At 39.5% G+C, this 72,089-nt stretch overlaps 1 protein-coding gene across 1 annotated transcript; it reads left to right on the forward strand.

Moving 5' to 3' along the window:
* Positions 1 to 11,985: 11,985 nt before the first annotated feature.
* Positions 11,986 to 51,484, forward strand: LOC307054828 (FRAS1-related extracellular matrix protein 1-like; the record flags this gene model as incomplete). Its single annotated transcript, XM_079706707.1, has 9 exons — positions 11,986 to 12,225; positions 17,079 to 17,173; positions 19,884 to 20,185; positions 21,561 to 21,757; positions 26,092 to 26,415; positions 26,814 to 26,922; positions 44,094 to 44,225; positions 46,325 to 46,669; positions 51,300 to 51,484. 9 exons carry the CDS (start codon positions 11,986 to 11,988, stop codon positions 51,482 to 51,484), a joined length of 1,929 nt encoding a protein of 642 aa, XP_079562833.1.
* Between the last annotated feature and the right edge of the window lie 20,605 nt (positions 51,485 to 72,089).

Raw genomic sequence — 72,089 nt, forward strand, 5'->3', positions numbered from 1 at the left:
ACACTCCAGGACTCACTAAACTCCAAGTCCTTCCATTGGCGCAGTCCACTTCCCTGGGATCCCATCTCTGCATCCTATCAAGTGTTACCAGCTGCTCAGTCCTTATAGATGCTCCCTGAATCCTTCTCTTACAATAAATAAACCAGGGCTTTGCCTCATGAGGTCACACTCAATGCCATGGTGTTTTCATTCCAAAGTCTACATTTCTTGTTAGCACAAAAATTCTTAATAAATTATTGATATAATTCTTATAAATTATTGCTATAAGCCAAAATCATTAAGTAGTTAGGATAATTTCAGAAAGGATCAGAATTCCCAGATGAGGATTCATCCAAATGTTTAAGAGTTGTTGTTTCCTATCAAATCCTGTTCATTGCCTAGATTTCCTTTTTTTTTTTTTTCTGTGAAAGTGATTCTTCTCATAAAAACAACACAGCAACAACAGAAGAGCAGTGCTTTAGTTCTGTTTTATATAAATCTTCTCTTTTGTTATAACATGGTAGGATGAAATAGTTTGTCAAATAGGCATTAGTGATTGTTTTGAAACCAAAAGGTAGTGTTGATAGGAGAGCCCTATCAAATATTGAATCAGAGGGTGGTGTAGTAGAAAAAAAGAATGGCCTTTGAATAAATTTCAACTGGGTTCCAACCCTAGGCTGTGATGTTCTTTGGTTCTATGATGTTGGCCAAATTACACACCAGTTTCCTTGGGAGTAAAACAAATACATTGATACTGACCTCACCAGGTGTTTGGAAGGGCTAAAAGACATTTGGAAAGCACCCAACATGGTGCATGGCATATGATAAGTTCTCAATAAATATTTCTTCTTTAGGAGAGGACTAACAGGTGTGAAGGCTGGAAAGAATCAAACATGTGGCGAGCCTGGCAATTTATAGGCGGAAAAAAAAGGGAAATGGGAACTGGAACTTTCTTGCAGACCTCATGGACTGGGCAGGATAGGTCTCCATCCACCACTTCCTCTGCCTATAACTCTGGGCAGCAGCCTCGTACTCCCTTGATTCCTTCTTCCAGATTAAGTGGAAGCATGAAACCAATCCATGAGCTCACACACTACCAAAGGGATTTGTTAAGGAGAAAACAAAGGCAATGTGAATATCATTCTCTCCTTTTCTTCCTGACCCTTCAGAACTGGAGACTTGTATAGCCATTGCACGTAAATATCTGAGGCGAAGAATCATTTTGTTTCTCTTGGGATTTTTCTCCACTGTAGCAAGCGACCTAACCTCAGGGGAAAGTATTTGTGTGAGATTTTGAAGCTCTGCAATTGCCCCATGGTCAGCTTACGAGCTATCACCAAGTGGAAAGACACAGCCATTCAAGCATGTGGCGTGAGCTCTTGCTCTCCCTCTCTCTCTCTGTCTCTCACTCTTCTACCAGTTTTTCTTTTAAGTCCAAAGTTTGCACTGGGGTAAGTCAGTCTCTCAACTGATACGTATTGATCTTCTCTGTGCCAAGCCCTGTGACCAGGTCTGGAGATGTTTGAGTGAGCAGAACAATCATGGTTGTTATCTTCAAGAAGCTTACAGACTAAGGTCAAAGGCAGACATGTATAAATGACTGCAGATAAACACTTAAATGCCTGTAGGTGTGCAGCATGTGATAAGGGGTATTGCAGGATTCTATGCAAGCAGTGAAAACTGGTCTGGGAGGTTGAGACCTGAAGGATGGGTATAATTTAGCCAAATGGAGTGGTAGGTGGGAGAGGGGAAAAGGGCATTCATGGCAGATGGGACAGCATGGATGAAACATGTAAAGGCCTAGAATGGGCAGTGCCGCGAGTTTAAGGAAGGAACGAAGACCTGAGTGACTAGCTTGTCCGTGGCAAGGAGGAGAGTCATGTGAGAAGAGGCTGGAGAGGTGGCAGGGGACAACCACACAGGGAAATCCAGTCTCACAGTTAAAAGGGACCCCAGAAAGCACGTAATCCACACTCCCTCCCTGAGACAAAGGCCCCTTCCTGTGTCTATACCTCAGCCCTCACCATTACTGGACAGCTCTGAAGGAAAGTTCTTTCTGAGGGGAAGCTGAGATTCACCCATCCTCCCTGTTTCTGCACACAGGAACCACAGAATAAAGTCACTCCTCCTGCAGGTGTTTGAAGACAATTTTTTTTTTTTCATAAATTACTGCCCAAGTAGATCTTCTCTTTCCCATATATTTGCAATTGATTTTTTGGGATGTAAATTTATATGTTTGTGCTTGTTGAAAGTGAACTTGCTGGCTTCAGCCCATCACTCCAACCTCCATTATCCAGGACGTCGATCTTGATTATGCCCTCGGTGGTAACAGTTAACCTTCCTGGATTTTTGCTGTCTGTGAATTGGATAAGCTTGTCTCTATATCTTTGTTTAGGAATTTGGAAAATTGTTTAACCAGAAGGAGCCAAAAATGGATCTATGGGCACCACTCAAGATGTTACTCACAGAAATGTCTAGGTATAAATGAGAAGAGCTCAAAGATGTTACTGTGTGTTGATAGTCTTGTTTTGACAAGAATGCTAAAAGCACAGTTCAACTATCATTGCTGATTTCATTTATTGATACATGTGTTGAATGCGTATCACATGCAACAGACAGTTCTGTCCTCCTGCCTTCAAAACACAGAGTCACACCATCATGTAGGACATGATAAATGCCCCATGTTGGGTTTCAGTAAAATGGGACTTTTCTGCAATCGCAGAAACCAAATGGAATGATCAGGTCTTAGGGTATCTTGGAGGAGGCATTTCACAAGGCATTGATATGTGAGAAAGATTTTAATCAGGATGGAAGCAAAGACATTCCAGGCAGTGGGCAGACATGAGCAGGGGCTTACAGGTGGGAAGTGTCAAGCCGGTCACCATGAATGTGTAACAGGTTATGGGAGAGGGAGGGCTGTGGTTTGGGGCTACATGAGCCTAGAGGTGATGGCCAAAGACGATGGGAGTGGATATGTAGTGAGAAGCCAGTTGAGGTCAGATTTTTTTAAAATGTCGTATTTTCTATGATACAATGTGACCAAGAGAGGAGAAAACAGAGGGTGGAAAGAAAAGGAAGAGAAGATAAAAGAGAAAGAGGCATTGGTGAGGTAGAAGGAGAAGTGGGAGTAAACTGAGTCCATAAACTAGGGGAGAAGAAATTGTGCAGAAAGTGTGGGTGTAGCACATTGTTGGGCGCTATAGAGATCAGGGAGGATTGTTGGAGAAAAGTTCAATTTGCTGTAACAATTAGGAGGTCACTGGCAGCCTTTGAGACAGCTATTTCAGTGGACTGGGGGCAATCAAAATCAAGGGTCCTTTTAGGAAATACAAGGCTGGTGAAGGAGTGGGTAGAGACAGCGTTTTAAGGAGATAGGATAATTGGTCAAGACGAGGTATATAACGGGAAAGGGGAATAGAAAATGTTTGATGAGGATTAGTAGTTAATAGTCACAATAAGAATGTGCTTAGATGTGCCCACCCTAATGACCTCATTTTAATTTTAATTTTCCTCCTTACAGACTCTATCTCTAAATATAGTAACATTCTGAGGTACTGGGGGTTAGGAATTCAATATATGAATTTTGGGAGAACAAAATTCAGCCTATAACACCATACCAGCACATCAAGGCCTCCTCCTGGCGTTAGTTAGCTGATCTTCCAAATTCTCTAGACATTACTGCAGCAAAAGAAAATAGAATAAAACCTGTAGCCACATGAACTCACATTTAAAAATCAGTTTAGTTTCTGCTTTATAGATGTTAAAAAAATCAGTTTATAGTGCACTCTGGATTTAGAGTTTGGCTTCAGGATGAGGTGACAGAGAAACTTCCTCAAGCAGGACTACCTTTGCACTTTCTGGGTTTTTTTATTTAAAAAAATGGTTTTCTATAAGTTTGCAAACTTTGGGCTTAAAGGTTTTCTTTCTGCAGGAATTCTTAGAGCCTTTAGTAAGCTCATATTATATTGTAAATCTTTAAAAGAAGATTTTGGCATTTTGTGCTTCACATATATTTGGATGTAGAAGACTTATGTGGAAAACTTTTTAACGTCTCCAACATGTGCATTTTAAAAAACACAGTTTGCAAAGTGTGGCCTTTATCAGCCAGATAGACATTGAAGTGTTGAAAAATCTAGGAAAGGAGACCTTCTAATGAGTTTGTGTGGTGGTCAAAGATTCATCTTTGCAGTCTTGCCCTTGAAGGTACAGCCTGAGGGACACTTTCTCTCCACAGAGTGAAAATTAGGGTGTAAATTAGTACCATCTTTCCAAGTAGCATTCATATCAAGAGCCTCAAAATAAGTTTTATATTCTTTGATCTTATGATTCCACTTCCAAAAAACTATCAAAAGGAAATAACTAGAAAAATAAGCTGATTTAATGAAGGATTTTTTCATCACAATCTATTGACATAGTAACTAGTTCAACACAACAATGAAATGACTCTAGAAATCCATGTAGAGGATGTAGTGCACAGATGAAAAGTAAGATCACAAGGAATGTTTAATAATATGGAAAATGGTTAGAATAGAATGTTATGTAACTGGAAAAGAATGGTATACTACTCTTTTTGTAGTGTGGTTCTAATTAAGTTTAAAAACTGTAGATACATATACATACTTATGAAAACTGAAGGGCATTTCTTTGAGTGTTGGGAAAGTGTAATTTTTTCCTTTTCTTTATGTCTTTATATTTTTATCCTTTAGTTAATGAGCATGCATTTCTTTTATACACATAAAAGGAAGTTATTTTCGGAAAAAACACAGGTAAATAGATAAAAAGAAGGATATGGACTAGTTGATTTCTGAGTTTTCTCGTAAACCACACATCTGTGATTTAGATTACATTTTAGAAAAAGTTGCAGAGTGAAGGAAGCAGAATGTTATAAACAAAATCAACATGTATTTTATTAATTTAATAGACTGGAATTTTGAAGTGCCCTGTTTGCCTTGAGGCCTTTAAACTGCTTGAAGTGTAAGGAGTTGGAACACTCAGATGCTGGTAGGCAAGGTATCTGCATTAATTATATGTTCTTAAAGTAACAGCTACTTCCTTGAGAGAACATTGCCTCCACTGAAATATTTTTTTTTATAATTTATTTTATTTTTTTATTTTTGGTTGTATTGGGTCTTTGTTGCTGTGTGCAGGCTTTCTGTAGTTGCGGCGAGCGGGGACTACTTTTGCTGCGGTGCACAGGCTTCTCATTGTGGTGGCTTCTCGTTGCGGAGCATGGGCTCTAGGCGCGTGGGCTTCAGTAGTTGTGGCTCGTGGTTTCTAGAGAGTAGGCTCAGTATTTGTGGCTCACGGGCTTTGTTGCTCCGCAGCATGTGGGATCTTCCCAGACCAGGGATCGAATCCATGTCCCCTGCATTGGCAGGTGGATTCTTAACCACTGAGCCACTAGGGAAGACCACCTCCAGTGAAACTTTAACTCCTGCAACAGCCATCAGTTGCTGTCTGGGACCATAAAGGAAGTTGTTAAGGGTTTGCATACTGTAGGAAAAAGACTCCAGGGATAGTGAAGGAATTGCAAAGAGTATATGATTTTGTTGTAATGCAAAGTGGTATAATATAGTAGTTAAGTGCACAGGTCCTGGGGTCGGCAAATATGGGTTATAAGACTCTGGAGTCAAGCTGATGACTTTAGGCAAGTAACTTAAACCTTTTTGTACCTCATTTTCCAAATCTGTAAAATCACTGTCTACTTTCTAAAACCATTATAGGAATTAAACAAGATAATGTATGTAAAGTCCTTTGAACAACGCCTAATCCATAGTAAGCACTTAATAAATGTTCGTTTTTATTATGATTATGATGTCACTTCCTTAAGTCACTGTTTATAAAATCAGAATAATAATAGAAACTGCTTTATAGGTTTGTTGTGAGAAATAAATGAAAACAAATATATAAAGAATATAGCCCAGTACCTGTATACAGTAAGTAAAAAGTACTAGTAGACAAAAAATGAGAAAAGGAAGATACCGTCAGCCTTCCATATCTGTGCATTCTACATCCGTGGATTCAGCCAACTACGATTGAAAATATTTGAAAAAAAATTCCAGAAAGTTCCAAAAAGCAAAACTTGAATTTGCCTGGCAACTATTTACACAGCACTTACATTGTATTTACAACTGTTTACATAGCATTTACATTGTATTAGGTATTATAAGTAATCTAGAGATGATTTAAAGTGTGTGGAAAGATGTTCATAGGTTATACGTAAACACTTTGCCACTTTATATAAAGGACTTGAGCATCATCGTGGCGTTTGGTATCTGTGGAGGTTTGGGGGGTTACTGGAACCAACCCCTGTGGATACTGAGGGACAACTGTACTATAAACTGTTAAGGAAAATCAATCTTAGAAGTCACAAGTTATTTTTTTTCTTCTCCACAATTCTATTCTCCCCAGAAATCCTGTGTTGGGTAAGATCGCCACGGATTCTCCACCCCTGTGGGGGGCGGGCATTGAACCATTAAAGCTCCATAAGAGGTGATGAGCTTCTTGAAAGAGAAGAACCTGCTTTGTATTTGTGTGTTCCCAGGGCTGCTTTTGCAGTGAGACTGTCGGCATAGAGGAGGAAAGAGCCCTTCCCCAGGGTGCCAGAGACCTGCTTCTCCCAGGCTGTGCTGCCTCCGGCTGTGACCTTGGGCCAGCCTTAGACTGACTCCTTGTTGCTTATAACAAGGTGCAGTTAGACTTCTCTGTCTCTCTCAGGGAAGGAAAGTCAGAGGAGGCAGTGGATCTGAGGTCCTTGGTAAAATCGAAATCTTAATTTCCTCAACTACTACACAAAGAAGAGAACCACTTTCTCTGAGTTTAGACAGTTAGTTGTTCCCTTGGGGGACAGTTCTCCTGATTTCCAGTTCATTGCTCTTGGGTGAATCAATTTATGTCACATATGATTTGGAATCATTTCAGTTATTCTATGGATAATTATATTCAGCTATGAGTTTATGCTTGAAACTTTTACATTTGATTCATATGAATTATTTTGGAAATCAATTTGAGTGAAAATCATGATGATTTAAAAAATTCATTATAAGTAATTCCACGATGGCTTCTATGTTTCTTCTGACTGGTATTTTAAAGATTTTAATGTAGAATACAAGTCAGAAAATCTTCACGGGCTTTCTTACCAGTCTAGTCAAGGATATCAAAATCTCTCTATGTTTGAGTGGGTGGGAATGGGTTGATCCCGAGTTGCTATTTTTTTACTCAAAATGCCACTTCTCTATTAGTTTATTTTCTTTCTTAAAGACTATAGGGTACTTGTAAGATCTGAAGCTGTGAGTCATGAGGTGCTTCAAGCACAGGGAAGATAAAATGTTCCATTGTTTACATCATCTTTAGTTGATTGGTAATAACTACCTGGAGTGCTGAGAAGAGTATCAGACCAGTAGGAGTTCTGCAAATAGCAAAGCAAGCCAGCAAAAGGCTATGATAGATTATTGATATCTTTTGTTTTTTTAAATTAATTAATTTATTTATTTTTGGCTGCATTGGGTCTTTGTTGCTGCGCGTGGGCTTTCTCTAGTTGCGGCGAGCGGGGACTACTCTTGCTGCGGTGCGTGGGCTTCTCATGGCGGTGGCTTCTCTTGTTGCGGAGCACGGGCTCTAGGTGCGCGGGCTTCAGTAGTTGTGGCTCACGGGCTCTAGGCACGTGGGCTTCAGTAGTTGTGGCTCACGGGCTCTAGGCACGTGGGCTTCAGTAGTTGTGGTGCACAGGCTTAGTTGCTCCGCAGCATGTGGGGTCTTCCCGGACCAGGGCTTGAACCCGTGTCTCCTGCATTGGCGGGTGGATTCTTAACCACTGCGCCACCAGGGAAGTCTGATTATTGATATATTGATATTTGTGCTGCGTGCAGGATGGGGAAGGTGCTTCTCTTGTGTCATGTAGCTTCCATTGTAAAATTCCACAGAGGAACAATAGTAAATATGATTCTCTTCAGGGCACATCGTTAACATTGACCATCAAGAAGTTCCATTGCAGAGAGAGCCTGGGAGGACAGCTGGGATCCTGCTTTTCCTGTTGTGCACAGATTACCTAAGATAAATGACAGGAGTACCATGTTTATATCAGCATGGAGAATACATCCTCCTGTGGTTAAACTGAACGTGTAATTATGAAATAAAAACCAGCTCAGCTCTACCAGATGAAATGTTACTGAATCATTTTCTTCTGTTCAGGAATTTATTAAGAAAGAAAGAAATTTACTAAGAAAGAAAACTTCTTGAATTTTTATAAGGAAGAACTCAGAGCAGGATGGTTTTCCACTTTCCAAAACATCTTTTCACATTTTTATTGGCTTGTAGAGATATCCTTCAAATACATGATTTCCACATGAAGCAAAAAGGCAAGGGTGGGAAATGGCCTGTAAGAGCATAACTGATTTGCAGGATGACGTGAGGACTGTGAAATGCTGAGAAGCAGCTGAATCACACAAGCAAGCAGACAGGATTTGTTTCTATTGCAGCATCAAATTAAGTCCCATGTAGCTAAAAGTCAGTTGGTTTACAAGCTCCCTTGTAGAATCTGGCCACCTTTCTACTTCCCCTTCCAAAGCTCCCACTGATTCTGCTGACACTGTGGCTGCCCACATCAGTGATGAGAGCAAGCTACCGACAGCTAGATTCTGAGGATCTGACTTGGCCCTATATTGGGATTAAGCAAACAGAGTTCTCAAGATGTGTTAGGTTTCCCACTAGGGTGTTGTCAAGTAAATGTTGGCTGCCTCTGGACATTGTAATTTTGTACCAGAAACAAGACAATTCTGTCATCTTCTTTGGTGGAGATAAAAAATCCATCATCATCTGAAATCTTGTTTGACTTAGAATCCTGATTTCCATTGCTATTGTTCTGTGTGGTTTTTGTTTTTTTGTTTTGCCTTTTCCCTCTCTGTTCATCCAAATCCTTTTCTCTTTCCCCTCCACTGCCACCTTCTTCATGTGAAAAATCAGAGCAATATTTTCCATGCAATGTCTACATACTTGGCATTTCCTAACACCAACAGAAAAATGCAAGCGCAAAATTAGAATGTAAATAAAACACAAATAAAGCATACTCTTTTTGATCTTTATGGCAGCTAATTTGGTGGCCCAGTTGATTGAAGGCTGAGTTTTGTTTGATTTTGAACTTAGAAATTGTTACTCTTGCACTCTTTACCTCCCAGCAGTGTTGCTTCAGGTTGTTTCTGAAATATTAGCATTCAGTTTCTTACTTTGACCTCCTGTTTTAAGACTGTGAGGAAGAAAAAGAGAAATTCTGAATGTCATTAAAACACACTTTGACTTTTACTGAACCTAATTTTGCCTCCTTCATCCAGGACCAGGTCCTGCCATTCTATTTTTCTCGAGACAAGCTTTACTCTCTTATTCCTTTGACATATTTTGTAATAATAACATTACATTTATATGGGGCTTTGTAGTTAAGAAAATATTTCCACATGGACTATTTCATTTGGCCTCACAGGGGAACTGGAACAGGCAAGACGGATGGCCCCATTTTTGAAAGAGAAAACAGATGTTCAGAAAAACCAGGGTTAGAATCCAGATCTTCAGATGCGGGTCTTCCCTCCCATATCACTGTGGCATGGGGAAGCCACAGAAATAGATTTCCTTTTCTTTCTCTCTTGTCTCTTCCTGGTAGATGAACATTAGAATCTTGGTCTTTGACCTTATCTGCTCATTAAGGACTTACTATGCTATGATTAGAGAATGAGCTATTTCCCCATATGCTGTAGATAAGAAGTTAAAATATTTACCTGATTTGTGACTAAACAAAATTAACAGAAAAGCTTGAAGAATAAGGTGGTTATTAACAGTGTAAAGTTATACTGGTTTATTATGCCCATTGGAAGGTCTTGCATTTTCATGATTTTAATGATTTCTGCACATGGATACTGAAATATTTGTTAGAAGGTGTAGAAAAAAATGCCATCTTTCCTGTTTAACAGTAGGTTAAACAGGAGAGAAGTTTACATTCTCTGCCATGTAAAATTCTGGCAGAGTGGGCTGGTGTGGTGACTTCACTTTGCAAATGTCCCAAACACCCAGGCTCCTTCTGGCTCACAGCTCTGCTAGCCTGAGGTGTGGCTCTCTTTTTTATGTGCAGGGCAGCCTCCTCAATCTGGGTAACAAGAGGGAGAGAAGCATAAGGATAAATCCATGCAAAAAAAAGGAAGAACGAGGTTGCTAGGGAGTGAGTGTAGACAAAAAACAGGTCCCAGGACTGGACTCTAGGCTCCCCAACATGAAAAATTCAGGGATTCTAGGAAGAAGCAGCAAAGGAGAAGAAGGGAGATGAGAAGAAGGCCTGAGAGTATAGAGTTCTTGCAGCCTTTATGGGTTAATTTAATTCATTTAAATCTCAGAAAGCCAAGTTTTTTCTCTTATCTCTCAGTTTTGGGTGATGCCTACCCACCCTGTTGCTTCTCTTCTTTGTGAAAGCACTGCTTTTTTGAATGATCTTAGACGCCAGAGGTGAATGGAAACAAGCTGTGAAAGTTCAACAAGCAGGTTTGCATTCTTGCCCAAACAAGCCAACCTAATTCAGCCTGAGCGTGGGCAACATGGTCAGTGGGAGGATGGGACTGTTTTATTTGGGGACTGACACCATAAAAAACAGGCTGCTCTGTGAAGTGTGCACCCGCCCGCCCCCAGGTGTTAGGTGACATGTTACGCACTGTCTCAAAAGTGGAAGGTTTCAAACAGGGACAAGAGAATGAGCCTTCCCTTAATATATTAGAGGTGGGCAATAGTGGCATTTTTGTCTACACCTTCTGACAAACATTTCAGTATCCGTGTGCAGAAATCATTAAAATCATGAAAATGGAAGACCTTCCAATGGGCATAATAAACCACCATTATGGTCTATCATGGATAACTAATTGTGGATATGATTGGTTCACCTAATCATATCTTGGAATTAAAGATATATTTCAATACCTTGCACTTTGGATAAAATCATTTCTGTTCTTATAGGACACAGAGAAATAATCATGCAATTCTAAGTGGTTAAAATAGAAAAAAAGACTCCACTTGGGCGAATTCTATACTTTCTATGTAATTAGCATTGCAGATGATGTATAAATGCATGTACATCGCTGTGTCATTAGCTGTGTATGTTGAAGCTATGTTACTGGATTCCTAGTCCTTGTTACACCTAAACAAAACGCCAAATGTTCACTTAGAAAAAATATATTTTCTCCAGTTTCCACTCAAGCGTTTCTTAGGTGTCTTCATTGCCCAGCAAAGTCAAAATTGTGCCCATATGACAAATTATTAAGTCTTTTTTTTTTGAGTGGGTAGCACTGATTTAGAATTAATCATGTTTTCAAACAGTGGGTAAGTAATTCTATCAGCTCTCTTGCACAAATGAGGTTACAGTCCTCATTTATCAAGTGAGAAAACAAAAGCAAAGAGTTCAGCAACTTTCTCTGAACGCAGAGGAGCAAACACTGCCCGTGGCCGTGAGTCGGGCTGCCTCCTGTCGGACCACACAACTGACGTCCCGGTTGGGACCCGTTGAGTCCGGAAGCAGGAGTTACCGCCAGGGAATGAAATGGCTGCATTGCCTTTCAGATGCCCCTGGAGGTCAAGTTAGTTTATTTGTTTTTAATTTAGCTGAAATTACAGGCTGGTTGAAAGATTCCTTTGTCGGTGGGGGTCTTTTGAATAAGCCACATAAACCTTTTGGTTTCTCTCTCTTTCCTCCCAACTCCTCGTCCCATTTGCAGGATTAAAAAAGCACTTGGGAGGCACATTAATCTTGCCGGGCGTTGTCAGGAGTGATCAGCGAGTTTTATTAAAAGCTCTGGGACTGCCTGAAAGACCTCCTTGTCTGAGTTTGAAATGAAAGGGACGTGTTAAGATCTTGGGGCACATTGTCGGGACCCCTTGCCCTGCCCCTTGGACTATGAGCTGACACCCCCGGAGAAAGCACAGAAGCCCTCCTTTGTTGAAGGGATTTCACTGGTGGATGGAAACGAGTTGGCCCCTGTCGGCATGAGCTCTCTACGCTGGGGTGGGCTTGGTGCCCTGCTGCTGCTGCTGAGGCTGCTCCCAGGCTGGGCCAGCCCCACCCTCATCCGTGTTAACCGAGGGGTCAGGGTGATGAAGGGCAGCTCCGCCTTCCTATCTCAGGATGACCTGAAGTTCGCCATCCCCAAAGAGAAAGATGCCTGCAAAGTGGAAGTTGTGATGAATGAACCAATAACCCAGAGGGTTGGGAAACTCACTCCACAGGTAGGTCACATCCGAGATTTGCTATTTAGTAGTGTGTGTGAATGAGAGTGTGTGAGAATGTTAGGAAGGGGGGGGGAGAGAGAGAGGGAGGGAGGGAAAGAGGGAGGGAGAGAGAGAGAGAGAGAGAGATGGAGGGAGGGAGAGAGAGAGAGAGAGAGAGAGAGAGCGCGCTCGAGAGCGCTCTTCCTTCAAGCTACCAGAGGTGAGTGTTGTAAGATGTTCAAATTTGAAACGGTGGAGTTGCAGTTAGCGGGCATAATACTGCACTGTTTTTTCTATGCAAGGTGAAACCTGTTAAAAATTTTTTTTTGAAGTATAATGACATATAACATTGGTTTCGGGTGTAGGAGGTAATGATTTGAGATTGGTCAAACCTGTTTTTTGAATGTTCTTGGCTGACTGTGGATTACAGCCTTGAAACCAACAGGAGTTACTCCTATTTATGTCAACCCCTCTGGAGGAAGAAGGCTGGTTCGAACAGATATGGATGGATACATTTTTTAAATTAGTAATGCACCAAATTGACAAGTCTTTCCAATTTATCCTCTCTTATTGACGAAAACTTGTGTAAATATTACCAGCTCTTTGACCTTATAAGACAGCTAATCACCCAGGAAAAGGCATAATGGTAAGGGAATCACATACTTCTTATTTTAGGTACATGGCCACTCTATGAGAATCTTAGGGGAGAGAGAGAAAAAAACAGAGCAAGGGGGAGAGAGAGAGAGAGAAGTAAACGAGAGGGAGAGAGAATGAAAACGGGTTAGAGTGGGCAGTCTCCTGTGTGGTGTGATATGGTCAGTCTTTATGGGACTATTCCTGCCCCCAAATTATCTCACCCATGGCCAGAGTGCCTTTGGATAAGGTATCAGGGTTTCAGGACATCTTTAGGACACATTTGTGACTGCAGAATAGCAAAAGTTAAACACAAAGACATTTTTATCTATTACCATCCCTTGAACATTCCCTTGAGTAAGGGAAGAGATCTGGAAAAGATATATGAAGACACTTCATTTTAAATATTCATTGTTCTTCAAAAATGTCTTCATAAAATTTTTTTTCCCTTTAATCACCATGGAGACCTTGTCATTTAAGGGTGTTCTGTGCTCAATCCTTTTGTAGGGTGGAGTTACCCTCTAATTCATTGGGTTTAGGAAAATCTGTATTATCGTACATTTGCTTAAAGAGCTTATCTCTATACACAATAGAAAATTGCTTCTGGTCTTATTACTTGTTCCTACTGTGGTTTAACTTTCTTCTCAAGGCAAACAGTTTTCAGAATATTCAACGCTGGGTGTGGCTGCTGCTCCTAGCAAAATACAGCATTTCTGTTTGCTGAACTGTGAGCATTAATGTTCTTCCTCTCTATTTGGCTAAAAAAATAATTCCATCGGCTTATTCAAAAGTGGTATTAGATGTCATAAAGATGAACTAAAGAGACTGAGATAGATGCTAGCACAAATTGACATCTCTAGACATTTCCTTTACTTCTGTTACAGTTATAGTCTGATTCTGAAACACATCAGAATGCTGTGGCAGGCTCTCACATTGGGAGTATGGCTCATGTGAGTGTGACTAAATGTCTCCCTCCAGTTTCATGTGAGTTTTTCTTTTGTCAGTCAATGAGCTTCAGATGGGCATCTAAAAAATGTTAGTATATGCTCATGGCCCCAGGTCACCCTGGTATTCCCATTTGTGTGATAATTGCAACATCTCCCCACTTTCTCCCAACATAACTTATGCTGGAAAGTGTGTTTGATTGGCACCTATAAGTTAGGGAAAAAGGAGACGCCTGGGATAGCTCATGTCTGGAGCCCCAATGCAGTAAATGTGATGAGTAGGTGACATGAATAGGCTCAGCAGCAGTCCATGGAGCCCTAACTACAGGCACTGGGGTCAAAAGCAAATGCCTGGAGTTTTGGGGAGCAACTAAATAGGACCCAGATCCTAGATATCTGGGATCCCTGATAGAGCAGAGACCCAGGGCTATATGGAAAAAGGTGGATGCCTTATAAAGACTGATGAACTGATAATTTGGTAACCCTTCCAATCAATATATTAAAAAATGTGTTCAACATTTATTTAGAAGTAAGGCTGAATATAGTTTGTGAGGTAAGAAGAGAGGAAAAATTCCTCCTTGTAGCGCACTGGGGTAATCTATGGTCCAGCTGTATTAAGCTCTGGCCCCAAGCATGCAAAACCAAAGGCCTATTATTTACCAGATTCTCCCTCCTTAGAAAGCATTTTGGGGAGGATCTCCTGTTACTTAAACCAGCCTCTGGGGATATCCTTTCCCCATCCCAAATAGCCTATGACTTCTAAACTTTATGACTTCTAAAGTGCTTCATATAGCACTTTCTATGAGATTAATGAAAAATATCATCATTTTCAGTGATATTTTAATGGTCTTCACCATGTGGCTAGCTCTGAGGCACTGGAGAACAAAAAGGGATCCATGTGACTAGAACTAGGTAAAACATTTATTTGGTCACAAGGGTCAAGTGTTGTGATAGATCTCTAAGTTGTCTCATTTTCAAACTTTCTCTGATTTTCTGGCAAAAATCCATTACTAGAAAGACAATGTGGAACAGAAACAACATATCTGTCTGATTTAGGGAAGTCTGCATTGCAAGGCAAAGGGCCAGGGCTCCAAACATCCCCAAAGTGTCCCCTAGTGTGCTGATTAAAAGATAATGTTTAGTGTATGTCTATCCAGAGGTACATCTGACATCTCAAACAGATTTATATCATCTAAAATAAATATGTGATTTATAGCTGCTAAAAGTTATTCTGTGGAAAGGAGTCCATTAAAATGTGGAGTTGCGTTGCCTTTTGGTCAAATATGAGAACTGTGTACTATCATGAAATCTGTATGTCCGGAAAACTTTGTTTCTCAAACCACCTGGTGATCTTCCTATTTTTTCATTATGATAATTTCAACAAAAACAAAATCCCTAAGTGAAAACTGCTCTTTTGCAATATGTAGCTGTGCTAAATCCAGGTTGATGCAGTTCTCTCCAGGGATTTATTTCTTATGGAGTTTTTGAAATTAAGCACAGCCAAGCATAGCCAAGCCAATTATGCACACACAGACACACACACACACAACCTAAACATTACTCTTTAATAGAGCTTACTAGTAAGTTGAAAGCAGGCTTATTTGGGCCCATTCCTAGCTAGATGACTGTATTAACAACACCCTGCTGTGTAATGAACCGTCTCATGTGAGTTGTACAGAAAATGTTTTGTTTAACATCTGTTCAACCAGTGTTTTCATTCCATTACTGAAGTTTGTCTTAGGACCAACAGGTTCATTTTCCTATTGGATATTTGGAAAGGGATTTCGCTTGGTGCACACGAGTACCTTCTGTCTCGATAACCTTCTCGAGATAGTCAATTAGAGAAGGTCGATGGCAATATGTTTTCCTCATGTTTTAGGACAAGACTTACCCACTGACAGTACTTCTCACACCTGACCCAAAGCAAGAAATTTCCTGGGTGGAAAAGCACCCCCGTTTAGCACTGAGCTTGCTCTTTTGAATAGGAAATGCAGAAGTAAGAAAATATCTCTAGTTTGAACCAGTTTGCTGTCATTAAAGTGAGTAATGAGTTAGGAATGTGTGACAATTTAATTATAAATTGTAATTGAAAAGCAGTTGAAGTGGAAAAAAACAAAGCTAGACAGTAATTAGGAAAGGATTTAGCTCTCCTTTGTTTTAGTTAGTAAATTTATGGAATTATGGTTGTCGCCTTTTATAAAAGGAGCACATATTATGAAACATAAAACAAATGTTTCTTTTAACAAAGCAGATTGTCTTTTTATTACAGTGACTATTTGTCAATGATATGGGAAAGGTCTTTCCTTTATCTCCTTCCTTGTTGTCAATTAAAAAGAGGAACCAAAGATGTCTGTAGGAAAAGATCATTTGTATTAGTGAGAAAGTCTTCTCAGGGAGGATTATGTTGTTTGTAAATGTTTGAGGCTGTAACAAGGTACAGGCTAAATAGCATGAACTCAACAATGATGATATGTGAATACCTTGAGGGTATTTCTTAGAACTCTACCAAGTCAGATCCGGCAGAATGAGGGTCATGGTGTGAATGGAAGAGAAAACTCTTCTTTTAAAAACTATGACTCCCAGAATCTAACAATTAGCAATCCTTAGTAGTTCTGAGTGAGGTGATACAGTTAATTATAATTTTGTTTGAATAGAGAAAATTGCCTTGACATTGTTATTTGTCTCATCAGTCATTTCTGCTATTACATAACTAATAAAAGCAGTCTTTTGCAAGTAAATGAGAAACATCTGTGCACTCTGATCGACCACAATAATGTCTGTAGTAAGTGGCTTCATTTTTAAATATAAAAACACTATTTGGAAAAGAAAGCAATAAAAGGAGAAGAAAAAAATACAGAGCTAATACAGCGTGTTTGTATGTGGGGTAATGCATGCCTGTTTCTACATACACAGAGGTAGACCTCTCTGACTCAGTTGCTATAGTGTTGGTAAATAATATTTTGAAAAATGGAACCATATTTTAAATGTACTATACACTGGGAAAAGATAATTATTTAGAGATAATCACTGCTTAATTTATCTGCCTGATCTGCTTGGATTTTCATAATTCAGATATTCTCAAAGCAAAACACAGCTATATAAGCAGGATGGTCATAGGCATGGGGGTGGGTAGAGGTGGTGATGGTTAAAACACACACACACACACACACACACACACACACATACACAATGCTAAGAGACCATAATTTCTTCAGGCAGTACTTTACAGCTGGAAAAATTAAAAAGTGTGCCAGTTTTCTCACAGATATGTATCAATTTCTTCATGTGAACTAGGTCTTTGACTGCCATTTCCTTCCCAATGAAGTAAAGTATACTCACAACGGTTGCCCAATTCTTGATGAAGACACAGTGAAGCTTAGACTTTACAGGTAAGCAGCATAGAAGCATTGTTCATTCCTTAGCAGATAACCGCTCTGTGTACTTCTTTTTCTTTGGATAAGTATTATCATGATGGGAGTTACTAGATTTCAAACAAGTAATTCACAGTAGGAACTGGAGACCCGAGTGGGTGAGGCAAGAATTGTAGCAACCTTTCAGTTACTTTTATTTATATCTTCCTTGGGGCATTTCTGTGGCAAATTATTAGCCCTCTCCTGTTTCCCTTTAGAGTTCTTGTATGGGTATCTCTGGTCATTCAATTCCCCACTTATGATAAAAAAAAAATAGAGATTATAAACTATAAATTTTTAATGAGAATTAGGAGGAAAATACGTTCCCAAAGTGAATGAAATTCTTCTTTTTGATTATCAACTGCTTATTTATTAGAAGTGCAATATCTTCTATTTTTCAACATACTATATTTTTAAAAGGTTCAAAAAATCAATTATAGAGTTGGACAAAGTGACCATATGACCCAGCAGTTCTACTCCTAAATATACATATATACATAAGAGAAATAAAAGATATGTTTACACAAAAATTTATACACAAATGTTCACTGCAGCATGTTTCATAAATGCCAAAAAGTTGAAACAATCTAACTGATGCATGTGTAAACATGATGTGGTATATCCATACAATGGAATATTATTCAGCCATAAAAAGGAATGAAGTACTGATACATGCTACAACATGGATGAACCTTGAAAACATTACGCTAAGTGAAAGAAGTCTGACACAAAAGGTCACATATTGTGTAATTTCATTTATGTGATATGCCTAGAAAAGGCAAATCCATGAAGACAAAGTGGATTAGTGGTTGCCAGCTGTTGAGGGAGGGGTGAATGGGGAGTGAATGCTCATGGGTGTGGACTTTTATGGGGGGCATCATAAAAATGTTCTGGAATTAGGGAGCATGATGGTTGCATAACCTTATGAATATACTAGAAACCACTGAGTTATAAACTTTAAAAAGGTAAATTTTAGGGTATGTGAATTATATCTAAATAAAAAGTTAATTTAAAATTACATAGCACAGGGAGATCAGCTTGGTGCTCTGTGACCACCTAGAGGGGTGGGGTAGGGAGGATGGGAGGGAGACTCAAGAGGGAGGGGATATGGGGATATATGTATACGTATAGCTGATTCACTTTGTTATACAGCAGAAACTAACACACCATTGTAAAGCAGTTATACTCCAATAAAGATGTTAAAATATATATAAGCTCATGGTTATGGTATTGCTCACTTCATAGAAGCAACTGAGAATTCAGTGTAGGTGGAGTAGGCCTTATATAGTTTTTTACTTGGTTTTTGTTGCTTTTAAGAGTATTTGGCTAAAATATGGCAGCATGGATTTCCCTTAAGTACTAGGCTAATATGAGTCGAGAGTTTTGTAGCACAGTGAATCATCCTATAAACACTTATGATCATCTGCTATAGGTTAGGCCCATGCTAGACATAGGAAACAAAAACATGAGGAGACATAGACTGGTTCTCATGGTCTCATGCAAAAGATGGGTCGCTAACTGTGATTCAGAATGACAGGTGCCGAAAGAGAGGGGTGAACCAAATGCTGTGCTCAGGAAATGCGATGGCACCAAAGGATTCCTTAGGAATCTATGCAATCAGCACACAAGGCTGTTTGATTTTCCTAAGACTTTAAAGTTAAAAAACAAATTAGCTTCAAAGAGCTTGCTGGGAAGGGCTGGAAAAGCTAATGAATTCTAGCTGTTCCTACTTCTTTTTTCCTTGAGTTTCTAAGGGATGGGGAGGGTAGAGGAGCACACATGAAGGGCAGAGTTAGAGGACCTGTCAATTTCCCTGGTCTTGAGGATTTAAAATAGAATATTCAGAGGAGTTGGAGGCAGAAAATCAGAGAGCATGTTTATTACCCTCTTACCTCGTCTCTAGCCCTTTTGACAAGCTACTTGACCTCCCTGTGCCTGTTTCCTTATCTGTAAAATGGGATTAACAACACTTATGATAGATTCCTGTGAAGACTGAATGATATACTCTTCGTAAAGAGTTTAGTATCTGCCCGGGCCATCATGAAAGCACATCAATTAGGAGCTGCATTATTGATACACACCCATCACCCATTAATTTTCTCCCTTCAGTAAAGAATGACAACCCATATCTGCTAGTCTCTGTAAGTATCCAGAAAACATAGTCGCTAAGGGAATGAAGAGAATGGAGGTAACAATCACTGAATACCCTTTATATGCCAAGCGCTGAGCAGCGCACCCCAACTAGACTATAAATGACTATTCATGTAGTGGCATTTCTGAAGAGCAAAAAGGCCTTGATGCTTCAGAAACCCCTCACCCCCTCACTCCTGAATTAAAAGTCAATCCGTAAATTATACATGCTGGATACTCTTAAGTTGCACACATGCTAGAGAAGGGACTCTGAGCTCATAGCAGTCATTAAATACCATTATCGATGATGGATTTGAGAGAAGGTGTTAAAAGAAGGGTCATTGGAAAGGGAAGTAACAGAAAAAGGAGTTGTCACCAAGGTAAGGAGAAGAAGGGAAGAGAAGAGAGAGGTTGAGAGTAGAGTATAAAATAAAATCCAAACTCTACCTGATACACTGATTGTGTGAAAGCCAGTCTTTAAGCTTCCAGCCAAGTTAGTACACAATATCAGAAGTACCTGGGCACCAATAATATTGCCTTTGCTCTGTTCTGTCCACAGATTGACTGAGACAGACACCTTCACGGAAACCTTTATCCTGCGGGTCTATCTCCTGGAACCAGACTGTAACGTCATCCGTATGAGTGACAATGTACTGGAGGTGTCTGAATTCTATGGCCTGTCCCGAGCCATTGATAAAAACCTGCTCAGATTTGATTATGAGAGGACGGCTAGTCTGGAGTGTACAGTCAGGCTGGACCCTGTGGGAACTCGGCTGCCAGCCCATGGCCAGCTGGTTCTGGTGGAGCCCCGGCCGGAAGAACCTCGTGGAGATCACCCACACAGTTTTTTCCCTGAGTCTCGTATGATATGTTTTAATACTTATCTGGATGTTACTAAAACTGACAGATCTGTAAATGGTCATCTTCTACCATGACAAAGAGTTTTACTTAATATAATTTGTAGCTGGTTGAAAAATGTAAGTTAGTGGTTAAGAGTGCAGACTTTGGAATTGGAAAAACCCAGGCTTGAAAACTGCCTCTGCTATTTATTCCCTGTGTGCTTTTAGGAGAGTTATTTAACCTGTCTAAGTCTCTGTAAAACGGGCAAGGATAGTGGCTGTTCCATAGGGTTGTATAAAGATGGGAGTGAATGAGATCACACACACACACAAAGCGCTTAACACAGTGTCTGGCTCATAGCAAGTGCTCAGTAACTGTCAGCTGTTATTATTAATAGTAGGTAGCAATGGCAGTGGTAGCAAAAGTAGTTGGTGAATTTACTAAGTATTACTAGACTTGGAGCAGGTTTGAGGTAGAGCTGGTGGGCAGCAGCCATGGTTTAAATCAGGAACAGTTAATGGATAACGTTCTTTCTGTTATTCATTTAATTATCACATTTTGGGCACCTCCTAGATGCATAATAGTGTTCTAGGCACTGTGGGAAGACCAAAAAATATAAGGGAAAATCATGATAACAGTAATACCTTGAATTTGGACAGAAATTTATAGCTGAAAACATGCACAATAAGTCGTCTCATTTGGTCTTCACAGCCTTCACAGGGTAGGAAGTAGGATACCCATTTTGTACATCAGGGAAATGTGCAAAAGGCCACTAGAAAAATAAGTGGCCTGTGAGTATCATATACTGTGCAGGAGTGAAAAATGCAGTTGGACAGAGACAAAAGACTATGTATTGGAGAGATGACTGTGGTTTTCAGTGGGAGACAGCAGGATGGCTCAGGTGGTCAATGAATATTTGAAGAAAGGTTTAGTGAAAGATTAAGTCGACCTGAAAAGGTTTGCAGGATTTGAGTGTGTGACAAGCACTAAGGGGAGTGAATTTCAGTGAGTAGAATATTCTAGCAGAGATGGCATGATGGTACCATGGAAGTGGATGCTGTAAAGGAAGACAAGAGCAGGACAGTGGAAGGCCTACAGTGAGCCTATTAGTCAGAGATGGTCCAGCACCAGAAAACGCATTTTATATATTTTTTCTCTTGGTCACTTTTGGTGGTTAAGAACCTGATTGGATAATTGGTCAACTGTTCTTTTCAGTAAAAGCAATGACAGGTTTTCAAGAAAATGACAACCTACTCAGTGAATGATTGGAGGGTACATGTGAGTAGTCTTTGGGCAGTGAGAGGGAATAAGTACCCATGGGAGGGAGGATGGGTTTTTAAATTTTACAATCATTAACGTACAAGTGACTCTCTTAATTCACTGCTGTACATTCTAGAACTGGGAACAGAACTGAAGTGTCCAGGTGGCAGATGTCCCCTGGGACTGAAGAAAATAGGAAGTCTCAAAGTGAGCTGTGAGGAATTCTTGCTGTTGGGGCTTCGATATCAACATCTGAGTCCCCCTTCTCCGCACATTGATTACATCTCCATCCGACTGGACCTCACAGATAGCAGGAGTAAAATCATATACAAGGTAGAGTCTGTGGGGTTATGTGTCTGTGTCCCCAGCTGATCCACAGCAAGAAAGCCAGTTCCACGGGGGCGCTCGTGCTGGTTCCTGTATGGTTGTGGGTAGAACAGCTCAGCGAACTGCAGACTTGTTCTGTCAGTAAGTGCTTGAAACAGTAGCTTTTGTATATAATATCAGTACGTAGTTTCCCTTCTCTGGCTCTCTTGTAGCTCTGTCATCCCTAAAGCAACTTAGAAAGGACCTGGGTCAGGTTACATGCTAACTTTCTTCTCCCATTCCCTTCAGTATTCTTCAGCTTCCCATTTCTGCGTTTTTAACTCCTACTCTTTGATGCTCCATTTACTCCTTTATTAGAACCTCTTTTCATCTGTTAGAGGAAATCAGAGGGCCCACACACCCACTCTGCAAGGCCACAGGAATCTGGGAGAGAGGGGGAGTTCAGTCCCACTTTTATGGCTGTAGCAGATGATATCATTTTCACTCTTTCAGACTTTGAGATGGAGGACCGGGTTGTCAAGGAGACAGCCCCCCAAGGGCTTCCTGCATTTTCCAATCTCTTTTACATTCTCCTGCCCTTTCTTTCCTTTGATCTCTTCCCATTGAAATGATGACAGAAAGTGAAATCAGCCTATATGAGAGATTTGACATGCTATTCTCTTAATTCATGTACGCTGTAACGTGTTTATTTGGGAAGCTGGGGTGACTGTATACCTGCTGAAACAGCTCAGATTTTGTGCTGATTTAAGATGATATGAGATGACATTTGTGGAAGACCTCCGTCTTTCACAGGCTGACTTCTCACTAGGATTCCTCCTAACAGACCCAGTCAAACATTGAACATTATTACCACAGGAATTAATAAAACACGGAATGATAAGGAAATGAGTAAACAGGATTGTAGAATTTTATAATTGAGATTTGGAAAAACCGTGAGGTAGTCTGGTCAAACTGATCAGGTAAGTCACTTGGGGAGCTTTGAAAGAATAGATTTGAGTCTAACATTAACAGTTAAGAGCATGACTTTGGGCCCAGGTTGCCTGAGTTCAAACGTCAACTAGCTGTGTGACTTTGTACTTTATGCCTCATTTAAAAAATCTTAAAATGGGCATAGTAGTACTTACTTCTTATCGAGAGGATTAAATGAGATAATGCTTACAAAGCACTTGGCACAAAGTTGGACACATAATAACCTCTATACATATTTTGCTAGTGAAAAAACTGATCATCAGCCAGGTTTGGAAATGGCTTAGCCCAAGCCCCTTATTTTATAGTGGTAGCCAGAGAACTCGCGAACCTCGCGAACCTTGACTATACATGACTGGCTGAGTCAAGACTAAACTTTGTCTCTTAACGACTAGTACATGTCTTCTGTTTGTTTTGACGTGAAAGTCCTTTCCCTTTTAATGCTTTTTTATATCTGTAAAAAAAAATTGGAGCCATTTTTCTTCCTAATTGATTTTTCTTCTTTTTCCTCTGTATATTGATATAGGGTTTTATGTTTTCAGATCAGTTTTATTAGGAGTTTCCCCTTTAAAATGACCTTCCTCTATTATTTAGAATTAACCTATTCCATAGTCAATTTGGCATGTCACAAACAGACATAAAAGTAGTATGCTCAACAGCAGAGGATTTTTTTAAAAAAGCACAGAAAGAAAAATAAGAAAACAAAACTAGGGGTATTTCTACCATTTTTATGTATATACACACTTACACACACATACAGAAACACACACACAGAGTGAGTGGGGAGGCATGCACACCAGAGTTAGTTTATGGAACTGAATTTTTACTATATTTGAAGTTTTGTATCTTGTTATTTTTTTATTTTTATGCTGGTATAGTCCATCCTCATCAAGTGACTAAATGACTGTTCACCCATTATTTCTTATAGATTTAAAAACATTTTCCTGTTTATATTTGCCTTTTTATTCTGCCTGAAATGAATTTTATCGTATTGTGAAACACAGAACAGTTTTTTCCAAGTAGCCAAAATTTTCGACACTATTTGTTGCATAATGGACATGTTTCCCATCGATTTTAGATGAGTCTTCTATTTTATAGAAAGATATTATGTGTCTATTTCAAGGGTAGCTCTTTTGTTCCTTAGATTTGCCTACCTATTCTTGTGCCAGTACCATATTATTCTAAATATAAAAGGTCTATAATAGACTTTAACATTTTACAGGCAAGTCCTTCCTCATAGCGATGAGTCCTTCCTCTTCAAAATTTTCTTATCCATTCTCACCTATTCTTAGTTCTAGGTAAATAATTAAATATTTATGTTAGTTTTTTTAAAAAGCCCCTAAATATTTTTATCAGGATTGGATTAAAACTATAAATTATTTTGGGAAGAATTGGAATATTGGAACATTTACCACATTGAGTTGTCTCATCCAGACAAAAGTTATCTAACTTCATCGAGGCAAATGATATTTGATATGTTTCTGTAAAGTTTGTAGTTTTCTTCATGTCAGTTGTGCACACTTAAGTCCAGTCCTAGACAATTTGTTTTTGTAGAATTATTATGACTAGTCTTCTTTTCCTCCACTATTTCTTCTCATTGGTTACTGATGATAGATAGGAGAGCTATTTCTTGGACTAATCTTCTTTTGTCTGGCTTCTTTCTTGAATTCAATTATTCTAAAAATTTTTCAAGTCTTTGGGCTTTTAAAGACCATAATTACATCTTTCACTAATGATGATAATTTTTTCCTTTCTTTTTCAATAATTATTCCTCTTTTTTCTACTCTTTTCTCCACTGGTTTGGCCAGAATAGTATTAAATATAGTGATGCTTATAAGAATCTTTGTCTTGTACATTTTATCACTGTCAACTGCCCACACTGTCCTTTTTAATGTTTCTTGCCTTGAATTCATCTCTCTTTGAAATTCTTACGGTTACAACTGCAAACTTTACATGATAAGTCAGGATCATTCTTTTACTTTTAATCTTTGTATATAATTTTAAGTGCCTGTCTGGTAAGGCAGATATAATTGGATATTTAAATTTCAGAATATTTGTCTTGAACAAGAGAATATAGGCTATAATTATGTAATAATGGATATCTGTGGGTTTTTTTCTATCATCTTGTTTTCTGCTTTCTTGCTAGTTAAAAGAAATTATCCTGCACTCTAGTTTATATTTCCTTAGCCTTTATCTTTACTTATTTGAAAAATCTTTATCCCACTTTAAAATTTATTTCTAAATTTAAAAAATTCTTTAACCTATATTTTTAACATTTAAAGTAAAAAATGAAGTCTTTTGCCTCCTTCCTATATGTTATGAGGATTGATCCTATTTATCCTTTCTCACTGCAATTACTCACCAACAGGCTTGGTTAATATAATCTGCAACTTTAGTTCCAGTTTATCATTTTTATACCTTATGATTGCTTGCATCATCTTTTATTTCAAGTACACTCTTTTGATGTTTGTATCCATTTTGTTAGTATGTTTCAAATAACATTTATTTAGGCTTAACTCTAGGTTTAATTGGTCTTATTGTTCGGCACCAGTCTTTTCATACTGTAATTTCCCCATTCTTGTTTAAATTATAAATCTTCAAATGTTTTTCAATGGCTCGTGAAGACTAAATAGTGTAAACTCTGTGCTGTCTTAGCATATCACTCCTTTGTCTTTATAAACCGCGCAGTGAGAAGGGGGTGAGGTTGTCTTCTTCTGTTTCTCTCTTTCTTTGAGCCTTGCTGACTAGTTTCTGAACTTCCAGACTTGGGGGTGGGTGGTTTGGAGAAGTTTGGAGAGAGAGGTCTTATTTGACCAGGCACTGATGGAATATGACTTCATGCTCTCTGAGTCTGGCAGATGTTTCAAGCTGCTTCTTAGTCTCGGGGCAATTTCATGGTTCCTCTGGAGATCCCCCATTGCAAAGGCCTCTCATCTTGGGAGAGTACATTTCTAGCCTTATTGGTCAATTGCAATTCCTCCCGACACTCCTAGGATATGATTTCCACTTCCAGGTTCTTTCTGCTCAGATCCTTTGGCTTCTCACAGATGCACCCTAAAGGTCAGGGTCCAGGATGACCCTAGACCAACCCTCTGTCCCACTTGCTCCACATCTGAGAGCACTCGTATATTCCTTCCTGCCGCAAACAAGGAATAGAGACTGATCCCAGCACAGACACCATTATTCTTCTGCCTCTGGCCACTGAGCTTCCTCAGGTATGAGCCCAGCATTAGTTCTCTGTGTGCTCCACCAGTAAAAGACACATATTTAGGCTGGCGTGAAGGAAATTAGTGTTAAATATCATACTATTTACCCTGATTTTATAGCATCATTTATATTGTTTCCCCTTTCATCTTTTCTTTCTCCTTCAAAAGTCAGAGAGTGTGTGGTTACCCGTCTATATGAGAGCTGGCATCCCTAATCAGATTCCAAGGGCTGCATTCATGGCCATGTTTATTCTGGAAGTGGATCAGTTCATCCTGACCTCTTTGACTACATCAGTTCTGGACTGTGAAGAGGATGAGACCCCCAAACCCTTGCTGGTGTTCAACATTACTAAAGCCCCGCTCCAAGGCTATGTGACTCACCTGTGGGATCACACCAGACCGGTGTCCTCCTTCACCTGGAAAGACCTAAGTGACATGCAAATTGCCTATCAGCCACCAAACAGCAGCCATTCTGAGAGGAGACATTATGAGGTAAGAAGGAAGAGAGACAAAGCTGCTAGCCTATTTGGTATTCATAGAGTCATTGAAGAGGCTCCGCCAGTGGAGAACCACTGCTTTGAGAGAGGCTCTAGTGGTCTGATGCTGGACTGACATAGTCTTCTGAGCAAATGCATGGAAACATGTCTAGCATATTTGCTTATTTTGGGTTAAGAACTTCTTTCACAGAGAGGAAAAGTTAAAAACACTGATAAACTAAGGAACAAGACCTACAGCCTGAAAAAGTGAGAGTAGGTCGTCATAAATGAGATCAGGCAACAGCAGAAACCTGAATCAGTTTTGCCTCCATCTGTGGTGTATAGCCCAGAAATAATGGTATTTTATATTATAAATGGTCAATGTGTGGTTCATATGCAGTTGTTTGTTTACAGGTGGAGTTGGAAGTGTATGACTTCTTCTTTGAAAGGAGTGCACCTATTACCGTCCACATCTCCATCAGAACAGCAGACACAAATGCCCCGAGAGTGTCCTGGAACACAGGTGAGGTGCAATATAGGAGTCAAGCAACATAGCCTTGAAGGGAAGACAAGAAAGTATATGGGTCAGGAAAAAAAGGTAGCTTTATTCCTATTTTACACATGAGGCAACTGAAACCAGACAGGTTAAGGGTATCAGATAGTTATTTTTTTGGTTTTGTTTTTCCTGCTGTCAGGGTGAGAAATTTAAATCCAGGATTCTTGTGTCCTGAAACTAAGTTCTTTCCTTCAGAGGAGATAAGCCAAAAGATCCCTTTCCACTGATTGAGGCAAAAAAGTGACTATTTATGATACTGAGCATAGTTGGACTGGGAGAGAAAAGGTCTCCAACTCAAAATTGTTCAGAAGCATCGAAGGAAGGCATAGACTGTAATCCATTGTCTTATTGTTAAGTGGGTTGCATGGAAATGAAAATGCATAAATAAGAGTTTAAACTGCTTTGTTTTATTTTTTATTTTTTTTTAATTGTGTAACTGACTTACAATTTTATATTAGTTTCAGGTGTACAACATAGTGATTCAATATTTTTATATGTTATACTCCATTTAAAGTTATTATAAAGTATTGGCTGTATTCCCTAGGCTGTACAATATATTCTTGTATCTTATTTATTTTACACATAGTAGTTTGTACCTCTTAATCCCCTCTCCCTATCTTGCCCCTCCCTGCTTCCCTTTCCCCACTGGTAACCTGTAGTTCTGTATATCTGTGAGTCTGTTTCTGTTTTTTCATGTTCATTTAATTTTTAGACTCCACATATAAGTGATAACATTGAGTATTTGTCTCTCTCTGACTTATTTCACTAAGCAAAATATGCTCTAAGTCCATCCACGTTGTGGCAAATGTCAGAATCTCATTCTTTATTATGGCTGAGTAATATTCCATTGTATATATAAACCACATCTTCTTTACCCATTCATCTGTTAATGGACACTTGGGTTGCTTTCATATCGTGGCTATTGTAAATAATGCTGCTATGAATATTGGGGCACATGTATCTTTTCCAATTAGCATTTTTGTTTTATTCAGGTATACCCAAGTAGTGTAATTGCTGGGTCACATGGCAGTTTTATTTTTTAGTGTTTTGAGAAACCTCCATACTGTTTTCCTCAGTGGCTGCACCAATTTACATTCCCACCAATAGTGTACGAGTGCTCTCTTTTCGCCACATCCTTGCCAACATTTGTTATTTGCATTGTTTTTGATGATAGTCATTCTGACAGGTGTGAAGTGATATATCATTGGGGTTTTGATATGCATTTCTCTGATGACTAGCAACGTTGAGCATCTTTTCATGTGCCTGATTGCCATCTGTATGTCTTCTTGGGAAAAATGTTAATTCAGGTATTCTGACCTTTTTTTTTTTTTTTAACATCTTTATTGGAATGTAATTGCTTTACAATAGTGTGTTAGTTTCTGCTTTATAACAAAGTGAATCAGTTATACATATATCCCCATATCTCTTCCCTCTTGCGTCTCCCTCCCTCCCACCCTCCCAATCCCACCCCTCTAGGTGGTCACGAAGCAGCGAGCTGATTTCCCTGTGCTATGCGGCTGCTTCCCACTAGCTATCTATTTTACATTTGGTAGTGTATATATGTCCATGCCACTCTTTCACTTTGTCCCAGCTTACCCTTCCCCCTCCCCGTGTCCTCAAGTCCATTCTCTAGTAGGTCTGTGTCTTTATTCCTGTCTTGCCCCTAGGTTCTTCATGACCTTTTTTTTTTTAGATTCCATATATATGTGTTAGCATACGGTATTTGTTTTTCTCTTTCTGACTTACTTCACTCTGTAAGACAGACTCTAGGTCCATCCACCTCACTACAAATAACTCAATTTCATTTCCTTTTATGGCTGAGTAATATATATATGTGCCACATCTTCTTTATCCATTCATCTGTTGATGGACACTTAGGTTGCTTCCATGTCCTGGCTATTGTAAATAGAGCTGCAATGAACATTGTGGTACATGACTCTTTTTGAGTTATGGCTTTCTCAGGGTCTATGCCCAGTAGTGGGATTGCTGGGTCATATGATAGTTCCATTTTTAGATTTTGAGGAACCTCCATCCTGTTCTCCATAGTGGCTATATCAATTTACATTCCCACCAACAGTGCAAGAGGGTTCCCTTTCCTCCACACCCTCTCCAGCATTTATTGTTTGTAGGTTTTTGAGGATGGCCATTCTGACTGGTGTGAGGTGATACCTCACTGTAGTTTTGATTTGCATTTCTCTAATGATTAGTGATGTTGAGTATCCTTTCATATATTTGTTGGCAATCTGTAAATCTTCTTTGGAGAAATGTCTTTTTAAGTCTTCTGCCCATTTTTGGATTGGGTTGTTTGTTTTTTTTGATATTGAGCTGCATGAGCTGCTTCTGTATTTTGGAGATTAATCCTTTGTCAGTTTTTCATTTGCAAATATTTTCTCCCATTCTGAGGATCGTCTTTTTGCCTGATTATGGTTTCCTTTGCCATGCAAAAGCTTTTAAGTTTCATTAGGTCCCATTTGTTCATTTTTGTTTTTATTTGTTTTTATTTGCATTTCTCTAGGAGGTGGGTCAAAAAGGATCTTGCTGTGATTTATGTCATAGAGTGTTCTGCCTATGTTTTCCTCTAAGAGTTTTATAGTGTCTGGCCTTACATTTAGGTCTTTAATCCATTTTGAGTTTATTTTTGTGTATGGTGTTCTTATTTTTGTGAAGGTGTTCTAATTTCATTCTTTTACATGTAGCTGTAGTTTTCCCAGCACTACTTATTGAAGAGGCTGCCTTTTATTGGCATATAGTTGCTTGTAATAATCTCTCATGATCCTTTGCATTTGCAGTGTCAGTTGTTACTTCTCCTTTTTCATTTCTAATTCTATTGAGTCTTCTCCCTATTTTTCTTGAAGACTCTGGCTAATGGTTTATCAATTTTGTTTATCTTCTCAAAGAACAAGCTTTTAGTTTTATTGATCTTTGCTATTGTTTCCTTCATTTCTTTTTCATTTATTTCTGATCTGATCTTTATGATTTCTTTCCTTCTGCTAACTTTGGGGTTTTTTGTTCTTCTTTCTCTAATTGGTTTAGGTGTAAGTTTAGGTTGTTTATTTGAGATTTCTCTTGTTTCTTGAGGTAGTATTGTATTGCTATAAACTTCCCTGTTAGAACTGCTTTTGCTGCATCCCATAGGTTTTGGGTCATCATGTTTTCATTGTCATTTGTTTCTAGGTATTTTTTGATTTGCTCTTTGATTTCTGCAGTGATCTCTTGGTTATTAAGTAGTGTATTGTTTAGCCTCCATGTTTTTGTATTTTTTACAGATTTTTTCCTGTAATTGATATCTAGTCTCATTTCAATTTTCTTAAATTTACCAAGGCTTGATTTGTGACCCAAGATATGATCTATCCTGGAGAATGTTCCATTAGCACTTGAGAAGAAAGTGTATTTTGTTGTTTGGGGATGGACTGTCCTATAAATATCAATTAAGTCCATCTTGTTTAATGTATCATTTATAGCTTGTATTTCCTTATTTATTTTCATTTTGGATGATCTGTCTATTGCTGAAAGTGGGGTGTTAAAGTCCCCTATTATGATTGTGTTACTGTCGATTTCCTCTTTTATGGCTGTTAGTGTTTGCCTTATGTATTGAGGTGCTCCTATGTTGGGTGCCTAAATATTTACAATTGTTATATCTTCTTCTTGGATTGATCCCTTGATCATTATGTGGTGTCCTTCTTTGTCTCTAGTAATAGTCTTGGTTTTAAAGTCTGTTTTGTCTGATATGAGAATTGCTACTCCAGCTTTTGATTTCCATTTGCATGGAATATCTTTTTCCATCCCCTCACTTTCAGTCTGTATGTGTCCCTAGGTCTGAAGTGGGTCTTTTGTAGACAGCATATATATGGGACTTGTTTGTGTATCCATTCAGCCAGTCAGTGTCTTTAGTTGGAGCATTTAATCCATTTACATTTAAGGTAATTATCGATGTGTATGTTCCTATTACCATTTTCTTAATTGTTTTGGGTTTGGTATTGTAGGTCTTTTCCTTGTCTTGTGTTTCCTGCCTAGAGAAGTCCCTTTAGCATTTGTTTTAAAGCTGGTTTGGTGGTGCTGAATTCTCTTAGCTTTTGCTTGTCTGTAAAGGTTTTAATTTCTCCATCGAATCTGAATGAGATCCTTGTTGGGTAGAGTAATCTTGGTTGTAGGTTTTTCCCCTTTATCACTTTAAATATGTCCTGCCACTCCTTTCTGGCTTGCAGAGTTTCTGCTGAAAGATCAGCTGTTAACCTTATGGGGATTCCCTCGTGTGTTATTTTTTGGTTTTCCCTTGCTGCTTTTAATATTTTTTCTTTGTATTTAATTTTTGATAGTTTGATTAGTATAAGTCTTGGCGTATTTCTCCTTGGATTTATCACGTATGGGACTCTCCATGCTTCCTGGACTTGATTAACTATTTCCGTTCCCATATTAGGGAAGTTTTCAAGTATAATCTCTTCAAATATTTTCTCAGTCCCTTTCTTTTTCTCTTCTTCTCTGGGACCCCTATAATTCGAATGTTGGTGCGTTTAATGTTGTCGCAGAGGTCTCTGAGACTGTCCTCAATTCTTTTCATTCTTTTTCTTTATTCTGCTCTGCAGTAGTTCTTTCCACTATTTTATCTTCCAGGTCACATATCCGTTCTTTGCCTCAGTTATTCTGCTATTCATACCTTCTAGAGAATTTTTAATTTCATTTATTGTGTTGTTCATCACTGTTTGTTTGGTCTTTAGCTCTTCTAGGTCCTTGTTAAACGTTTCTTTTATTTTCTCCATTCTATTTCCAGGATTTGGGATCATCTTTACTATCATTATTCTGAATTCTTTTTTTAGGTAGACTGCCTATTTCCTGTTCATTTGTTTGGTCTGGTGGGTTTTTACCTTGCTCCTTCATCTGCTGTCTTCTCATTTTTCTTAACTTACTGTGTTTGGGGTCTCCTGTTCCCAGGCTGCAGGTTTGTAGTTACCGTTGTTTTTGGTGTCTGCCCATAGTAGCTAAGGTTGGTTTAGTGGGTTGTGTAGGCTTCCTGGTGTAGGGGACTAGTGCCTGTGATCTGGTGGATGAGGCTGGATCTTGTCTTTCTGGTGGGCAGGTCCATGTCTGGTGGTGTGTTTTGGGGTGTCTGTGGCCTTTTTATGATTTTAGGCAGCCTCTCTGCTAATGGGTGTGGTTGTGTTCCTGTCTTGCTAGTTGTTGGGCATAGGCTGTCTAGCACTGTAGCTTGTGGGTCGTTGAGTGGAGCTGGGTCTTGGTGTTGAGATGGAGATCTCTGGGAGATTTTCGCCATTTGATATTATGTGGAGCTGGGAGGTCTTTTGTGGACCAGTATCCTGAACTTGGCTCTCCCACCTCTGAGGCACAGCCCTGATGCCTGGCTGGAGGACCAAGAGCCTGTCATCCACACGGCTCAGAATAAAAGGGAGGAAAATAAAAGAAAGAAAGAAAAAAGAAGATAAAATAAAGTCATTAAAATAAAAAGTTATTATTAAAAAAAATTTTTTAAGTAATAAAAAAAGAAAGAAAGAAGTAGATAGCAACCAAACCAAAAAACAAATCCACCAATGATAACAAGCACTAAAAACTATGGTTAAAAAAAAAAAAAAGGACGGACAGAACCCTAGGACAAAGCTATACAGACAAAATCACACACAGAAGCATGCACATACACACTCAGAAAAAGAGGAAAAGGGAAAAAAAATATATATATATATATTGTTGCTCCCAAAGTCCACTTCCTCAATTTGGGATGATTCATTGTCTATTCAGGTATTCCACAGATGCAGGTACATCAAGTTGACTGTGGAGATTTAATCCGCTGCTCCTGAGGATGCTGGGAGAAATTTCCCTTTCTTTTCTTTGTTCGCACAGCTCCTGGGGTTCAGCTTTGGATTTGGCCCGGCCTCTGCGTGAAGGTCGCCTGAGGGCGTCTGTTCTTCGCTCAGACAGGACGGGGTTAAAGGAGCCGCTGATTCGGGGGCTCTGGCTCACTCAGGCCGGGGCGGGGGAGGGAGGGGCACGGGGGGGGGGGAGGGAGGGGCACGGAGGGCGGGGTGAGCCTGCGGCGGCAGAGGCCGGCGTGACGTTGCACCAGCCTGAGGCGCGCCGTGCGTCCTCTCGGGGAAGCCGTCCCTGGATCACGGGACCCTGGCAGTGGCGGGGTGCACAGGCTCCCGGGAGGGGAGGTGTGGAGAGTGACCTGTGCTCGCACACAGGCTTCTTGGTGGCGGCAGCAGCAGCCCCAGCGTCCCACGCCCGTCTCTGGGGTCCGTGCTTTTAGCTGCAGCTCGCGGCCGTCTCTGGAACTCCTTTAAGCAGCGCTCTTAATCCCCTCTCCTCGAGCACCAGGAAAGAAAGAGGGAAGAAAAAGTCTCTTGCCTCTTCGGCAGCTCCAGACTTTTTCCCGGACTCCCTCCCGGCTAGCTGTGGTGCACTAACCCCTTCAGGCTGTGTTCACACCGCCAACCCCAGTCTTCTCCCTGCGCTCCAACCGAAGCCCGAGCCTCAGCTCCCAGCCCCGCCCGCCCCGGCGGGCGAGCAGACATGCCTCTCGGACTGGTGAGTGCTGGTCGGCACCGATCCTCTCTCTCCGCTTTGCCCTCCGCAACCCTGTTGCTGCGCTCTCCTCCGTGGCTCTGAAGCTTCCCCCGCTCCGCCACCCGCAGTCTCCGCCCGCGAAGGGGCTTCCTTGTGTGTGGAAACCTTTCCTCCTTCGCTGCGGGTACCGTCCCTATTCTTTTGTCTCTGCTTTTTCTTTTTTCTTTTGCCCTACCCAGGTACATGGGGGAGTATCTTGCCTTTTGGGAGGTCTGAGACCTTCTGCTAGCGTTCAGTGGGTTTTCTGTAGGAGCTGTTCCACATGTAGATGTATTTCTGATGTATCTGTGGGGAGGAAGGTGATTTCCACGTCTTACTGTTCCGCCATCTTTAAGCTCCTCCTTCTGACCTTTTTTTTTTTTTTTTTTTTTTGCGGTAAGTGGGCCTCTCACTGTTGTGGCTTCTCCGGTTGCGGAGCACAGGCTCCGGACGCGCAGGCTCAGCGGCCATGGCTCACGGGCCTAGCCGCTCCATGGCATGTGGGATCTTCCCCGACCGGGGCACGAACCCGTGTCCCCTGCATCGGCAGGCCAACTCTCAACCACTGCGCCACCAGGGAAGCCCCTTCTGACCATTTTTTAATCAGATTGTTTGGTTTTCTGCTGGTGAGTTGTGTGAGCTGTTTATATATTTGGATATTTAGTAAGTTGTCTTTTCATTTTGTTGATGGTTTCCTTTGCTGTGCAAAAGCTTTTAAGTTTGATTAGATACCATTTGTTTATTTTTGCTTTTGTATCTGTTGCCTTAGGAGACAGATCCAAAAAAATATTGCTATGGTTTATGTCAAAGAGTGTTCTGCTATGTTTCCTTCCAGGTGCTTTATGGTTTCCAGGCTTACATTTAGGTCTTTAATCCATTCTGAGTTAATTTTTGTATATGACATGAGAAAATGTTATAATTTAATTCTCTTACATGTAGGGGCCTGGTTTACTGTAGGACTTTGCCTGAATTGAGCCAAGGAACTGTTACTGTTCCTTCAATCTCTAGACTGACTTACTTTATAGACCCAGAGCCCTTTGAAATGGAGGCAGGCACACTTGAGAAAGAAACTTCAGTAATATCACAAACATATAAGGGGACTCCCCTTCCCCAGTGGGACCTGTAGACATTTTTCATGGTCACTGCACACTGAGACTAGGCAACTACCTCCAACTTCTAGGAATTATTGAACAGTGACTTTGCAACAACACTGGTACCCGGGGACACAGGATGCCATTGTAGCGGGAGTTCACGGAGTCTGCGTTTAGGAGATAAATGGATTTTTAACCAGGATATCTGTCAGCGGTCTCAGTGGAACCCTGATTATCACTCATGGTTTATTTTGTAGTTTCTGCATGGTAGTTTAAATAGCGACCCTCAGCAGATAGTAGAATCCTCACTTTAGCTCCCAGACTCTTACAATAAAGGCTATTACGGTCTAAAAGACCAAAGGAAGCATGTGGTATTTCACTTGCCTAAAAAAATAATAAATCAAAAGCAATACTACATTCCTTGGGGGAACTGCAGGTATTAGAACCACCACCAAAGATGTGAAAAGAGTGGTGTGGTCTTACCACATCCTCATTTTTTATTTATTTATTTACTTACATTTCATTTTTCAGAAAAATTTATTACAGTATAGCTGATTTACAATGTTGTGTTAGTTTCAGGTGTACAGCAAAATGATTCAGTTATACATATATTCATTCTTTTTCAGGTTCTTTTTTCATATAGGTTAACACATAATATTGAGAAGAGTTCCCTGTGCTATATAGTAGGTCCTTGTTGGTTATCTATCTTATATATAGTAGTGTGTGTATGTTAATCCCAAGCTCCTGATTTAATCCTTCCCCACTTCTTTCCCCTTTGGTAACCATAAGTTTGTTTTCAATATCTGTAAGTCTGTTTCTGTTTTGTAAATAAGTTCATTTGTATCATTTTTAAAAATTAGATTCCACATGAGTGGTATCATATGATATTTGTCTTTCTCTGTCTGACTTATTTCACTTAGTATGATAATCTCTAGGTCCATCCATGTTGCTGCAAATGGCATCATTTCATTCTTTTTTTCTGGCTGAGTGATATTCCATTGCATATATGTACCACATCTTCTTTATCCATTCCTCTGTCGGTGGACATTTAGGTAACTTCCATGTCTTGGCTATTATAAGTAGTGTTGCAATGAACACTGGGGTGCATGTATCCTTTCAGATTATGGTTTTCTCTGGATATATGCCCAGGTGTGGGATTGCTGGATCATATGGTAGTTCTGTTTATAGTTTTTTAAGGAACCTCCATACTGTTCTCCATAGTGGTTGTACCAATTTACGTTCCCACCAACAGTGTAGGAGGGTTCTGTTTTCTCCATACCCTCTCCAGCATTTATTGTTTGTAGAGTTTTTGGTAACGGCCATTCTGACCAGTGTGAGGTGATACCTCATTGTAGTTTTGATTTGCATTTCTCTGATAATTAGTGATGTTGAGTATCTTTTCATGTGCCTATTGGCCATCTGTATGTCTTCTTTGGAGAGGTGTCTATTTAGATCTTCCACCCATTTTTTGATTGGGTTGTTTGTTTTTTTGATATAGAGCTGTGTGAGCTATTTGTGTATTTTGGAGATTAATCCCTTGTTGGTCGCATCATTTGCAAATATTTTCTCCCATTCTGTGGGCTGTCTTTTCATTTTGTTGATGGTTTCCTTTGCTGTGCTGAAGCTTTTGAGTTTAATTAGGTCCCATTTGTTTTTGTTTTTATTCTCATTACTCTAGAAGGTGGACCAAAGAAGATATTGCTGTGATTTATGTCAAAGAGTGTTCTGCCTTTGTTTTCCTCCAACAGTTTTATATTGTCCAGCCTTACATTTAGGTCTTTGATCCATTTTGAGTTTATTTTTGTGTGTGGTGTTAGAGAATGTCCTAATTGCATTCTTTTACATATAGCTGTCCAGTTTTCCCAGCACCACTTCTTTTTTCCATTGTATATTCTTACCTCCTTTGTCATGGATTAATTGACCATAAGTGTTTGGGTTTATTTCTGGACTTCCTATTCTGTTCCATTGATCTATGTGTCTGTTTATGTGCCAGTATCATACTGTTTTGATTACTATAGCTTTGTAGTATAGTCTGAATTCAGGGGGCATGATACCTCCAGCTTTGTTCTTTTTTCTCAAGATTGCTTTGGCAATTCTGGGTCTTTTATGGTTTTATGTTAATTTTAGGATAATTTGTTCTAGTGTGAAAAATGTCATGGGTGTTTTGATAGGGATTACATTAAATCTATAGATTTCTTTGAGTAGTATGGACATTTCAACAATATTAATTTTTCCAATTCATGAACATGGGATATCTTTCCATTTCTTTGTATCATTTTCAATTTCTTTCAGCTTTCTGTAGTTTTCAGAGTACAGGTCTTTCACCTTCTTGGTTAAGTTTGTTCCTAGATATCTTATTGTTTTTGATGCAGTTTTAAAAAGGATTGTTTTCTCTTTATGATTGTTATTATTAGCTTATAGAAAAGCAACAGATTTCTGTATATTAATCTTGTATCCTGCAACTTTACCGAGTTCACTTATTAGTTCTAATAGTTTTTTGGTGGAGACTTTAAGGTTTTCTATATATAGTATCATGTCATCTGTAAATAGTGACAGTTTTACTTCTTCCCTTCCAGTTGGATGCCTTTTATTTCTTTTTCTTTTCTGAATGCTGTGGCTAGGACTTTCATTACTGTGTTAAATAGAAGTAGGGAGAGTGGGCATCCTAGTTTTGTTCCTGAGTTTAGCAAGAAGTCTTTCAGCTTTCCGCTGTTTAGTATGATGTTAGCTGTGGATGTGTCATAAATGGCCTTTATTATGTTGGCACACGTTCCCTCTATACCAACTTTGTTAAGAATTTTTGTCATAAAAAGGTGTTGAATTTTATCAGATCCTTTTTTTGCACTTATTGAGATGATCATGGGATTTTTATCCTTCCTTTTGTTAATGTGGTGTATCATATTGATTGATTTGTGGATCTTGAACCATCCTCACTTACCTGGAATAAATTCTACTTGATAATGTTGTATGATCCTTTTAATATATTGTTGATTTGGGTTTGCTAACATTTTGTTGAGGAATTTTGCCTCTATATTCGTCAGGGATATTGGCTGGTAATTTTGTCTAGTTTTGGTATCAGGTTAATGGTGGCCTTGTAGAGTTAATTCGGGAGAGTTCTCTCCGTTTCAATTTTTTAGAAATAGTTTGAGAAAGATAGGTATTAGCTGTTTTTTTATATATGTTTGGGATAATTCCCCAGTGAAGCTGTCAATCCTGGGCTTTTGTTTGCTGGCAGTTTTTTTTAATTATTAAAAAAAATTTTTTTTTATTACTAATTCAGTTTCACTACTGGTGCACAATCTGTTCAGATTGTCTATTTCTTCCTGATCCAGTCTTGGAAGAGTGTATGTTTCTAGAAATTTATCCTTTTCCTCTAGGTTGTCCAATTTGTTCGCATATAACTGTTTGTATTATTCTCTTATGATTTTTTCTCTGTGATATCGATTATTTCTCCTCTTTCATTTCTTACTTTGTTTATTTCAGTCCTCTCTATTTTTCTTGGTGAACCTGGACACAGGCTTATCGTTTTTGTTTAACCTTTCAAAAAAGATTTTGGTTCCATTGATTTTTTTCTATTTTTTTTTTTTGTTCTCTATTTTTATTTATTTCCTCTTTGATCTTTATAATTTTCTTCCTTCTGCTGACTTTGGGCTTCCTTTGTTCTTCTCTTTCTAATTCCTTTAGGTAGTAGGGTAGGTTGTTTTTTAAGATTTTTCTTGTTTCTTAGGGTAGGCCTGTATTGCTATAAACTTCCCTCTTAGAACTGCTTTTTCTGTGTTCCATAGATTTTGGAAAGTTGTGGGTTTTTTTTTTTTTTTTTTCATTTCTCTAAAAGTATTTCCTGATTTCCTCTTTGATTTCTTCATTGACCCATTGGTTTTTTTAGTAGCATGTTTTTTAGTCTCCACGTGTTTGTGTTTTTCTCATTTTTCTTCCTGCAATTGATTTCTGGTCATACCACTGTAATTGGAAAAATGCTTGATATCATTTCTATCCTCTTAAATGTTCTGAGACTTGTTTTGTAGCCTACCATGTGATCTATCCTGGAAAACATTCTCTGTACACTTGGAAAGAATGTGTATTCTGCTGATTTTGGATGAAATATCCTGTAGGTATCTATTAAGTCCAACTGGTCTAAAGTGTCATTTAAGACTATTATTTCCTTGTTGACTTTATGTCTGGATGATCTGTCCATTGACGTAAGTAAGGTGTTAAATTCCCCTAATATTATTGTAACATTGTCAATTTCTCTCTTGATGTCTGTTAATATTTGCTTTATATACTTAGTTGCCCCTATATTAGGCATATTTGTTAGCAAATGTTATATCCTTTTCTTCTGTTTATCCCTTTATCATTATATAATGCCCATTTTGGCTTTTGGTAAGACTTTGTTTCAAAGTCTATTTTGTCTAATATGGGTATGCTTACCCCCTGCCTTCTTGTCATTTCCATTTGCATGAAGATATTTTTTCCATCACCTCACTTTCAGTCTGTGTGTTTTTAGCTCTGAAGTGGACCGCTTGTAAGCAGCACATGGATGGATCTTGGGTTTTATTGTGTGTTTTTTTTTTAATCCAATCAACCATCCTATGTCTTTTCAATGAAACATTAAGTCCACTGGCATTTAAAGTGCTTATTGATAGGTATGTACTTATTGCCACTTTGTTACTTGTTTTCTGATTCTTTTTGTTGTTCCTCTCTGTTCTGTTCTTTTAGTTTCTTCCCTTGTGTTTGATGATTTTCTTTAGTGGTATGCTTGTGTTCCTTTACTATGTTTGCATTTACTAGTGGGATTTTTCCTTTCCTACAGATTCTTACTTCTTGTTGTAGCCTATTCTTTTCCACTTAGAAAAGAACCTTTAACACTTCTTTTAGAATTGGTTTAGTGTTGATGTACTCTTAGTTTTTGCTTATGTGAGAAGTTCTTTATCCCTCCTTCAATTCTGAATGATAATCTTGCTGGATAGAATATCCTAGGTTGTAGGTTTTTCCCCTTCAGCACTTTAAATATATCATGCCACTTCCTTTTGGCCTGCAAAATTTCTGCAGAAAAATCCATTGGTAGCCTTATGGGGGTTCCCTTGTATGTGATTCTTTGTTTTTCTTCTGATACCTTTAGAATTCTCTTTTATCTTTAACTTTTGCCATTTTAGTTATGATATGTTTTGGTGTGGTTCTCTGATTTCATCTTGTTTGGGACGCTCTATGCTTCCTGTACCTGGATATCTGTTTTCTTCTTCAGGTTTGGGAAGTTTTCAGCTATAATTTCATCAAATAAATTTTGACCCCTTTTTTTTCTCTCTTCTCCTTCTAGGACCTGGGTAATGTGAATGTTATTATGTTTGATGTTGTTCCAACAGTCCCTTAAACTGTTTTCAATTTTTAAAATTTGTTTCTCTTTTTGCTGATCTGATTGGATGTTTTCCATTATTCTGTCTTCTGGAACACTGTGTGTTCCTCTGTATCACTTAGTCTGTTGTTAATTATTTCTAGTATGTTTTTCATTTCAGTTATTGTATATTCAGTTTTGACTGTTTTTTTCATATTTTCTAGTTCATCTATTCTTTTCCCTAGTTCAGTCAGCATTCTTTTTTTTTTTTTTTTTTTTTTTTTTTTGCGGTACGCGGGCCTCTCACTGTTGTGGCCTCTCCCGTTGCGGAGCACAGGCTCCAGACGCGCAGGCCCAGCGGTCACAGCTCACGGGCCCAGCCGCTCCGTGGCATGTGGGATCCTCCCGGACCGGGGCACGAACCCATGTCCCCTGCATCGGCAGGCGGACTCTCAACCACTGCGCCACCAGGGAAGCCCTGGTCAGCATTCTTATTACTAATCTTTAAACTCTTTTTCTGGTAATTAATTCATCTCTGTTTCACTGGTTGGTTTTTCAGGGTTTTTTTTTCTTCTTTCATTTGAAATAAAATCCTCTGTCTTCTTGTTTTGGTTAACTTTCTCTATCTCTGTAAAAGTAGGTAAAAGTTACCTATCCTGGTCTTGAATGTGTGTCCTTGTGTGAGAGCATCCCTATACAGTCTGTGTGTTCCCAGTGGATTTCACGGGAGAGCTTGATCTGGTGTGAACATAAGTCATGTCTTTCCCCAGAGTGTGCTGGCAGCTATCAACTTTGTAGGGGTTGGGGCTGGAGATGGAGGAGCTAGAGCCAGAGCCAGGTGTGAGTGGGAGCTTCTCCTCTGCTCAGTGGCCAACACCACCCTGGAGCTGGAGCAGAAACCCTGGGCTGGGCTCAAGCCAGCTCCCTCCCCTGCAACTGTGCACTCTCCTCAGCTATGGCAGCCCTGGTTCTAGTGGGGAACTGTGCCTCAGAGCAAGAGGGGCTGGAAAGGGTGCTTGGCATGGGCCAGGGCATGCACTGAGGCAGTTGTGGGAAACCAGCCAGAGTCCTGGGCAGTTTCAATCTGCTTTCTCTCTCTTGTTATGGGAGTGAGCAAGAATGTGTTCTTCATGAGCAGAGTCTAGATTTCTTACAGCCCTGTTGTCAGTCCTGTTGGTTTTCAAACCATCTAAGGGCACTTGTCTTCCCACTGTTGGACCCCAGGTCTGGGGGACCCAGTATGTGGTTCAAGCCACTCCCCAGGGATATCTCCACCCTTGTAATCCCCCTCCTCTTCTGTGTCCCCTCCTAGGGGTGTAGGTCCCAACCTGATTGATTCTCTTCCTTTCCTACCCAACTCCATGTGGATCTTTTTTATAGCCTTGGTTGCATAAGGGTCTTTCTGTCAGTCTCCAGTCCATTTCCAGTGAGAATTACTCCACATGTAGATGTATTTTTGATGTATTCACAGGAGTGGGAGGAGGACAGGAGGTGAATTCTGCATCTTCCTACTCTGCCGTCTTGACCTCCTCCTGCTTTATTTCTTTTAAAAGAAGGCTTTGCACTGCCTCTCATTCCTGAGTAGATTTAAAATGCAATGTATATATCTAGATCAAATGTAAATGTGAAATGTAAATAAAGATTTTTTTCCTTTCCCATTAATACCATCAAGAGCATTCAAAACATACTTATAAACAGTGTTGGTAGGTTCAGTTAACACAGAAAATGTCTGTCTGATTTAAATACTCAGGTGGCAGCTTAAACCTATTACCTCTTGTGCTTGTGTGTGTGTATGTGTGTGTGCTTGCACATGGGTAGCATACCATGTGTGTGTATTTGTATGTATGTGAGTTTCAGTAGAGATGGACAACGTTGGTTGGGCATCCTTGATTTATAATCTGGCTCTCTGTCCTACTCTACCTCTGTTTGAGGGATAATGAGAGAAAAGAATGAATTAGTGATCTAAAGTTTAGTAGTAATCAAATATTAATTACATTATTGCTTGAGTATAGAGACTTAATGGTCTGCATGTGTGTGTGTGATCTGTGAAATCAGGCTTGTTAAGAGCTCCAAATCTGGTTTTGACTAGTTTAGACACCAGAGTTCTTTTTTTTTTTTTTTTTTTTTTTTGCGGTATGTGGGCCTCTCACTGCTGTGGCCTCTCCCGTTGTGGAGCACAGGCTCCCGACGCGCAGGCTCAGCGGCCATGGCTCATGGGCCCAGCCACTCCATGGCATGTGGGATCCTCCCGGACTGGGGCACGAACCCACGTCCCCCGCATCGGCAGGCGGACTCCCAGCCACTGCGCCACCAGGGAAGCCCCAGAGTTCTTTTGAAAATGAAATTTTACTTATTATGAACTTAAGTTCATCATTGAAAACTTGGAAAGCACAATAAGTAGGATAAATAATAATGAGTTAATAGTAATGAATAAATGAATGAAATAATAATGGGTGAATAAAATCACTCATTACTCCACTACAAAGACATAACCACCATTACTATCTTGCTATATAAATTGCTAGTGTTCTCACTTGCTCCTTTCCTGCATCCCATGATGCCTTGTCCTGTGCTGTACTGTGCACTCTTGGCTTCAAAACCCTTATTACCAGTCGCAGAGATTCTTTATATGTGCTTGTCCTCCCTCTCTCCCTCTTTCCCTGCTTCCCTTCCTTCTAACCATCCTTATTTCTCTCTCCCCCACTACCTCCTCCCTCCCTCCCTCCCTCCCTTCTTTCCTTCCTTTCTCTCTTTCTTTCAATATGCCATATGTCTTAGCCCAGGTACCATAGCAAACAGCCCCTTAGGCAGGTTACATGCACTAACCCTTTACTGAAAACTAGAGTAAGGGGAAGGGAAGTTGGGAGTTTGGGGGCAGCAAATAAAAAGGTGGTGTGACTGAGCTGGTCATAGGTTTACAAGAAAATAAAGCTGATTGCTCGATAGTGCTGATACCTCCAGTAGGAGGTGAACCCACTCTGTGTGGGAAGAGTCAGGGGTGGGGTTGAGAAAGTGTGAACAAACACATGTCAGCTCCTTCCATCTCCTCTCTCACCCTGGTCAGTTTGCCTCACTGGATATTAACTCCCCACACGCCTAGGTTGTGTTACCTGGCTCTTCTTAACAGCCACTGTACAAACTCCTTGAGTCCCATGGTGTGGGACCTGGCCATGGTCACAGGGAAGGTCACGCCAAAACCTCATCTGGTGGGCAGTTGAGGGCAGCAACAGAAGATGAGGCAGTGGTGGCAGCCAGGGCTTTACAATGTGGGGACTGTGGGAAGCTTATTGGAACTGCTGCAGCTAGAAAGCAGGCAAATGGTCAACATCAGGAGGAAGGGGAGCTGCTTAGATTTGAGGGGAAGCATTAACTGGGTCCACCAGTGCACTGTCTTTAAATTTCACCACCTTGCTTCTTTAAAAGGCTTTGCTCCTTTTCGAGAGTCTCTTCAGTCTGTTGGCCCCCAGCTCTACTGGGTAATGGGAATGGTTGATGATGATGCCTGTCTCTAATGGCCGTGTTCAGTCTGAAATCTGTATTCTTGCTCCGAGCAGCACTCATTCTCTCCCCATTTTCCCTCCAGCATGCTGGGTCCAAGGAGAAGGTTTTATTTTTAATTCCTTTAGTTACAAACGTCCCTTCCTTATTAGAGTCTAGATTAAAATACAGCCCTCATTATAAAGTGTCAGAACTTTCCTGTCTAATATCATTAAATATTCCCTAGCACAGTAACTCTGTATTTGACCACTTTAATTCTCTATCCCATGGGATACTTATGCTCTTATAATTTATGTGTAAAAGTACTTCTGACTCTTTCCCACTTAAAATATGTGAATGCAGCCTTTGAAAAATTCCTTGTGGACCTTTTTGAACTAGAGACCACTGTGAACATAACATCTGTTATTTCCTTCTAATATTTATTTTTGGCACCATCATGCCTCTAAAGGATATGTCATAAGGAACCAGTTGTCAGGTTGGAGTTAATAGTACTAATAGTAAAAATATTACTTAAAATAAACACTAAATTCCAGTTTCTCGAGAAGCTTTTGAAGATACAATTTTTACCTAGTTTTGTGAGTGAAAATTCTTTAATCTTGTCTTAAAGTAGGCATCTTGGCATGTCATAGAACTTTCCAGGACAATTTTTATGCTTTCTTTTGTAGGTCTGAATCTCCTAGAGGGACAGTCTCGGGCCATCACTTGGGAACAGTTTCAGATTGTTGACAATGATGACATTCATGCTGTCCAGGTAGTCATTGTGGATGGCCTGCAGCATGGACAGCTTACTCTGAGAGGTGAATGAACAAACTTTGTAACTTAGAAAAAAGCCCAAGAAGTATTTTCTCCAAAAGCAAATCATATTTAACAGGATATGTGTAGTATCTCTTGGGCTTCATTTCTAAATGAATTATCATAATCCCCAGATCCGGAGATCTTGAAACCATTGGCTTTTGTATTAGGATGCTCAAATCAATGGATGACATTTTATGAGTGGTCTTTTGTACTTGAGTCATTATTTAAATCTCAGATTTGCTTTCTGGAGCCATGTAGGGCTCCTTCTAAATATACTCCTTAACTGATTATCTTATCCCAGTTCAAAGACAAAATATTTCCTTTTCATTTCTCTGCTTCAGAGAAATGCAGTGAAAAACAGGAAAACTTATGTTTTTTAATTAGTAATAATTATGCTATTATGTTATTAGTAGCAGTTGCTGTAGTTTAAAAGAAATGAATTTACAGTTATAAGGATGGTAGTTAACAAGGTAATGGCCCTAATAAAAATATCCATACTTAATGATAATATAGTCCATTCCTTGTAATGAGCTCAGAGGATTTAATTCCATTATCTCTTAGTTTGCCTAACTGTTAAGTAGAAAGAGAGCTCTTATTTATCATTGTTTGTGATTAGGAAATTCTGAAAAAAATAAAATCAAAAATAAAATGATAAATTCTCTTGCCTAATCCCAAGACAATGGGAGTTTAGCTTAAGCTGGATGTATTAGTTAGCATGGATGTTCAGCTGCATGTAAGGAAAACCCAACTACAGCAGCTTAAAAATTCAGGAGTCACTCTCTCCTTGTGACAAGTTGCACAGAGGTAGGTGTTCTGTATCCATGATGCCAGCGGCTCTTTTCTGCTCTGTCAGTGGTCACAGGATGGTGCCTACATCTCTAGGCTTTTAATCAGTGTTAGCGGAAGGAAGAAAGAGAAGGAACAATAAAAAAAATTAGGCCATCTAAGTTTGCTCTATTTTACAACTTTTCCTAGGAGCCTGATACAATGAAGTCTGATTATATCTCTTATCAAGTTACATACTATCCCCCTAGGTGCAGCAGAGTCTGGGAACCTGAGTATTTTTAAATAGTCATATTACCATTCTAAATAAAACTAGGATTCTTGTACTGAGGAAGAAACAGAAAGTTCCTGTTGGGCAAGTAACTCATAGTGTTCATTATACTCATGTTTAATCCATAAAACCATATGGAGTGGGGAAAGAAATAGGACACCTGCCATCAAGAATTGTAATAGTTTGTGTAGAGTGAAGCAATGTTTATCAGTACTATAGAAATGAAGTGGAGAGTCATAGCCCATAATGCAATGATGTTCTGGCTCAGAGGAAGAAAATGGTGTAAACATTTATTAAGCATTTACTTTGTGCCAGATCATACAAAGCATTCTACATACTTTATCTCACATCAGCTTTATGAAGCAAGGTACTATTATTACACTCACTTTGCATATGGGAACCTGAGACTTAGAGAAGTTGACTTGTCTGTCTGGAAAGTGGCCGAGCTGGGATTCGAACCCAGGCCATTTGCTACCAGAGCTCTAGCTCTTGCTCATTAAGCTATTGATTCTCAAACTTTAGTGTGCATTAGACTCCTGAAGGGCTTGATAAAACATAAATTGCTAGGACCCACCAGCAGAATTTCTAATTCAGTAGGTCTGGGGTAGGACCTGAGAACTTGCATATATAATGACTTCCCAGATGGTGCTGATGCTGCTAGTTTGAGACCACTACTCTAAGAAGTGCTGTCGGATGATGATAATGAGTCGAAGAAAAATTAATACTTATTGTAGGTACACTATTGTTTGAGTTCTCTCATCCTTAAGAGGGAATGTTAGGTAGGTATTATTATCTCTGTTTTATAGATGAGTCTCAAATAAATTAAACACCTTGCCCAAGTCCACCCAGCTAATAAGTATTACAGCCAGTATTCAAAACCAGGTCTTTGGAGCCCCAGAACCCACTAAACAATCTATGGTTTTTCCAGGCGAGAGAAGCATTGGCTGCACCACTTTGCATTTCACACCCTCTCCTGTAGTGCTGCTTTCACTAACCTGCTGCCTCCACACCTTTTTCATTCCGCTCCACCTCTCTTCTTTCCATCAGGGGGGAAGGGGTTTCTCTTCACCGTGGCTGACCTTCAGGCTGGAGTCGTTCAATATCATCATGACGACAGTGACTCCACCAAAGACTTTGTGGTCTTCAGGATATTCGACGGCCAACACAGCATCCGACATAAGTTTCCCATCAACATCTTGCCCAAAGATGATAGTCCACCATTCCTCATAACCAATGTTGTGATTGAACTGGAGGAGGGGCAGACCATACTGATCCAAGGTTCCAAGCTGAGAGCTTCAGACATGGACTCCAGTGATGACTACATCTTCTTTAATATCACGAAACCCCCGCAGGCTGGAGAGATCATGAAGAAGCCAGCACCAGGACTGATAGGTAAGTTCTGGGCAGTTAAGATCATTTGTGTCAGAATTTGTGCTAAGGGGGACATCGAGTTTATGATGTAAGATTCTATTATTATTATTACCATTTCGTAGATGGGAAGCCTGAGATTTAGGTTAAGTTGATCTATCCATATGGAATCTAGAAAGTTCCAGAGCTGGGCCTCAAGATAACTGTTACACCATGAAAAATTAAGTCTGCTATGCAAGGTAAGAGAACAAATAAGGTTGAAGAGATATGTTTGACCTATTCTAGATTATTGATAAAGAAATTTCATGAATAACGTTTATTTACATTTTGTTAGAATAATTTCATAACTACTTTTTGAAGTAAGTAGGTCAGGAGCTTGACAAAATAGGTATCAAGCAGTTTTACTTAAGACTTTCTTTTTTTAAACATATTTAATTTTATTTTTAATTAATTAATTATTTAAAAATTGAGATATAGTTGATGTACAATATTATATGTTTCAGGTGTATAACATAGTGATTCACAATTTTTAAATGTTATAATCCATTTATTGTTATTATAAAATATTGGCTATATTCCCCGTGTTATACAACATATCTTGAAGCTTATTTATTTTATACATAGTAGTTGGAACCTCTTAATCCTATATGCCTATATTGCTCCTCCCCCTTCACTCTCCCCATGGGTAGCCACTAGTTTGTTCTCTATATCTGTGAGTCTGTTTCTTTTTTGTTATATTCACTAGTTTGTTATATTTTTTAGATTCCATGTGTTAGTGATATCATACATTATTTGTCTTTCTCTGACATTTCATTTAGCATAATACCCTCTAAGTCCATCCACATTGTTGCAAAATTTCATTCTTTTTAATGGCTGAGTAGTATTCCATTGTATGTGTATATATGTGTGTGTGTGTGTGTGTGTATACACACCACATCTTCTTTGTCCATTCATTTGTTGATGGACACTTGGGTTGCTTCTGTGTATTGGCTATTGTATTGTAGGTAGTGCTACAATGAACATTGGGGTGCATATATCTTTTCAAATTAGTGTTTTCATTTTTTTCAGTCATATATCTAGGAGTGGAATTGCTAGGACATATGGTAGTCCTATGTTTAGTCTTTTAAGAAACCTCCGTACTGTTTTCCACAATGGCTCACCAATTTACATTCCCACCAACAGTGTACAAGGTTCCCTTTTCTCCACATCCTTGCCAATATTTGTTATTTATGTTCTTTTCGATGATAGCCATTCTGACAGGTGTGAAGTGATACCTCATTTGCAATTCTCTGATGATTAGTGACGTTGAGCATCTTTTCACGTGCTTTTTGGCAATCTGTATGTCTTTGGAAAAATGTTTACTCAGTTCTTCTGCCATTTTTTATTCAGGTTGTTTGGTTTTTTGCTGTTGAGTTGTAAGAGCTGTTTGTATATTTTGGATGTTAACCCCTTATTGGTCATATCATTTGCAATATTTTCTCCCATTCAATACGTTGTCTTTTTGTTTTGCTGATGTGCAAAAGCTTTTAAGTTTAACTAGGTCCCATTTGTTTTATTTGTGCTTTTATTTCTTTTGCTTCAGGAGACAAATCCAAAAATATCATTATAATTTATGTCAAAGTGTGTTCTGCCTTTGTTTTCTTCTAGGAGTTTTATGGTTTCAAATCTTACATTTAGGTCTTTAATCCACTTTGAGTTTATTTTGTTTATATGGTGTTAGAGAATGTTCTAATTTCATTCTTTTACATGTAGCTGTCCAGTTTTCCCAGCACCATTTATTGTAGAGACTGTCTTTTCTCCATTGTATATTCTTGTCTCCTTTGTCGTAGATTAATTGAACATAAATGCATGGGTTTATCTCTGGGTTCTCTATTTTGTTCTATTGATCTGTGTGTCTGCTGTGTGCCAGTATCATACTGTTGATTATTGTAGCTTTGTGGTACAGTCTGAAGTCAGGGAGTGTGGTTCCTCCCAGCTCTGTTCTTCTTTCTCAAGATTGCTTTGGCACTTCGGGGTCTTTTGTGTTTCCATACAAATTTTAAAATTATTTGTTCTAGTTATGTGAAAAGTGCCCTTGATATTTTAATAGGGATTGCATTGAATCTCTAGGTTGTCTTGGGTAGTATGGTCATTATAACAATTTTAATTCTTCCAATACATGAACAGTGCATATCTTTCCATCTCTTTGTGTTGTCTTCAATTTCTTTCATCAGTGTCTTAATTTTGGATACATTTTAACAACCCTGCATTTGTACTCTTCTCCCCTCACAGCTACTGTTTTTGATGTCATATATTACATCTAATTTTTTGTATATCCCTTAACTGCTTATTGTGGATGTAGATGATTTTACTACTTTTGTCTTTTAATCTTCCTCCTATCTGTGTGTGTGGATGATTTACTACCTTTATACTGTGTGTTTGCCTTTACCAATGAGCATTTTGCTTTTGCAGTTTTCACGTTTCTAGTTGTGGTATTTTCTTTTTCTCTTAGAGAAGTTCCTTCAACATTTCTTGTTAAGCTGAACTCTTTTAGCTTTTGCTTGTCTGTAAAGCTATTGATCTCTCCATCAAATCTGAACAAATCTGAATTCTACCCTTGCTGGGTAGAATATTTTTAGTTGTAGGTTTTTCCTTTGCATCACTTTAAATATATTGTACCACTCCCTCTGGCCTGCAGAATTTCTGTTGAAATTGAGCTGATAGCCTTATGGGTGTTCCCTTGTATGTTACTTGTTGCTTTTCCCTTGCCATTTTTAATATTCCCTCTTTATCTTTAATTATACCATTTTATTTTTATTTTATATTTTAAAAAATATTTATTTTATTTACTTATTTTCCTTATCATTATTATTTTTTTTGGCTGCGTCACGTCTTAGTTGCAGCACATGGGATCCTTGTTGAGGCACTCTGGATCTTTTCATTATGGCATGCAGTCTCTTCATTGCAGTGCTCAGGCTTCCTTCTAGTTGTGGCATGTGGGTTTTCTCTCTCTAGTTGTGGCGAGTGGGCTAGAGGGTACATGGGCTCTGTAGTTGTGGTGTGTGGGCTTGGTTGCCCCATGGCATGTGGGGCCCCGACCAGGGATCGAACCTGCATCCCCTGCATTGGAAGGCTGATTCTTTACCACTGGACCACCAGGGAAGTCCCAATTTTGCCATTTTAGTTATAATATGTCTTGGTGTGTTCCTCTTTGAATTAATCCTATATAGGACTCTCTGTACTCCCTACACTTAGATATCTGTTTCCTTTACCAGGTTAGGGAAGTTTTCATCTATTATGTCTGCAAATATGTTGATAGGTTCTCTGTTTCTTTTCCTTCTGGGACCCTTATAATGTGAATATTAGTGTGCTTGAGGTTGTCCCAGAGGTCTCTTAAGCTGTCCTCATTTCTTTTCATTCTTTTTTCTTTTTTCTGTTCAGCATCAGTGATTTCCACTACTCTGTCTTCCAGCTTCCTGGTCATTTCTTCTGTATCATTTAGTCTACTGTTGATTCCTTGTACTGTATTTTTCATTTCAGTTATTGTATTCTTCATCTCTGTTTGGTTGTTCTTCATATTTTCTAACTCTTTGTTAAAAAGCTTCTAACTTCTTGTTCTATGCATCCATTCTTTTCTTGGGTTCTTTGATCATCTTTATCATCACACTACCCTTATCTCTTTCTCAGGTAGATTGCCTATCTCCACTTCACTTAGTTCTTCTTCTGGGGTTTTATCTTGTTTGTTAGAAACATGTTTGGGGCTTCCCTGGTGGTGCAGTGGTTGAGAGTCCGCCTGCCGATGCAGGGGACACGGGTTCGTGCCCCGGTCCGGGAAGATCCCACGTGCCGTGGAGCGGCTGGGCCCGTGAGCCATGGCTGCTGAGCCTGCGCGTCCGGAGCCTGTGCTCCGCAACGGGAGAGGCCACAACAGTGAGAGGCCCGCGTACCGCAAAAAAAAAAAAAAAAGAAACACGTTTGTTCCTTTGTTGCCTTATTTTGCCTAGGTTGCTGTTTTTATTTTTATGTATCTGGTAGGTTAGTTACATTTCCCAATCTTAGAGAAGTAGCCTTTTGGAGGAGACATCCTATGTGTCCCAGCAGCACATCCCCCTCTCATCACCTGAGCTATATGCTCTAGGGGTTCCCCCAATGAGGACTGAGTGTGTCTTTCTCTTGTGGTGGGCTGACTATGTAGGCAGTCTTGTAGGCTTGATTTGCCCCCTGTCCAGTTGGTTGCCAGGCCCTGCCTTGTGTGGAGGTTGCTGACTGCTGGTTGGTGGGACCGGGTCACAAGGTGGTGTTGACTACAGAACCCCAGGGGGCCCTGGGGCTAGTGCTGGCTCATTATTGGGTTCAGTCAAGGTCCAGGAGACTCCAGGGCTGTTACCCACCCACTGTTGTGTTGAAACAGGTCCTGGGGCTAATGCTGGCCTACTGGTGGGCAGAGCCAGGTCCTGGAGTCTGCTTGCAGGACCCAGGGGTCCTAGAGCTGGTTTTGGATCACTGGTGGGTGGGACTACTTCCTGACACAGTTGGGTACAGGGTCCAGGGAGTCCTGAAGCTTGTGTTGGTCTACTAGTAGGCGGGACCATAGCCCAGTTGGTCCCCGTGCAGGTTCTGGCCTATTAGTGGGCAGGTCATGTCTGCAGGCCGCATATCTGTGGCTTTCTTTCAGCTAGCGTCTGCCCCTTGGTGGATGAAACTAGTCTGGAGGCTAGAGCAGGCTCCCTGGAGAGTGGGGCTGGGGCCCAGGCTATTCTGGAGCTGGTGCCTGCCCAGTGGTGGGTGGAGCTGGATCCTGAGCTCTCTGGTGGACAGGGCAATGTCCAGAAACAGCTGTTCACGCAGGAGGTCTTATGACAGCCTGTCTGCTGGTGGGTAAAGATGTGTCCCCACCCAGTTAGTTGCTTGGCCTGAGGCATCCCAGCATTGGAGCCTACAGGCCTGTGGGCTGTGTCGGGACTGGGTCTTCACCCTAATAAGCTAAAGAGAAGATTCCGCAATGGCATTTGCCAGTGCCAGTATCCATGTGGTAGAGAACAAGTTCCCAAAATGGCTGTTGCCAGTGTCTGTGTCCCTAGGGTGAGCTGCAGTTGCCTCCTGTCTCTCCAGAGATTCTTCTAGATCAGCAAGTGATTCTGACCCAGGCTTCTATCCAATTACTGCTTCTTCCCTGGGTCCTGGAGAATGAGAGATTCTTTATGTACCCTTTAAGAGTGAAGTCTCTATTTCCCCCGGCCCTCTGGGACTCCCAAAAGTCACCCCACTGGCCTTCAAAGCCATATGCCTGGAGGCTCATCTTCCCAAGTGTAGGACCCCTGGGCTGGGGCTTGGACCTCTTACTCCTTTGAGAGACTCTGCAGTTGTAATTATTTTCTTGTTTGTGGGTTGCCCACCCTGGGGTATGGGACTTGACTATTTTGTGACTTTGCCCCTCCTACCTATCTTGTTGTTGTTCCTTCCTTATATCTTTAGTTGTAGAAGCTCTCCTCTGGTGGGTTCTGGCCTTTTTCACTGATGGTTGTTCCGCAGATAGTTGTGATTTTGGTGTGCCCATGAGAGGAGGTGAGCTCAGGGTCTTTCTCCTCTGCCATCTTCGCTGATGTTAAGACTATTTCTTGAAAATATTTTTCTAATGCTAATTTTTCTATATATTAAGGCAGATGTAGTAACTTTAATTTTTCTGCTTTATTATTTATAAGCTTTGATAAGAGCATTTAATAATGAGTCCATGGACAAACTACTATACATAAAATAGATAAGCAATAAGGATTTACTGTGTAACACAGTGAACTATATTCAGTATCTTCTAATAATCTTTAGTGGAAAACAATCTGGATATATATATAGATATATCTCTATATATATCTATGTATGTATATATCCGAATTCCTTTGCTGTATACCTGAAACTAACACAATATTGTAAATCAACTATACTTCAATTTAAAAAAAGGATTCCTTGGGTACATACAACATACTAGACTGAGAAAACTTCTGGAGATAAATCCAATGTCATTATACCCCAACACCTGGCAGACTGTTACAAAGGTATGTGATATTTTGTGGACCCAATAGGCTATCCTGTCCCTGGCTTCCTTCAGATGGATCTGTTCAATGGCATCATTTACTATCGTCATTTTGGTGGAGAAATCTTTGAAGATTCATTTGAATTTGTCCTGTGGGATAGCCACGAACCTCCAAATCTCTCAGAGCCACAGGTAAGAGTCCATCTCTGAACTCTTTCCCAAAGTCTTGTCCACAGATATCAGTTCTGGAAGATGTAATTAGAAACTACAGGAAAACAGATTTCAAAGCTCAAAGTTTGAGAAGCAATGGAGTAAGCAAAATTAAGTCAATTTCTCTGCAACATAATTGCTCTCTTACTTTTCCACAGTTATGTAAATTACCATGTATGCAGTGTTTCCAAGGTTATTTAACCATCAGACCCTTCTATAAAGAGCACCTCACAAAATTTGCTTGCTTCATAACAATAACAAAACCCACTGACTTATTTTGTGTGTAGTGGTTAAAACATAGGCTCTGTAGTTAGACTGTCTTTGTTTTTGTCCTGTTCTTGACATTAACTGACCTGTGACTCGGTTTCTTTATCTGTAAAACAACATCCTTATAAAGTGATTGTGAGGGTAAGTGGCATAATACATGTAAGTATTGAGAACTTTCTGGCACATAGTAAGTACTCAATAAATATATTAGCTATTATTTATCATTGCTTTTGAAGAACTAAGAGTTTTACTACCACTCAAGGATATTATTTAAATATATAGAATACAAAAATAGGCTTAAGGAGCCATCATCCTATACAAATTACAGATGAGGAAGGGTCTGGGCAACTCTAAAGGAGTAGATGCCTTGCAAGAAGAGGATGATTGGTGATAAGGATGGAAAAAAAGGCTTCTGAAAACAAGTGGTACCCACTACATATAGTGTCCCTATTGCTTATATAATATCATCTTATAGTGTCACGGTCACTGACATTAGCCAATGCATAGATGATTGAGCTATTCATCTGTCTGCCAAGATAAAGTTAACAAATGGAAGAAGGACGTTTAGACCCCAGAAACTGAAGGAAGTAGGTGCTCCTATTAAGAGGGAATGGAAAATGAATCATAAAATTCTCAATTCACCTGCTTATTGACTGAAAAGAAATCAATTCCTTTATAAATAACAGCCTCCTCTTTTCATCAATGCATATAATTATGCCATTTCTAGATTACATTTTTGCTTGAGACCTTAGATGATTTGATAATCCAAAATGGAAACTATTAGTAGGATTTATTTCGAAATCTTTTGTTGTATCCATTCAAACTGAGCTATGTTTCTGACTAGAATACCGTATCGTTTTTAGCAAACTATAGGCCTTTTTAAAAACAGAAAATTCAGGACTCCTTTTTCCTTTTCTGCTATTGTATATTTTATAGGTCATATTTTTCATACCCACAGACATAGATGTCAGTTTCCTCTACAGTAAAGACCACAGTAATGAAAACTTTATTGAAATAAAATTATTTTTAAATTTTGGCAGATATGTCAGGCTGAATTCTACAGATCCAGTTATTCCTCATGATGGATGGGCTTCTAAAGAAGTCATAATCATATTTTTCTCTACTTTTATTCATCTTTTTAATCTATGTTGGGGGGAGGGAGGGAGGGAAGAAAGAAGGGAAGGGGGGACAGAGAGAAAGAAAGAGAGGGTAGGGAGAGGGAGGGAGGGGAAAAGGAGGGAGGGAGAGAGGGAGAGTGAGAGAGAGAAACAGAGAAACAGAGAGAAAAAGAAAGACTTTTGCTCTGTTTTCATGTACTGCCTATTTTTTGACTCCTAAATATTCTCCAGCTCAGACTTGTGTACGAAAATCTCTACCTGACATCTCTACATTCATTTTATTTATTTATTTATTTTTCTATTTGGAAGATTTATTTATTTTTTAACATCTTTATTGAAGTATAATTGCTTTACAATGGTGTGTTAGTTTTTGCTCTATAACAAAGTGAATCAGCTATACGTATACATATATCCCCATATCCCCACACTCTTGCGTCTCCCTCCCACCCCTCTAGGTGGTCACAAAGAACCGAGCTAATCTCCCTGTGCTATGTGGCTGCTTCCCACTAGCTATCTATTTTACATTTGGTAGTGTATATATGTCCATGCCACTCTCTCACTTCATCCCAGCTTACCCTTCCCCCTCCCCATGTCCTCAAGTCCATTCTCTACATCTGCATCTTTATTCCTGTCCCACCCCTAAGTTCTTCAAAACATTTTTTTTTTTACATTCCATATATATGTGTTAGCATACGGTATTTGTTTTTCTCGTTCTGACTTACTTCACTCTATATGACAGACTCTAGGTCCATCCACCTCACTACAAATAACTCAATTTCATTTCCTTTTATGGCTGAGTAATATTCCATTGTATATATGTGCCACATATTCTTTATCCATTCATCCGTTGATGGACACATAGGTTGCTTCCATGTCCTGGCTATTGTAAATAGAGCTGCAATGAACATTGTGGTACATGACTCTTTTTGAGTTATGGCTTTCTCAGGGTATATGCCCAGTAGTGGGATTGCTGGGTCATATGGTAGTTCTATTTTTAGATTTTGAGGAACCTCCATACTGTTCTCCATAGTGACTATATCAATTTACATTCCCACCAACAGTGCAAGAGGGTTCCCTTTCCTCCACACCCTCTCCAGCATTTATTGTTTGTAGATTTTTGAGGATGGCCATTCTGACTGGTGTGAGATGATATCTCATTGTAGTTTTGATTTGCATTTCTCTAATGATTAGTGATGTTGAGTATCCTTTCATATATTTGTTGGCAATCTGTAAATCTTCTTTGGAGAAATGTCTGTTTAAGTCTTCTGCCCATTTTTGGATTGGGTTGTTTGTTTTTTCTGATATTGAGCTGCATGAGCTGCTTCTATATTTTGGAGATTAATCCTTTGTCAGTTGTTTCATTTGCAAATATTTTCTCCCATTCTGAGGATTGTCTTTTTGTCTGGTTATGGTTTCCTTTGCTGTGCAAAAGCTTTTAAGTTTCATTAGGTCCCATTTGTTTATTTTTGTTTTTATTTGTTTTTATTTGCATTTCTCTAGGAGGTGGGTCAAAAAGGATCTTGCTGTGATTTATGTCATAGAGTGTTCTGCCTGTGTTTTCCTCTTAAGAGTTTTATAGTGTCTGGCCTTACATTTAGATCTTTAATCCATATTGAGTTTATTTTTGTGTATGGTGTTAGGAAGTGTTCTAATTTCATTCTTTTACATGTAGCTGTCCAGTTTTCCCAGCACTACTTATTGAAGAGGCTGCCTTTTATTGGCATATAGTTGCTTGTAATAATCTCTCATGATCCTTTGCATTTCTGCAGTATCAGTTGTTACTTCTCCTTTTTCATTTCTAATTCTATTGATTTGAGTCTTCTCCCTTTTTTTCTTGATGACTCTGGCTAATGGTTTATCAATTTTGTTTATCTTCTCAAAGAACCAGCTTTTAGTTTTATTGATCTTTGCTATTGTTTCCTTCATTTCTTTTTCATTTATTTCTGATCTGATCTTTATGATTTCTTTCCTTCTGCTAACTTTGGGGGTTTTTTGTTCTTCTTTCTCTTATTGCTTTTGGTGTAAGGTTAGGTTGTTTATTTGAGATTTCTCTTGTTTCTTGAGGTAGTATTGTATTGCTATAAACTTCCCTGTTAGAACTGCTTTTGCACATCACATAGGTTTTGGGTCATAATGTTTTCATTGTCATTTGTTTCTAGGTATTTCTTGATTTCCTCTTTGATTTCTGCAGTGATCTCTTGGTTATCTAGTAGTGTATTGTTTAGCCTCCATGTGTTTGTATTTTTTACAGATTTTTTTCCTTTTGTTGATATCTAGTCTCATAGAGTTGTAGTCAGAAAAGATACTTGATACGATTTCAATTTTCTTAAATTTACCAAGGCTTGATTTGTGACCCAAGATAATATCTATCCTGGAGAATGTTCCATGAGCACTTGAGAAGAAAGTGTAGTCTGCTATTTCTGGATGGAATGTCCAATAAAAATCAACTAAGTCTATCTTGTTTAATGTATCATTTAAAGCTTGTGTTTCTTTATTTATTTTCATTTTGGATGATCTGTCCATTGGTGAAAGTGGGGTGTTAAAGTCCCCTACTATGATTGTGTTACTGTCGATTTCCCCTTTTATGGCTGTTAGCATTTGCCTTATGTATTGATGTGCTCCTATGTTGGGTGCATAAATATTTACAATTGTTATATCTTCTTCCTAGATTGATCCCTTGATCATTATGTAGTATCCTTCTTTACTTCTTGTAATAGTCTTTGTTTTAAAGTCTATTTTGTATGATACGAGAATTGCTACTCCAGCTTTCTTTTGATTTCCATTTGCATGGAATATCTTTTTCCATCCCCTCACTTTCAGTCTGTATGTGTCCCTAGGTCTGAAGTGGGTCTCTTGTAGACAGCATATATACAGGCCTTCTTTTTGTATCCATTTAGCCGTCTATGCCTTTTGGTTGGAGCATTTAATCCATTTACATTTAAGGTAGTTATCGATACATATGTTCCTATTACCATTTTCTTAATTGTTTTGGGTTTGTTATTATAAGTCTTTTCCTTCTCTTGTGTTTCCTGCCTAGAGAAGTTCCTTTAGCATTTTTTGTAAAGGTGGTTTGGTGGTGCTGAATTCTCTTAGCCTTTGCTTGTCTGTAAAGGTTTTAATTTCTTTGTCGAATCTGAATGAGATCCTTGCTGGGTAGAGTAATCTTGGTTGTAGTTTCTTCTCTTTCATCACTTTAAATATGTCCTGCCACTCCCTTCTGGCTTTCCGAGTTTCTGCTGAAAGATCAGCTGTTAACCTTATGGGGATTCCCTTGTATGTTATTTGTTGCTTTTCCCTTGCTGCTTTTATTATTTATTCTTTGTATTTAATTTTTGATAGTTTGATTAATATGTCTCTTGACATGTTTCTCCTTGGATTTATCCTGTATGGGACTCTCAGTGCTTCCTGAACTTGATTGACTATTTCCTTCCCATATTAGGGAATTTTTCAACTATAAACTCTTGAAATATTTTCTCAGTCCCTTTCTTTTTCTCTTCTTCTTCTGGGACCCCTATCATTCGAATGTTGGTCCGTTTAATGTTGTCGCAGAGGTCTCTGAGACTGTCCTCAGTTCTTTTCATTCTTTTTTCTTTATTCTGCTCTGTAGTAGTTATTTCCACTCTTTTATCTTCCAGGTCACTTATCTGTTCTTCTGCCTCAGTTATTCTGCTATTGATTCCTTCTAGAGAATTTTTAAGTTCATTTATTTTGTTGTTCATCACTGTTTGTTTGCTCTTTACTTATTCTAGGTCATTGTTAAATGTTTCTTGTGTTTTCTCCATTCTATTTCCAAGATGTTGGATCATCTTTACTATCTTTTCTCTGAATTCTTTTTCAGGTAGACTGCCTATTTCCTCTTCATTTGTTTGGTCTGGTGGCTTTTTACCTTGCTCCTTCATCTGCTGCGTATTTCTCTGTCTTTTCATTTTGCTTAACTTACTGTGTTTGGGGTCTCCTTTTTGCAGGCTGCAGGTTCGTAGTTCCTGTTGTTTTTGGTGTCTGCTCCCAGTGGGTAAGGTTGGTTCAGTGGGTTGTGTAGGCTTCCTGGTGGATGGGACTGGTCCCTGTGTTCTGCTTGATGAGGCTGGATCTTATCTTTCTGGTGGGCAGGACTGTGTCCATTGGTGTGTTTTGGGGTGTCTGTGACCTTATTGTGATTTTAGGCAGCCTCTCTGCTAATGGGTGGGGTTGTGTTCCTGTCTTGCTAGTTGTTCGGCATAGGGTATCCAGCACTGTAGCTTGCTGGTCATTGAGTGGAGCTGGGTCTTAGCATTGAGATGGAGATATCTGGGAGAGCTTTCACTGTTTGATATTATGTGGGGCCTGGAGGTCTCTGGTGGACCAGTGTCCTGAATTCGGCTCTCCCACCTCAGATGCTAAGGGTGGCACCCGGCCAGAGTACCCAGATCCTGTCAGCCACATGGCCAGGTACGTGGGGAGTTTCTTGCCTTTTGGAAAGTCTGAGTTCTTCTCCCAGTGTTCAGTAGCTGTTCTGTAGGAGTTGTTCCACATGTAGATGTAGTTTTGATGTATTTGTCGGGAGGAAGGTGATCTGCACGTCTTACTCCTCCGCCATCTTGAAGGTGCCCTCTCTGGCTGGCGGGTGGCTGCAGCCAGCCATCTCCAGGTGGCAGTGAAGTCAGGCAGCTGGTCTCGCTGGCTCTGGCAGACCTCTGCCTTCAGTTTAAACTCAACATGTTCACAAGACATTTAGCATATTTCCCTGAAATTTTGCATGAAACCACTGTAACTAGAGTCTTTGAAGTCATCCCTACCCCCTTTCTCTCGAGTATCTGCATAACCAGTTGGACAGCTAATCTTAATAAATCTACTTGAGAAATTTCTCTCATCTGTCTCTACCTCCCCACCCCACCGTCATTGCTTTAGTCTCAGCCTTCATCTTTTTTGGACTAGATTATTCTCCAAATCTGTCACATGGTCTCTTAAGAATAGACGAGATTAGCCACATCCTTTTAATTGAGGATAATTAAAACTCATTGATGCAGTAGCAGTATGTTTAGTAGAGTACATCTAGTGTCCATTTTTTCCCAGCTCTCCCTCTTCTGATGTGTGGAGGCTTTAGCTTATTCAGACTGTGGACTGGCTCTCAGCTATAGAATCACCTGCTCCAGGAATCATCCTCTGATGCTCCTATTCCATACCTGTTTCCCCAGGCTTGATCATCTGGTCCTTTTATATAATCTGATATCAAATTACTATAATGTGAGGCCATTATTTACTTTATTGGATCAACTGTGAGCTCATTTATGACAGGGATCCTGATTTATTCATTTTTCTGTCTTCAGATCTTGGTATCTGACTCAGAGTAGAACCTCCAGAAATGTGTGTTGGTTCCAAAATAAACTCTGGTTCTTTCAACTTTTATTGAAATGAGGGGGAAATAAGAAGACCCAGACATGTGGTAGGGACTAGGGAAGGAGTAAGATGCAGAAGTAATAAGTGTAAATCTTTAGTTTTCAGAGTTTCCAGGAATTAGTCGTGTGCATAACAACAAAACAAATATTTTGTATGTGTGTGTGCTGTTAAGAATTACTGTGTTGTAAAACCCTGATATCATCACTGAAGCTCCAATTTTTAAGGGACTCAAATGATCAGCTGGTCTGTTTGATGACTGCATCTTCAATTTGGATGAGTATCCGGTCATGTCTTACAAATATAAATGTATTTAAAATATTCAACAAAATCTGTAACTTTCAGCTGTTCAACTACAAGTACAGATGAAATGGTTACTTGATGGGAGATTTTGTGATCAGAAGGTTCCCCAGTCACTGAAGGTTAAACTCAGGCCCAGGATTGTTTTGGCCATGCTGTTAGAACACTTCCTTTCATAGGGGCAGAAATCAAAGATCTCAGGTGAGAATCTATTTAAAACAGGAAGGAAGTTACACAGGTGGAGATGCTTCTTACTTCTTCTCATCTTTCCCATTTAGATACTCCTACTGAGAGATCTACCTACACATCAACAAGATGTTAGCAAGAACCCCCCTCTCTTTCTACCTTGGTTGCCATGACTGTCATCAAATAAAGCCTCACCTACTCAATTTGCTTTTGAAAAATATTTTCTTAGGTTATTACAGAATTGTTTGTATCACTACCCAAGTGCTTATCAACAAAAGACTGGCTTAAAAAACTATATCTATACGATGAAATACTATCAAACAAACCAACCAAAAAAACCAGTAAATCCATGGAGAATATTCTGTATCTTAACTGTGGTGGTACCTTGACAGGTATATAAGATTGTCAAAACTCATCAAATTACATACTTAAACTGAATGCAGTTCATTGTATGTAAAGTAGTTCTGACCAGAAAAAGGAAAAAAAAAAGAAAAATATTTTCTTCTTTATTCCTCTCAGTAGTGGGCTTTATAGAATTTATACCTTAGATTTTAACCCGGGAGAGAGTAACGTTAGCAGTAAAATGGAGAGCGAAACAGAAGGATAGAAGAGAAATGGAGAAAGAGGACTAAGAAACAGGAAGAAAGGAGCAGATGCCACAAAGGCCTGGGGGCAAAGTGGGAAGAAGGAGTGCATCATGACCAGAGGAGAGAACAGGCACCCAGAGTGGGCATTTATCAGAAGTCAGACCAGAAAGGGGAGTGGGCAAAACTATCATTGGAAATAACTCCTGGGGGTGAGAAATAGCACTGGATAATCTCAAAGGAAGATGCAAAAGAAGGAATCAGGCAGAAAGCAAAGCTCAGTGCAGAGAAGGGATCAAGAACCCAGGTCTATAAGGAAGGCAGATAGTAGCCAGTGGAGTATCATATTGTGAGCTGGATTCTGAGGGTCAAGTTTAGTGGTTGTCATTTTATATACTGATTTATTACTTTATGTTCCAATTCCCTGCAGATCTGTCTGTGGGTGCTTGTGGCCGTAAATAGACTGGATGCATGTAGGGGAAGGCAAGAGTCCAGTGACTAGTATGGGCACTGGTTTTCCACTTTGTGGGAATGGGTATTTAATTAGGTCTTTTTTACAACCAAATTTCAGTAAAAATGAGAACACTTTATTTCTCTATGGAGTTTATTAAAATAGGATCTTTCTCACCCGCAGAACACAGACACAGTAATTATTTGGACATGCATAAATATGTAAAGACACATCAACTTAAGCGATCATAAAGCATGTTGAAAAATGTGCCCACCATGAATTACTACTGGGGTATAGAAAAGCATGCTTGTACATTCTTTTTGCACAAAGAACACACTGGAGAATAAATTAGCATAGAAAATGGTCTCGTTGAAGGCACAATAACTATTGTTTCCTTATTAACTCTAGTTTTTCAATTAAGTGGAGCCTCACTGATCCACACCATGGCTGGGATGTCCCATAGAGAATTTCTGAACTTTAGAGATTAGCAAAAAACCGTAACTGGAAAAAAAATCATGACACAGATTCCAGGAACTGGAGAAATGACTGTCATTGTGTTCCTTTATTTTGATTACTGAGTTTAGTTTCTAATTATTGAAATGCTTCATAATGGAATAGTAAATATGCTGTATGCTTTTGTAAAAGTAATGAAGGATGGAGACAATTAATTTATTGAACACTTACTATACCAGGTACTCACTGTGCTATCAGCTATCTCATTTGATCTGACAGCACTTCACTATAATAGCCATCCTTATTATTCCCAGTGTAAAGAGAGAAAAAATGAGCCCCAAAAGGGTTAAATGATTTGCCCCAGGCAGCAAGGTTTGTAGGTGGCTGAGCTGATGTTCCAGTCTTTTTCGTATCATAGCAAAAGCTTAACCATGTTTTAGTTTTTGCTTTGTATGTTAACTTAAAAAAGAAATTCTCTTCATTTTCAAATTGGTTATTGTGAACACCATTATCTTAGTAAAAATTGGCATTGCTGATCTGTACTTCAGTGACAATATTAAAATAAATCAAAACCAGAGTCAGAATACTTTCATGCATCAGGCTGTGCAACAACTCATGATGCCAAGCAAATGTACCATTTCAAGAGAGAGTAATTGCTTTCTCCCAACCAATCATGGATTATTGTAAAAAAAAAAAATAAATGTGATGATAAAAAGCTGTTTGGCAAAGTCTCCTTGCCCTCTTGCAAGATCCAAATCTATGAATGTTTGAGAAAATTCTTAACATCACAAACAGGGCATGTTGACTCATTCAGTGAGGAAACACTTATAAAGTGCCTCCTACCTACAAAATACCATGCCAGATGTGGTGGAGTTATAGAAATGAACAAAATATTTATTGAGCACATAATATATGCCAGCCATTTTATCTTCATAGTGATGTTTGATCCTCATAAAATTCTGTGAAGTTGTTGATACTATGCTTAATTTACAGATAGGAAAATTGACACTCAAAAAAGTTGAGTGACCTGTTCAAGATCAGTAACAGCTACTTAGTGGTTTACCCAGGACTTTAACTGTCTGTTCACTGCCAAATTCCATGTGGTTTGCGGTCTACTATGATCCTCCTCGTGGAACTTTCAGTCTAGGAGAGATTTACATGTAAACTACTAACTAATAATACAAGACAATGAAATAATGGTGTTTATCAAGGGATAACCAAAATTCAGGAAAAATTAATTCCAACTGAGAAATTGGAGAACGTTTCAAGAAGAACCTTCAAGGGTAAGAAAGACTCAGGTTGCTGGAGAGAGCAGGAGAAAAGCATTCCAGACTGAAGGAACAACAGGATTCAGAGCATAGAGGCATGTTTGAGGACTAGGACTGGGTCCACTGAGTGCAATCAGGATGCTGGATTAGTGTTGAAAGGTCGTAAAAGATAAAGTTGAAATAAAGAGTGTGTTTAAATTGTGAGGGGTCTTGAATACCATGCTAAGGAGATTGAATAATTCTATCCCTCCTGGGGGGTTAAAATTTTTTTTTTAACTTTCTTTTTTAAAAAATTTTATTGAAGTATGGTTGATTTACAATGTGTTAGTTTCAGGGGTACAACACAGTGATTCAGTTATTCATATATATATATATATATATATATATATATATATATATATATATATATATATATATTCTTTTTCAGATTCTTTTCCCTTAGAGGTTTTTGCAAAATATTGAGTGTAGCTCCCTGTGTGATACAGTAGGTCCTTGTTGGTTATCTATTTTATATATAGTAGTGTGTATATGTTAATCCCAGCCTCCTAATTTATCCCTCCCCTGCCTTTCCCCTTTGGTAACCATAAATTTGTTTTCTATGTCTGTGGATCTATTTCTGTTTTGTTGATAACTTCATTTGTATCTTTTTTTAGATTTTTGAGGAAGTGAATAACCTGATTTGACTTGTATTTTTTAAAAGATAACACCAGAGGTATGAAAAGTCAAAATGAGTTATTGGAGTTAGGGCTGATGGAAAGCCGTTGTGATGATGTAAGGAAATTATGAAAACTGGAGCAAAGTCAGGGACAGTGGGAATGACAGCTGTGGGACTAGGGTGTGGTCACTGTTTAGAAAATTTTGTTAAGTACAAACTCTGGGACTTGGTGATGTGTTATATGTGGGTAGAGAAAGAGGAACCAAAAGTAATGTCGAGGTTTTCAGGATCTATGACTGAGTGGAAAGAGGAAGAGAAAGCCCAGGTTGCTGGTAAAGGGAGGTGTAGAAATAAAACCAGGAACATATTTTGTGTATTATATGCCTATTCTATAGCACTCATGACTGCATTAACTATAATTGTGATAATCATATTCTTAAGATAGGATGAAAAATGGGTGGAGAATATTCCATTTTTCACGTTCCTAATAACTCCCAAATTTTTTCACTGGAAGTGTATTACAAAATGGCAGTTTTTGAAAATCATAACTGTGACTGGATGATAGTGGGGTGGCTTTCTTTGGTGTCTTTTTGGTATTTCAAGTTAATGGTAAAGATAATTTCTTTCCAGGTGGTGACAATCCATATCACTCCAGTAGATGACCAGCTTCCAAAAGAGGTTCCTGGAGTTTCTCGACATTTGGTTGTTAAAGAAACGGAGGTGGCCTATATCACTAAGAAACATCTACATTTTGTAGATACGGAATCATATGACAGGGAGCTGCTCTACACAGTAACCACTCCTCCATTTTTCTCCTCTAGCCTCAGGTATCTCTACGAAGAGTCATCACCTGGGCTATTAGTTGAGGGTTGCGTTCTAGGATTGAGTTGAAAGTGTCAATGTATACTGCTGTGGTTCACTTGCTTTGTTGGTCACACATGAGCTTATATTCAATTCAGCATTTATTCTAATCTCAAACTTGTCTCATACCTCCCTTCAAAAGCTGTATTAATTGGTAAGTGGCCTGCAGCTTGTAGTGTCTTCAGCTTAGGTAGGCTTAAAACAGTCTTTAATCCCTTTTTCTAAAGAGAACACTTTTTTCTCTTTAGTAAAATGTACTGAGTCTTCATCGCCTTATTTTTAGATATTGCAGCCCACAAAAGTGGTCATATTCTCTGATTCCAATCCAGAAAATATCATGAATATACCTTAGGTTTGTATTATCTACCAAATGATAGTGAGGAAACGTTTTTAAGATGAGTATCTAACTACATCTTATTGTAGTTAGATTCCCTTTCATGATGTCAGAGCAGAAATTCTGTACATACTTTCTGCAGTCATGATGAGAATGGCATTCATGATACTAGACTTAAGGCTAGAACCTCCCCCCGCCTTGATATAAAGAGAGAATATAAAGATGGGACATTTGATTTTTTCCTACAGTGAGTACTTTTAGCTTCAGGAAATTTGGTTGTGGGCTACTCTTTGATTTAATTTTTCTTACTTGGAAAGTTAGCTGATGTGTTCTCTTGTATTTTTGTTTAGACACTTGGATGCTGGGAAATTATTCATGGTAGACAGCATACCAAGGCTAACCAAAAACCCTGCAGCTCCAGGGTTGAAGTCATTCACTCAGGTATGATGCTATGCTCAAATGTTGACAAACATGATGGAAGTGTCCTCTGAGAAGGTACGGTGCTCCTAACATTGCACTTGAGAGTATTGGCCTTTGACATCTGTCACAAGCAACAAATACTTGATGTCTGTATTCTTTCTGCTTGCACATTTCCATTAAGCAAGTGACATGTAACATTTGAAAATGCTTGATCAAGCTGGATATGATTGTAAAATCTTGTTATAATTCAACACAGTCTTTTGCATCAATTTAGGTCCCTGGCTTAGGGCTCTGATTTAGGGACCTGGTGCATATGTTTTTACTCCATCAAAGTCAGTTCATCCAATATCCTACCATCTTAGTTTCCTAGGGCTGCTATAGCCCAGTACCACAAACTAGGTGGCTTAAAAGAACAGAGATGTATTGTCTTACAGTTCTGAAACTAGAGGCTAGAAGGCTAGAAGTCTGAAACCAAGGTCTCAGGAGGGCCACCATCCTCCAAAACCCTGTTTGGTCGGGGGGCAGTGGGGTCTTACCTTACCTCTTTCCATCGTCTAGTGGTTTGCTGGCAATCTGACATTCCTTGACTGGTAGATCATCACTCCACTCTCTGCCTCTGTCACGCCATGGCTGTGTTCTCCCTGAGTCTCTCTCTTCTTATAAGGAACAAGTTATATTGGATTAAGGGCCCACCCTACTCCAGTATGGCCTTACCTTAACTAATTACATCTGCAACAACCCTGTTTCCAAGTAAGGTCACATGCTGAGGTACTGGGGGTTAGGACTTCAATGTATCTTTTTTTGTGGGGGACATAAGTCAGTGCATGCTATCTACTGCTTTCCAAAATCCTTCATTAGCCCTCTCCCTGCTCCTGTGGCTTCTGCTCTGCAGGCCTGACTAGAGGCACAGTAATGATGAGTGCTTAGGCAGCAGCTACCGCTGAGCTGCTGAATCTCACTGTAGTTAGAGGTTGTATTAAATGAGTATGTCAACCTATGTGCTAAGCACTGTTATTTTTTTCATTTTATAGGTAGGGAAACAGAGACCTCGCAAGTTTAAGTAGCTTGACCAATATCACACAACTACTTTGTGGCAGAGATGGGTTAAAATGCAAGTCTCCTGTCTTTCACAGAGTTGCCTGGCTTCAAGCACTTGATGTAGCCCCTTAATTTCTTTGTTCTTTTCCCTCCTGCTTTTAGAAAATGCGATTTGTAAGATAGAGCTTTTTAGGATCTTCAAATTGATGATGGTGGCATTTACAATGTTCCCTATCAGTGAATGAGACGGGTATCTTAGACTTAGGTCTCTAAATGTCTCTCATCCTGGGAAATCGGCACCCACATGTCTGTCTTGATTTGCTTTGCAGCATGCTGTGAACTATATGAAAGTGGCCTACATGCCACCCATGCAAGATATAGGCCCCCATCCCCGACACGTCCAGTTTGCCTTTTCTGTCAGTAACCAGCATGGTGGCACTTTGTTCGGGATCTGCTTTAACATCACGATTCTTCCGGTGGACAATCAGGTCCCTGAGGTAGGCATAATGCTTGATGGGAAGGATGAAAAGGGGGGGAAGACCTAAGGAAAGAAAGATTTTTTTTTTTTTTTTTTTTTTGCGGTACGCGGGCCTCTCACTGTTGTGGCCTCTCCCGTTGCGGAGCACAGGCTCCGGACGTGCAGGCTCAGCAGCCATGGCTCGTGGGCCCAGCCGCTCCGGGGCATGAACCCGTGTCCCCTGCATCGGCAGGCGGACTCTCAACCACTGCACCACCAGGGAAGCCCGGAAAGAAAGATTTTGTTACTCAAAATGCTAACTTCTCTTTAGGCTCTTTTAAAGAACTTTTTTATTTTCCAGCTACAGTGTAGGGAAAAAAAGCATGGAGTGGGGAGTCCTTCACCTCCTATGGGACTTTCTATCTAAAAGATGAGATTTTCTAGTTGCTGAATTTGGCATTATTTTCAAAGCTTTATCAAAATCTCTTTCCTTTCCTTTCCGCTGAGTTTCATGTGTTGATCGGGTGAAGGGGATTAAATTAGGAGTCTCTTAGCAACCAGAAAGGCTTATTTGCTCTCTCCGCAGGCCAGCTATGCTGTTCTGTCATCTAAATAAGCTCTTTAATTTTCTAAAATGAATTAAGATGGACCCTTGCATCCTATGCTGTTCCACTCCCCAACGTTTGTGTAAGCTTTAAAGCACTTGGGTCTCTCATTAAAATCAAACTACAAAGGCGATGCTACCTTGTGCATCTTATCTGCGAGGCTGGGATTCATGGTGAGAATTTGTTCCCTACCTGCTCCCTCCCCATCAGAGCACTAGAGTTAATGAGGGTGGCTATTCCTAGGTTTGCTTTTTCCCTCAAAAGCGGAAAGTGTGATTACTCACTCATTAGGAGCCAGAGGGGACTAGAACTCACATGTGTCATCCCTAAGGAAAGAGGCCACCTTCCCAGGCAGCCACCTGGAATATAGCCAAGAAAGCACAGATGCTCCTTTTCCTTTGCCCTCCTCACCATCTCTACAGCTGCCCAAAGTTTTGGAGCAGTCTCACCCTGCAGGACCAAGAGGCTTACCCAAACCACACAACTGTTTTGATGAGTCTAAATAATATTTGAAAATAATGAGTTGCCAACACTTGAACATCAGGAGGTTTTGTATCAAGTTTGGATTTCTGGCTTCTCATGAAAATTTGGAAGCTCTGGCAACACTGAGTCCACTTCCCTACCCCCGCCCCGCAGCAGCTGAACAGGGCACATTCCCCAGTCACCCAAGTCCCCACCCAACTCAAGACACCCATTTACATCACTGGCATGACCCCACCAGCCTCTGAGCTTGCAATATTTGGTAGAAGATGGGCCCAAGAGCTCACAAAAAAGGAACGTAAACTATGTTCTTTGCCTCCTTCCCTGTCAGGGACCAGATCACGTTCCCTGTATAAAAAATAGTTTAGAATGGCTCTTAATTTGATTAGATTTTATTCAGACCATCCTTTTCTATGTATGAGATACATGCCCTGAAATAGCCCAGCATCTAAAGAAGCTAATGTATGTTATAGAACAACCACAGAGAAACAATTTTTTATGCCAAGCTGTCCAGCCTCTTGCTAGAGAAAGATGATCTGTGGAAAAATGAGAAAGGGTGAAGTGAATAGTTACCTCCATCATTTGAAGGTAAATGGAATAGTTATGAGGACTTGGGGCTCAGGAGGCTTAGTGGCTTCTGTCTTTTTTCTACAGTGGACGGGACAAATGAAATAGTACTGTAGAGAACCGAGAATAGTAGAAATAAAATTAATTGAGTGGCTTCAGTGAACCTAGTCATGGGAGTGGTTCCCTGGTGTGAAAATCCAGTTATCGCTGGCTAAGTGATAACCATTAGGGGATCTTGACACCATGCTGACCTGAAGTTCCAGAAATCCAAGCACTGGGTTCAGTCAGGGACTAGAAAGTGAATAATTAATGGGGGGGCAAATTAGCTTTTAGTTTTTTAAAGTTGTCCTGAAATGCATATATGTTTAAAAATCGTCTAATGAGGCAAAGTATATTCCTTGAAACTTAGCATCTTGGGATATTAATCGATGCAACTCAGGACAAAATGAGATTGGCGGACACGGACCGTGTTTCAGTGGTAATAATCCTCTTTAAATAAGAGCTCCATTTATTTCTTTCTACTACAAACGGTGAAAATGTAGTTTTGGCAAAATCAGAGTAAGGCACTTAGGAAGGGTGCGGGTGAGTGGCTGTAGGGAGAAAAGGCTCTTACTTTATGTCGTCCTTTGCTGGCAGAAGTAGTTTATTACAGAATACAAGGCAGCTGTCCCAGGGAGCATGGTCCCATCATTTCCATGATCCAAGGAGCTGCCCTTGGGGTGGCTGTGCCCTGGTGGGTGGGAGGATGGAGCAGGGCTCTGGGTGGAGGCTGTGATTTCTTGCTCATTTCCCTTTCCTCTGCCCATTTCTCAGGCCCCCCTCCTCTTTACCAGCTCTTGCCTCAGGGAGTGCTCTCCTTTCTAGGAGTGGCAGCTGCTCTGAAGAGAGTAGCTGCTTCCTTGGAGAACCCTGTGTCCTCACGTTAGCAGAGCGCTCGCCCCCGACCATGTGTGAGGAGCCTTCAGAGCCCATGACTTGGTAGCCCAACTGTATCTCCCTGTTTTTGCTTCTGTGTCATAATACAAATGTGAGAAAATGATGGGTTAAACAAAGTTAGCAGATTTTCCTACTGTAGGGTCTCAGAATGCTGAATACACTTACGAATCTTATAAATCTCCAAGGTGAAGATACCGTATGTGACTATTTTCTAGATGTGTTTGACCACGGAACACTTTTTTCCAACTCCCAATGTGATGATAAAATAGCCCAAGCCCTTCTAACTTACTTTTTACTTTCAAGTAAATTTTTATTGAGCGGTGAGTTTTTCTGTTAGAGAAAGTTATCTTTATGGCTTTAATATTTAAGTCTAATGCTTGAATAAATCTATTTCCTATGAAATCTTCCATTTCTAGTCTTTAATTTCCCTGTTCTACTTCCATATTTAAAACACTCACTAGCCTGATGCTTAAAAGCTCCAGTCAATTTCCCAAGTCTTTAAGAATTTTTAGGATGTAAAAAGAGATGGATTCTTTCTCTAGGGGAATTTGATGTAGGTTTTGTTCATTTTGTAGATGAAGGTACATATGTGCCGAGCAATGGTAGGTGTGGACATGATGAGGAATGTTATTATTTTCTCAATTTAGCACCAGTGATAGTAAATCTGACAGCTGCTTCTACTCTACAGGGTCTGAGATCAATGGAATGCAGATGCTTTCAGGTTTCTAGATCTGCCTTGTTTCTTTGTGTCCATCAATGTTTAGAATTGGAAGCATTTAGTAAAAAATACTTTTCAGCCAGGATGTTCAGCTATGAACTTGTTCCCTTTAGCACATTCTTGAAAGTTTGATTGACATGTGAAAATGGTGCTGGAAGTTTTCTGTTGGTTTCATGAGCTCTGTCTTCAGGTACACCTCATGGAACAAGGCTTTAAATGTTTCCTTCCTTCTTTCTAGGTATTTACCAACCCTCTGAGAGTGGCTGAGGGAAGTCAGTGTGTCATCAGCACAGAGCATGTCCTGGTTTCTGACGTGGACACCAAACTGGACAACATCCACCTCTCCCTGCAGAGACAGCCTCAGCACGGAAGGGTGGAGCTGAATGGATTTCCTCTAAACACAGGGGCCATATTTTCTTGGGAAGACCTCCAGGCCTTAAAAGTTAGGTCAGAACATTTCCTGGCTTCTTTGTTTTACATGCTTTGGCTCCCATCTGAATCAATTGTGAGGCAGTGTAAGAAGTTTGTCCAATTCTTTCAGGTGTAACAACATGCCACCTAATACTTTTCCAGGGTCAGTTGAAAATTAGAATGACAATCCTTTAGTTTCCCCCCCAAGACATTTTCTTTCCCTCTGGCTTGCTGTACTGGTAGGAATGACATTATGAATATTTGAGCAACAAAAATTCAATTACCTTGAATATTAAATTTGTTGCAACTGCACATATCACAAGGGGTAACAATCAAACTAGATGAATAGAGTCTGAAATAATCTATAAGGCTTATCTACATAATTGAACTTGGTTTTAAGAAAAGCCAATTTCTTAACCCTGGCAACTCTGGGATAGAATTCTGTTGATCGAAGTCTTTAGTGTGAATTTTTAATCCATTCTACTGGGGAGGGGATTTGAGGGCAGATAAGTAGGGTAGGTTGGGTAGGTAGGACATGGAATAGTACTTGGGTCTCTTACAGTCAGGGGTGGAGTAATCCCTGTCTTATGGTCCTACAGTAGTTCCCCTCACCTTGAGGACTTTAATTTCTTCTACCTAATGCAGTTATGTAAGAAACATTTTCTTTAAAATCTAGTAAAACACCTTCTCTGTAAAACAATGCAAGATACTCAAAAGCAGTGGTCAGGTAGACAAACATACTGGTTAATTTCTCACTTGTACAAGTTCAAGTTATAAAGGGGAATTTTGGCCTTTTTGATAAAGTGTAGTAGAAGGTATTAGGCATCAAATGCTTAATTCTACATTTAGAAATTGATGAGGAAGGAGGATTTGTGTACAGGAAGATCATTTTCATCCAACAGTTTATTTACACTGCTTTATTTACAGTTTCCAATATCTTAACCTCTTTTCACTACTCTTATCCTCATTAAAATTTCCTTTTTCCCCCCAAGATCTCAGCTCTTTCCTACCTGTTAGAAAGACAGCTCTGTTTAGGTAATTCTTAGTAGGGAACGGACGATGGATAGAAAAAAAAGTACCAGTGTTTGCCAGCATGTATATTTCAAGCATTCTTCTAGAGACTTGCAATTATGGTTTTTTTTCATTAAACTTCACAGCAATCAAACCTGACAAGGTAGATGGTTCTATTCTCATATTATAGTTGAAATAACTAAGACACGAAGAGGTTAAGGTCACTTAGCTAGTGTGTGCAGGACTCTGGTTTTGAAAGAAGTTCTGTTTGATTCCATAGCCATGCATTTGGATGTGTACTCCTAGACCTATTTGGCCCTTTTAGAGGTATTAGCATGGTAAGTATATTTGAATTAGCACATTATCACATACCAATCTATTTTTGATGAAGATATCAGGGAATATGACAAAATAAAGCATATGAGGCATTGTTGGGAGGGAAACTGGGAGTAGGAGGTGGGCTTTCTCCAACACTGGAATCGAATCCCTAGCTAGTGTATGAGGGAGTCTAGTCATGAGTAAAACACGTTTTAGCCCTGGAATTTTTTCATATGTAAACTTTACATATGTTCAATATACAGTACAATTTTTAAAGCAACTTTTAATTTCATTTCCTAGAACTTACTTCCATAACTGAGTGTCTTGAACGGATCATTGATAAGCTAAAAATTTGACTCAATTCAACAATTATTTAGAACTTACTGTGTATCACTACAGTGGACTGAAGAGTAAAT

Source organism: Hyperoodon ampullatus (genome assembly GCF_949752795.1).
Source record: "Hyperoodon ampullatus genome assembly, chromosome: 6".
NCBI classification, from domain to species: domain Eukaryota; kingdom Metazoa; phylum Chordata; class Mammalia; order Artiodactyla; family Ziphiidae; genus Hyperoodon; species Hyperoodon ampullatus.